Source organism: Pezoporus wallicus, unplaced genomic scaffold (assembly GCF_028554395.1).
Source record: "Pezoporus wallicus isolate ANWC-B61680 ecotype Strahan unplaced genomic scaffold, APGP_CSIRO_Pwel_v1 contig_2767, whole genome shotgun sequence".
NCBI classification, from domain to species: domain Eukaryota; kingdom Metazoa; phylum Chordata; class Aves; order Psittaciformes; family Psittacidae; genus Pezoporus; species Pezoporus wallicus.
The window spans coordinates 49,632-121,443 of record NW_026636753.1 but is presented as its reverse complement, the minus strand read 5'-3'; the positions used below and the strand labels follow the sequence as shown (position 1 = coordinate 121,443).

General features: G+C 46.7%; 1 protein-coding gene across 3 annotated transcripts; it reads right to left on the bottom strand.

Moving 5' to 3' along the window:
* Nucleotides 1-24,772: 24,772 nt before the first annotated feature.
* On the bottom strand, nucleotides 24,773-48,263 carry LOC130595016 (CMP-N-acetylneuraminate-beta-galactosamide-alpha-2,3-sialyltransferase 2-like). Of its 3 annotated transcripts, XM_057401360.1 has the most exons (7): nucleotides 48,194-48,263; nucleotides 29,468-30,224; nucleotides 29,165-29,358; nucleotides 28,608-28,787; nucleotides 28,382-28,427; nucleotides 28,106-28,225; nucleotides 27,469-27,763 (listed from the first exon to the last, which is right to left on the bottom strand). In XM_057401360.1, exons 2-7 carry the CDS (start codon nucleotides 29,798-29,800, stop codon nucleotides 27,590-27,592), a joined length of 1,047 nt encoding a protein of 348 aa, XP_057257343.1. In that variant the 5' UTR covers nucleotides 29,801-30,224; nucleotides 48,194-48,263; the 3' UTR covers nucleotides 27,469-27,589. The 3 variants fall into 3 exon arrangements, with proteins under 3 accessions (XP_057257344.1, XP_057257343.1, XP_057257342.1); XM_057401361.1 differs by lacking the exons at nucleotides 27,469-27,763; nucleotides 48,194-48,263 and adding an exon at nucleotides 24,773-25,340 and having other exon boundaries at nucleotides 29,468-30,592; XM_057401359.1 differs by lacking the exon at nucleotides 48,194-48,263 and having other exon boundaries at nucleotides 29,468-30,591.
* Nucleotides 48,264-71,812: the final 23,549 nt, after the last annotated feature.

Here is a 71,812-nt window from a genome sequence, read left to right as displayed (position 1 = left end):
ATTAAAGGGAACAGAATCCTCTGCTTGAATGCTTCCCTGCTGTACCAGTGTCCTGGGTTCAGCAGTAGCAGTCATTTTTTCTCCTTCTTAGTAGCTGGTGCAGTGCTGTGTTTTTGACTTTCGGCCTGGGAACAGCGCTGATAACACTGATGTTTTTAGTTACTGCTCAAATGTTTAGTCTGACCAAGGACTTTCTGAGTGTCATGCTCTGCCAGGGAGGAGGGGAAGCTGGGAGGAAGCAGAGACAGGGCACCTGACCGAAACTAGCCAAAGAGGTATTCCATACCACAGCACGTCATGACCAGGAGGTAAACTGAGTGTTACCCAGAAGGGCGAGATCACTGCTCGGTAGGGCTGCATATCGGTTGGCGGGTGGTATTGTATTTTCTTCCCTTGTTATTTCCTTTATCATTATTATTATTGGTGGTAGCAGTAGTGGTTTGTGTTATACCTTAGTTACTGGACTGTTCATATCTCAATCCATGTGAGTTACATTCTTTTGACTCTTCTCCCCATCCGTCCAGGAGCGGAGGGGGAAGGAAGGGGGGAGGGAGTGAGCGAGCGAGACTGCGTGGCTGACTGAGTTTAAACCACAACAACCAGCTGACATTTGCAGGAGAAGAGGGAGCAGAGACATCTTCTGATGCCTGTAACCTTTGTCAGGATGACTCTGAGACTTCCCATCTCCCATTTGTCTCAAAGCTCTGTTGGGTTCCTGATCACAGAATCACAGAATCCCAAGGGTTGGAAGGGACCTCAAAAGATCATCTAGTCCAACCCCCCTGCAAGAGCAGGATAACCTAGAGTACATCACACAGGAACTTGTCCAGGCGGGCCTTGAATATCTCCAGTGTAGGAGACTCCACAACCCACCTGGGCAACCTGTTCCAGTGCTCTGTCATTCTCACAGTAAAGAAATTTTTCCTGATGTTCACATGGAACCTCCTATGCTCCAGTTTACACCCATTGCCCCTTGTCCTATCACTGGACATCACTGAAAAAAACCTAGCTCCATCATCCTGACACTCACCCTTTACATATTTGTAAACAATGATGAGGTCACGCCTCAGTCTCCTCTTCTCCAAGCTAAAGAGACCCAGCTCCCTCAGCCTCTCCTCATAAGGGAGATGCTCCACTCCCTTAATCATCTTTGTGGCTCTGCGCTGGACTCTTTCAAGCAATTCCCTGTCCTTCTTGAACTGAGGGGCCCAGAACTGGACACAGTAATCCAGATGCGGCCTCACCAAGTCAGAGTAGAGGGGGAGGAGAACCTCTCTTGACCTACTAACCACACCCTTTCTAATGCACCCTAGGATGCCATTGGCCTTCCTGGCCACGAGGGCACATTGCTGGCTCATGGTCATCCTCCTATCCACCAGGACCCCCAGGTCCCTTTCCCCTTCACTACTGTCCAGCAGGTCAACCCCCAACCTGTACTAGTACATGGGGTTGTTCTTCCCCAGATGCAAGACTCTACACTTGCCCTTGTTGAATTTCATCAAGTTATTCCCTGCCCAACTCTCCAGTCTGTCCAGGTCTTGCTGAATGGCAACACAGCCTTCTGGTGTGTCAGCCACTCTGCCCAGTTTAGTATGATCAGCAAACTTGCTGAGGGTACACTCGGTTCCCTCATCCAGGTGGTTGATGAAAATATTAAACAGCACTGGTCCCAGCACCAACCCCCTGAGGGACTCCACTAGTCACAGACCTCCAGCTAGATTCTGCCCCATTAACCACAACTCTCTGCCTTCTTCCTTTCAACCAGTTCTTGATCCACCTCACTACCTGATCATCAAGCCCACACTTCCTTAGCTTATCTATGAGGATGCTGTGGGAGACAGTATCAAATGCCTTACTGAAATCAAGAAAAACCACATCTACCTCTCTACCATCATCCATCCACCTAGTTACTTCCTCATAGAAGGCTATAAGGTTGGTCAAACATGACTTCCCCTTGGTAAAACCATGTTGGCTACTCTTAATGACCCCCTCATCCTTGATATGTCTAGAGATGGTGTCAAGAATAAGTTGTTCCATCACCTTTCCAGGGATGGAGGTAAGGCTGACCGGTCTGTAATTACCCGGGTCCTCCTTCTTGCCCTTCTTATAGACTGGCATGACATTTGCCATCCTCCAATCCTCAAGCACCTCTCCTGTTTCCCACGACTTACCAAAGGTGATGGAGAGTGGCCCAGCAATGACCTCCGCCAGCTCCCTCAGCACCTGCGGGTGTATTCCATCCGGACCCATTGATTTATAGATGTCCAGATTGCTTAACTGATCCCTAACCCAATCCTCATCCACCAAAGCAAACTCCTTTATCCTGACTTCTTCTGGGGCTATAGGAATCTGGGTCCCCCAGGGAGAGTCTGCAGGAGTAAAGACAGAGGCAAAGAAGGCATTCAGCACCTCTGCCTTCTTTATATCCTCTGTCTCCAGGGCACCCACCTCGTTCAGCAGTGGACCTTTATTGCCTCTTGTGTTAGTTTTATCCGCTATGTATTTGAAGAAGCCCTTTCTATTGTCCTTAACCAGACTTGCAAGATTAAGTTCCAAGGAGGCCTTAGCTGGCCTAATTGCCTCCCTACATCCTCTAACAACTGTCCTATATTCCTCCCAAGTGGCCAGCCTCTCCTTCCATAATCCATAGATTCTCTTTTTCCGCATGAGTTTGCCCAGCAGTTCCTTGTTTAACCATGCTGGTCTCCTGGCTCCCCTACTTGACTTCCTACCCATTGGGATACTCTGATCCTGATCTTGGAAGAAGTGGTGCTTGAGCCCCTTTACCACCTAGTACCCTTTCCCATGAGACTTCCCTTAGCAATTGATTGAAGAGGCCAAAGTTGGCCCTTCGGAAATCCAGAATTGTGGCCTTGCTAGGTATTCTATTCCCCCCACACAGGATCCTAAACTCCACCATCTCATGGTCACTGCAGCCAAGGCTGCCATTGACCATCACCACTTCAACCAGACCCTCCTTGCTGGTGAGTACTAGATCCAGCAGTGCTCCTCTCCTAGTTGGTTTGTCCACCATTTGTATTAAGAAGTTATCATCAATGCACTGAAGGAACCTCTTAGACTGTGAATGATTGGCTGTGTAAGTCTTCCAGCAAATGTCGGGGTAGTTAAAATCCCCCATGAGGACCAAGGCATGTAGTCGTGGGGCTGCTTTCAGTTGCCTGTAGAAAGCCTCATCAACTCCTTCGTCCTGATCAGGAGGTCTATAATAGACCCCCACAACTGTGCCACCCGTACCAGCCTGTCCCTTAATTCGCACCCACAGACTTTCCACTTGCTCCTCATCTGCCCCTGGACAGAACTCAATACATTGTAGTCTCTCTCTCACATAAAGAGCAACTCCACCACCTCGCTTTGCTGACCTATCTTTCCTAAAAAGGACATAGCCATCCATAACCACATTCCAGTCATGTGAGCTGTCCCACCATGTCTCTGTAATTGCCACCAGATCATAACCTTTAGACCGCACACAGACTTCTAACTCCTCCTGTTTATTCCCCATGCTGCGTGCATTGGTGTACAGGCATTTCAGGGAGTGAGCAGAGCACACTAGTGGCACCCTTGGGAGGCGGGAGGCCTTCTGGTCTTCATTAATACTAGAACAATGCCCCACTAGTTCAAACCCAGCTACAACCCCCTCACACTTTGTATCTAAAGCACCTAAAGCTCTGTGAGTGAGCTCTGCTAACTCTTGCCCTGGTACCCTTTTTCCCCTGCGGGACAGGGTCTAAACAACTATCCTTTCCCTCAAATGAAACAATAGATTGAGAGTCCTCCCTAGTCCACCATCCTTCAAGCCCTAGCATGTTTCTCTTGGGCTTGTCCCTAACAGGCCCAGTTATCTCCCCTTCCCCCTTCATATCTAGTTTAAAGCCCTGTCAATGAGCCCTACTAACTCCTGCCCCAAAAACCTTTTCCCCCTCTGGGACTGGTGTATCCCATCTGCCAACAGCAAACCAGGTGTCTCATATAGCAGCCCATGATTGAAAAACCCAAACCCCTGCCTTTGGCACCAGTCACGTAGCCATACATTAATCTGCAGACTCTTCCTATTTATCTCTTCACCCTTGCTTGTAACAAGTATGGAGGCAAACACCACTTGCACTCCAGACCCTCTAACCAGCTGTCCCAGGGCCCTGAAGTCTCTCTTCATTGCCCTTGCCTTCCTTGTAATAATTTCATCACTGCCAACCTGAAAAATCAGCAGTGGATAGTAGTCAGAGGGCTGCACCAGATCAGAGAGTTTCCTTTTAACATCTCTAATCTGAGCCCCAGGTAGGCAGCAGACTTCCCTGTGGGATGGATCTGGTCGACAAATGGGCCCTTCTGTTCCCCTCAGAAGAGAGTCACCCACCACAATTACTCTTCTTCTTGGTTGAGGAAGTTCTAAGGCATGGGGGTGAGTGACAAGCCCTAGGTGACTCACTAGATAGATCTACCCCTCCATCTCCATTTACCTGGCCCTGTAGTTCCAAGACCTCAGACCTGTTATTCAAGGGCAACTGGGAGGGAGAAAGGGATTGCGAGGGTTTTCACTTACCTCTCCGAGGAGGGACCTCCCTCCATACCTCCTTGTCCCTTAAGTTCACTCCTTCTATCTGATGGTAGGAGGGAAGGGGATCCATCACTTGTTCAACCACTTCCCTCTGCCCTTGCCTTAGGGTGTGGCTCCACCAATCTATTTCATTCTCTGATGGCTCTCAACCTTTCTACCTCCTCCCTCAGTTCAGCCACCTGCCTGAGTAGATCATTTATCCGCTCACACCGCACACAAACGGTGTCACTGGCTCTCTCCAGTACAAGTGCCGGGCTCAGGCATTTACTGCAGCCAGAGACCTGCACGGTCACATGTCTGCAGGAAGGCTCAGTCTGGGTACCCACATTATTCCTCAGCCTGTCAGCCTGGTTCTGAGCTACCACACGAAACAAAGCACTGCTTTGCAGGTATGACACGCTACGCTGCCAGAGAAGCGACCCGAGTCATGTTTGGGGGAAGGAGCACACATGCACTGTGACTGCAGCTGGTTCCAGACCAGTGGCAGGCAGCTGGATGATGGTGACACTTCCAGCATCTTATACATGGCAGACAAAACTAACACCAGAGGCAATGTAGGCCCACTGATGAACGGGATGGGTGCCCTGGTGACAGAAGATACAGAGATGGCAGAGTTACTGAATGCCTTCTTTGTCTCTGTCTACTCTGCTGCAGGCAGTCCTGAAGAGCCCTGTACCCCTGAGACCTTAGATGAAGTCAGGTCAACAGAGCGGTTTGCCTTAGTCGATGAGGAATGGGTTAGAGACCAGTTGAGCAATCTGGACATCCATAAATCCATGGGTCCAGATGGGATGCACCCGCGGGTGCTGAGGGAACTGGCGGAAGTCATTGCTAGACCACTCTCCATCATCTTTACCAAGTCTTGGGAAACGGGAGAGGTGCCTGAGGACTGGAGGAAAGCAAATGTCACTCCAGTCTTCAAAAAGGGCAAGAAGGAGGACCCGGGTAACTATAGACCGGTCAGCCTCACCTCCATCCCTGGGAAAGTGATGGAACACCTTATCCTTGGTACCATCTTAAGGCATATCAAGGATAAGAAGGTTATGAGGGGCAGTCAACATGGCTTCACCAGGGGGAAATCATGTTTGACCAATCTCTTAGCCTTTTATGAGGAAATAACACGGTGGATGGATGATGGCAGAGCAGTGGATGTGGTCTACCTTGACTTCAGCAAAGCATTTGACACAGTCTCCCACAGCATCCTCACGGCTAAATTGAGGAAGTGTGGTCTGGATGATCAGGTAGTGAGGTGGACTGCGAACTGGCTGAAGGAGAGAAGCCAGAGAGTTGTAGTCTATGGGGCTGAGTCTAGTTGGAGGCCTGTAACTAGTGGAGTGCCTCAAGGGTCAGTACTGGGACCGGTATTATTTAATATATTCATCAATGATTTAGATGAGGGAATTGAGTGTACTATCAGCAAGTTTGCTGATGACACTAAGCTGGGAGGAGTGGCTGACACGCCAGAAGGCTGTGCTGCTATCCAGCGAGACCTGGACAGGCTGGAGAGTTGGGCAGGGAATAACTTGATGAAATATAACAAGGGAAAGTGTAGAGTCCTGCATCTGGGCAGGAACAACCCCAGGTTCCAGTATAGGTTGGGGAACGACCTGTTAGAGAGCAGCGTAGGGGAGAGGGACCTGGGGGTCCTAGTGGACGACAGGATGACCATGAGCCAACACTGTGCCCTTGTGGCTAAGAAGGCCAATGGCATCCTGGGGTGTATTAGAAAGGGGGTGGTTAGTAGGTCGAGAGAGGTCCTCCTTCCCCTCTACTCTGCCCTGGTGAGACCGCATCTGGAATATTGTGTCCATTTCTGGGCCCCTCAGTTCAAGAAGGACAGGGAACTGCTGGAGAGAGTCCAGCGCAGGGCAACGAAGATGATTAAGGGAGTGGAACATCTCCCTTATGAGGAAAGACTGAGGGAGCTGGGTCTCTATAGTTTGGAGAAGAGGAGACTGAGGGGTGACCTTATAAGTGTCTATAAATATATAAAGGGGGAGTGTCACGAGGATGGAGCCAGGCTCTACTCAGTGGCAAACAATGATAGGACAAGGGGTAATGGGTACAAACTGGAACACAAGAGGTTCCACTTAAACTTGAGAAGAAACTTCTTCTCAGTGAGGGTGACGGAACACTGGAACAGGCTGCCCAGGGAGGTTGTGGAGTCTCCTTCCCTGGAGACATTCAAAACCTGCCTGGACACATTCCTGTGTAACATTATCTAGGTGTTCCTGCTCCGGCAGGGGGATTGGACTAGATGATCTTTTGAGGTCCCTTCCAATCTCTAGCATACTGTGATACTGTGATACTGTGATCTTCAGCACGGGTCGGGGAAACCCCTTTTTGGTCCTCATCAACTCCTTGCTGCTGCTCCTGAGACAAAGACCTTTCTGTCCCTTTCTGCTCTGTCCTAGCTGTGTATGTGTGATGGCTCTTGCATACACAGCTGTGTTGCAGGAGCCCTGAAGTCTGTGGGAGAAGGGCTCCCTGTTCTTGGACAGGCACCTAGGGCAGGTCTCCTGAGAGGAGACTGCCATCTGCACCAGTACCTCCCTTCTCTACCATTGCTTCTGGTTATCAGGCACGCCAATATGTGTCCAAAGCCCCTTCATGCTTTTATCAATCTCCAGAGATCTTAAAAGGCTCGGAGGACTTCTGAAGTGTGCTGCTGCTGAAATTTTAAGAACTGAAGTTTGAACCTGTGAAAACATTTTCCTAGTGCCTTATGCTTGTGAATGTTGTGCAATAGATGTAGTTGAGGTGGGACAGAGCAAGGAACAACTTCAGTAGTGTGCTTCCCCATCCACTTCAGCCATTTCCCTCTCCCTTTGCAGTATCGTGGCAGGCAGACACCCACAGATCATCTCTAGCAGCTTGGTGATGCTTTTTTATTCCTTTGAGATCTGGGGATGTAGAAACCTTGTGCCAGGTGGTTGAATTTGAGAGGAGCCGTGGCTTCACCTCTGCCAGTTTTGGATTCAAAGGGGTTGGGGAGAGACAAAGCTGTTCTGATGGCTAAACCCTGTGGTGGAGGATGTGAACAGTTGTTTCCAAGCACACAAGTCAGAATGAGTTTACTGCTCTCCACTGAGACCACGTTGTTATATAGACTGCATTTATTTCATGCTTTATTTCATTTCATGTTTTGGTTGGCCTAAATGTTGCTAGGTTTGTATGTTATTAAAAAGGCATTTTAACTACTCCCGAAGTGAGTGATTTGTTGCACAGGAGCTTCATTTGTCCTTCGGGATCCAATCCCCTGGTCATCTGGATGGGATCCTGCCGGGACACTGGGCCTGTTGCAGGGTCCAGCGTGGAGGCAGTGTTCTCACAGGAGAATGGATAATTGGTACATGAATTCTGAATAATCCTGAAAGATACAGCAAGGCCATGAGAGGCCTGAGGAAGCCTAAACTAGCAAGATAAGAAGAAGCTGGATTTCACTGAGTTAATGAGAACTGTGAACTGTTGGCAAGCTTTCGAGGTCAAGTTCTCACACCTGTGCTTAACCAATTATATGTTAGTCATTAAGGGTCTTCAAGACATGTATCCAATCATAATATGCCAAATCACTTTAAGTGCATGTAAGAAATAGTATATAAGGGGTTAAGGCTTGGTAATAAATGGCTTTTGTCTGATCACACTGATTTCTGACTGAGTCCATATATTTTCTGCAGCAAATGGCACCCGAAAAGGGACCACCCCACCCCCCTATTTTTCATACTGAAACTGAAGGAATTAAAGCACGTGGCACCGAAGAAAGTGGAAAACGCAGAGCCGCAGGGACGTTGGCTGGGATCGATCCAGCAGGACCAGGATCAGGAGGTAGACACTTCGGAACGGAGCCTTGTGAGCCCGGAAGACACTGTGCAGTGCAAATAAGGTAACAGCCGATGGGGTCTGGAAGAGGGTTAAGATGGGGAATCAATTAAGTAAAGAAGAAATGGTCATCCTTAAGCTCTTCCAGCATATCCTCTCAGTGAGAAGAATAGAATATGACGATAATCTGTTAAAAAGAATATTGCTCTGGAGTAAACAGAAAGAGCTGATCCAGGGGGTTAATGAAGCTTTTGATCTCGGGACTTGGAAAAAAATTGGGGCACGCCTGTGGGATCAAGTTACTTGTGGGTCTAAGGAGGCAAAGTCTCTTGCTGCCCCCTGGCTACTACTGAAAGGGACTCTAACAGCAATGAAGGCTGAGAAACAGGCGGCAAAATCCGCTTTTACAGCTCTCTCTGACTCGCCTTCACAACAGCAGGGCTCGGCACCTACATAAGATTCAGCACCCGGTGCTACAGCCATGGTAGTGTCGTCTGTTTCGGGCATAAAACATTCTGGTCAAAAACTGGCGCGCAGTACAGTACAAAAGTTTGAGGACCCTGCACCTTTCCCCTATCCTGTGTCGACAACGCCTTTATGGGCGGTAGCTCCAGCTGATACTCGGGAGCCAGTAGTGGCTACTGAGCAACCGAAACAAACTGATGTTAACCCTTTTCGTGCTACTACTGCCCCTAAACTTACTCTCTAAGATTTTTTGCCAGGGTGGGAGTCTCCTGAGGAGGAGAGTGTAACTCCGAATAAATGGCCACCTCCGCCACCTACACCACCGCTTGCATCGCTCCCACCGGAGCTGCAAAATGAGTGGAACTGGGAACAATGGACAAAATCCTTAGATAAACAATTGCAGGACTTGCGGGACCGTCTGGGCAAATTGGGGGAGGAGAGGGAGCAAGCCCCGGAAAAAACGGATAAGATCAGTCCTTGTGATGTGCCCTTACCACCGACTCCTACATCTAATAAAATTAACTCGAGTGCCATGAGATGGTGAGGCTGCATTCAGGATGCAATTATAGACGGTACTATTTTACCGATAGATGTTCCTGCTGCATTCCCTGTTCTTATAAATTCTCAGGGACAGTCTGTCTGGACTCCTATGGACTGGAAAGCTATGAAAGAAATTAAGGGAGCAATTACTCAGTATGGGTTGTCTTCCCCATATACACCGCAAATGTTATCTGCTTTCTTTTCTAATACTGTTCTAACTCCAAATGATTGTCTCAGAGTGGCTGTAATTTTCTTAACTCCTACACAGCTCTTACATTTTAAAAGTGGGTTTGAGGAGCTTGCTGCAAGAGCTGCAGATGAGAATTCAGAGTGTAATCCTCATCACCCTTTGCACGGTGTTTCACCTGAAATGTTATTGGGAAAGGGACAATTTCACCCTGGTGGAGTACAAGCTCGTATGAAAGTTGAAGTTCTACAGCAAACACAGCAATTGGCTTTAGCTGCTCTGAAAGCTGTGCCGGAAGCAGAAAAACCTAATCCTTCATATTGAGACAAGGAGGCACAAAAGCACAAAATATAATCAGTTCTAAGCAATGTTAAGTGTGATGGCTTTGTAATGGAAAATAACTGCGGTGCTTGAAGGTTGTTGACAATGTTTGGGGTCCTCAGGACCTTAGCACAAAAGGTGTGAGAAAACCAGAATAGAAAAACAGGACCTGGAGATGGGGAGTATCTGGGACTAGCAGATGTCCAGGGCGGGCGCAGATAAACTATCTGATAAGTAAAAGGACAGGATGATTGCTATGTTTGGGGTGTTAATAAACCCATTAAGCTGGTGTAAGCATCTACTAGGGAGTATCCCGGACTAGCAGATGTCCAGGATGAGAGCAGTTAAACTAACTGATAAGTAGAAGGCCAGGATGATTGCTATGTCTGTAATGTCAATTAAGCTTGTTGAGAAAAGTAAACGACCCTTAATGACCATGTATGCATGCCGGAAACTTTTTGGAAAATGATGTAATATGCTCAGTGACCATATAAGGATGACCTGTATAGCAATTCGGGGACGCACGTTAGGAGGAGCTATCCCCCGTGTCTCCCGGCGCCGCAATAAAGAATACCTGCTTGTCAACTTGAAATTCTGTTGGCGAGTTTGTTCCTGGAGTTATCTCCGAATCAATTTGGCACCCCAGGTGGGACCCTCTCTGCTCGGCTGCAGGACCTGCTGAGGAAAGGGCTCCCTATGGCCCGCGGGAGTTTTTCCCGGAGGGACCCCTCAGCTCATTCGGATCACTGCGGGAGCAGACAAGGACCATCTCATAAAAGTTATTATTTTCTTTTATATAGTCTTTAAGATGCATGGGGCATCTCGGTTTGGTAAATTGGCTTGGTAAGCGTACGCATGGTGTGGAAGCCTTCTGTAAATCGAGATAGGAAATCTCGTGGGTAAAGGCATATACCCGCCTGCTAGCGTCCGTTTGGTGTACACCCACAAGAAGCAGGGGGCATCTTGTGGTTTGGCTCCTGCAAGACACAGTGGGTTGTCTTGTGGAAAAGGTTTTGGTTTTACCGGTATACAGTCACAATAAGCAGGGGGCATCTTGTGGTTTGGGTCCGACAAGAAGCAGTGGGCGTCTTGCACTAAAGGTTTTACGTTTTATTGGTATATATGCACAAGAATCAGAGGGCATCTTGTGGTTTGGGTCCGACAAGACGCAGTGGGCGTCTGTAGAAAAGGTTTTGGATTTTACTGGTATATGACTTATGTTGTGGATTGTTATGATTTTGGTCTTGTGATTTTGGTATTGGTGACAGACTTATAAATGCATTATTGATTGTTTTCTTTGTTTCAAGTGTAGGAAGATTTTGTTCTTGTGATTTTGGTGCTGGTGACAGACTTATAACTGTTAACTGTTAATTTGATACAATGTTAGTCTGTCTCGAGTGCTGTAACTGTGGAGTGTGTCTGTGGGATCCCGTGTGTGTGTGTGTGCGAATGCGAGACTGATACTAGGAAATCAGCAGAGTGGAGAGATCTTGAAAAAGAGTCCTTTAGAGTGCATTTTGGCACACTGGAAAGAACTAGGTTTCCTGGGGGCTCGGTAAATGAGAAAATGTTGGTAATATATTGTAACCAATGATGGCCTTTGTATACTTTGGAAGAACAGGGAAAATAGCCTAAAAATGAAACTTTGGACTATGATACATTGTTACAATTAATGTTGTTTTTGAGGGGGCAAGGAAAATGGGATGAAGTCATCTATGCGGATATGTTTTTAACTTTAAGAAACCGCCCCACGTGACAGACGGAATGCAAAATTAATATAGCTCCGACAGATCCCTTAATTTTGGCTTTGGAAAAGGACAGGAAAAAAAACCCTGAAAGCTAAGCTGGAGAATTGTTCAGATTGTGATACTAGGGAAAGATGCTTAAAGTTAAGGAAAACCAAGGGGGAAAGGAGGGGAGCTCGGGCAGCTCCTGTGTTTGAACGTGGGATGAGTGCTGGGGAGGCAGAGGTGGAGTGATGTCGGGCGGAGGGGGAGTGGGTTCTTCTCCTATGGGGCCGAATCGGTGGGTGTGTGTGCTGTGGGGAGTTTTGGACGTTGGAAGTGAGACTGCCCTGGGGGGGGAGAGTGCCATGAGGTGGCTCCGGTGGCTGAATAGGAACTAGACTGACAAGGGACCTGGGGAATCTACCCTAGCAGATCCACTGGTTAAATTAAAATGAGGAACTAGAGGAAATAAAGTGGAATTTTAGTAGATACAGGAGCAACTTATTTGGCTTTAATTCAGAGGGAAAGGAATTTGTTACAGATGTGGGAGCTACTGGCCACAAAGGAAAAGAAAAAAAAAGAAGAAAAAGAGGTATTCAAATTGGGAAAACAAATAGGAATGCATAAAATTTTTATGAGTGCGAAATTCTCAGAAATCTTTATTAGGGCCAGAAGCAACATTTAAAGAAGGCAAAATGGAATTAAGAATTAAAAATCAATTAATTGCAGTTTTGAGTTTATCTTTAATTCAACAGAAAAGCGAACAGGAGGACCTCCCTGAAATAGAAGAAATCCTTAATCAGGTGATACAGAAGGTTGACCAATGTACAGGGGGGTAGTACAGGGGTGTTGTACAAGGGAGTTGTACAGGGGGGTTGTACAAGGGGGTTAGAGGAATTTGCTTGTTTAAACAAAAGTTTTGTCTGTTGTAAATGCCTGCTGAGCAAAACAAAGACACCTGGTCCTATTGATAAGGAAAAGCAGACACTTGGTCCTATTGATAAGCAGCTATTGATTAGGAAAAGCAGATGCCTGAATCTACTGATAAGGGGGAGAAGCAGATGGCTTATGGCTGGGATACCGACCAAACCCTAAGGCCATATGTGAAGACTGAAAGGTGAAAAGTGCAAGAAGAGGAAGACTCATTTACTTCATCTTGAAGACCCCTACCCAGAGGAGGAAGACTCAGTTACTTCATCTTGAGACCCCTGCCCATGACCAGAGGGGGCACTGCGCAGGTGCAGAGGACCTTCTGGCTCATTATAATACGAAGCAGGGATAGGACATGAATATGTATAGGCGTGTTGTGCAACCTTATGAATATATATAACTTTAGAGAATAAATGTAGAGGGAAACAACACTGAGGCACTCATGACTTTGAGGAATTATCCCTATGCGTCTCAGCGCTGAATAAAAGCATACCTACTTTACAACTTTTAACGAGTTGTGGAGTTTATCCGCGCATCACAGGTATATCTGGGAGTATGAGCATCTGAAGTTCCAGGTAAGGCAAAAAAATGCTTTGCCTGTTAAAGTAGAAAGAAAAAGGGTGGGGCTGCCCAATTAGAATAAAACAATATCCCCTAAAATTGCAGGAAAGGGAGTTAAAAAGTCATTGATAAATTTTAAAATATAAATTGTTAATTGAATGTGAATTGGAATATAATACTCCTATCTTGCCAGTAAAGAAAAGTTGCAGATTGGTTCAAGATCTCAGGAATCAACAAATTTGTAGAGGATATTCAGTAATAGCTAATCCGTATACTTGACTAAATTGAATCAGAAATGGCACTGGAACTAGAATCATGGAAACCACCCACTCAGACGCGGACTCTTACAATATGTGGATGACCTATTAATTGCCACAGAAACAAAGGAAGAATGTGTCCAGTGAATGGTGGGATTATTGAATTTTCTATGACTGAATCATTATTGGGTAACCAGACAAAAGGCCCAACTAATCCAAACCCGAGTTTCCTACCTAGGATATGAAATAACAGGACAGAGAGAACTTGGAACTGCTATTTGGAAGCCATTTGTCAAACTCCATGACTGTCAACCATCAAGGAGCTCCAGACGTTCCTGGGAATGACTGGATGAGGCAGACTTTGGATGCATGATCATGGTGTTCTGGTAAGACCCCTATATGAACTGTTACAAGAAACCCCTCTCTCTTTGGAATGGACTGATTCAGCAGAGGAGGGCTTTAGAAATTTAAAATCAGAGCTAAAGAGAGCTGCAGCTCTGACTTCTGGATGTGACTAAATCCTTTTGGCTATATTCCTATGAAGAACAGAGAATAGCTTTGGTAGTCCTTACTCAGAACCTAGGACCCTATAAGAGGGCAGTGGTGTATTTTTCAAAACAGCTGAATGAAGTGAGCAAAGGATGGCCCGGATGCCTAAGGACTGTGGCAGCAGTTGTCATGAATATTGAAGGGGCCAGCATATTTACCTTGGGACAAAAATTACTGTACTAGTGTCCCATGTTGTATCAGCATTCCTGGAACAGAAAGAAGCCCACTGGTTATCTCCTTCATATTTTTTAAAATACCAAGCCACCCTTGTGCAAAACGATGATATAGAAATTGTGGTCACTAATGTTGCCAATCCAGCATCCTTTTGCAGGAACAACCAACAAACTGTTAACACACGTCTGCTTGGCCACTATATGAAACTGTATATTCAAGTCAACCAGATTTGAAAGAAACCTGGAACGTGCCCTGGAATTGGCTAAAAACAAAAGGATAAATATTTGGACTGATTCTAAATATGCATTTGGTGTGGTCCATGTACATGGTGCCATCTGGAAAGAATGAGGACTTTTGTACGCACAAGGGAAACAGATTAAATATGCTACAGAAATTCTATGACTACTGAAAGCTGTTCAGCTACCTGAGGAAGTAGCTATTATATATTGTTGAGGGCATCAACAAGGTGAAATTTGGCCAATTCTGAAGCCAAACGAGAAGTTGAACAATCTAAACTCATTCCCTTAATCCCTGATGGCAAACTAACAATTGAGAAATCTAAACCTAGATATTCAAAGGAAGATAGAAAACTGATTGGAGCTCTCAAAGGAGAGAAAAACAAAGAAGACTGGGTTCAGATACCTGATGGGCAAATTCTAATCCCCTATAACCAACTCTGTCAGCTAGTTCAGGAGAAACATGACAAAACTCATTGGGGTAGCAACTCTTTGTATAAATACTTAGATGAACAGATTGAAGGAAGGAATCTATATAACATAGTTCAATTAGTGACAATGCCAGCTCTGTCTCAAGAATAATCCTAAAATTGAAAATAGAAATCAAATTGGTACAAGGGGGGAGGAAGTTGTCCGGGGCAGCACTGTCAAATAATTTTTTCTGAATTACCGAGACCGATATTTGTTGGTGTTAATGAATACTTTTTCAGGGTGGCCAGAAGCATTCCCTTGTAGAATAAATAATGCAAGACAAGTAATTGGAACATTGTTAAACAGTGTAATACCTTGTTTTGGAGTACCAGAGGCAATTTCTTCCGACCAAGGCTCACCCTTTAGTGCAAAATAGTTACAAGAAATTAGCAAAAATTAGAAATTGATTGGCAACTACATGTTCCTTACAGGCCTCAGGCCAGTGGGCAAGTAGAAAAGATGATCAAACAACAGATTAGTAAAATATGTCAAGATATTGACATCAAGCTTTACCACTGGCTCTGTTGAGAATTTGAACTAAACCTCAGTCGAAAGAAGAGGCTATCCCATTGTCCTGGGTTCAGCAGTAGCAGTCATTTTTCTCCTCCTTGGTAGCTGGTGCAGTGCAGTGTTTTGACTTTCAGCTCGGGAACAGAGCTGATAGCGATGTTTTGGTTTGGCCAAGGACATTGTGAGCCTCATGCTCTGCCAGGGAGGAGGGGAAGCCAGGAGGAAGCAGAGACAGGACACCTGACCCAAACTGACCAAAGAGGTATTCCATACCACAGCACGTCATGCCCAGGATGTAACTGGGAGTGAGCCGGAAGGGCTGGGAGACTGCAGGGTTGGAGGAGGTATCGGTCGGAGCTTGGTCGGGCTTGGGGGGCGAGTTATCGGTCAGCTGGTGCTGAGGTGTTGTATTCTGTTCCCTTGTTATTTCCTTTATCATTATTATCATTGGTGGTAGCAGTAGTGATTTGTGTTATACCTTAGTTACTAAACTGTTCTTATCTCAACCCGTGGGAGTTGCATTCTTTTCAATTCTCCTCTCCATCCCTCCGAGAGCAGGGGGAGGGCAAGAAAGGGGGGGGAAGTGAGCGAACGAATTACCTGACTGGGTTTAAACCACGACACCCATGTAAAATTCTACATGGAAGACCATATCAGTCCCAGTTTAAAGGAGAAAGTCTTCTGGAAGTGGGAGAAGGTTATCTCCTAGGGTTTCTGATCAATCTGGGAAAGCAATTAGAAGAAATAAGAGAATACTGGGGACAAGAGCAAGAGGCATGGATTATCTGACTCACCCTTTTAGATTCAGAGACTGGGTTTATGTTAAGAAGTTTTCAGGAGATCCTCTACAGGAGAAGTGGAGCGGACCGTAACAGATAATGTTGACCACCTTTACAGCCATGGAGATAATGGAACAACCTTTCTTCAAAAATGAAGACAGCACCAGAACCAGAGAAGACATGGCAGATCAAACCTTCAGGACCTTCACATGAAATTGTATCAGTCATAATTAGGATTTATGTGATAACTGACATACCAGCTTGGGACCAATACTTAACCTGAAATTAATGCAGAATGTTACTAAAGTTGTTAGTTGTAGTGACTGTTGGGAGTATGCACAGTTGCCTAAATCAGGAAAAGATCAGGGCCTTCCATTAATTGGTGTTCCAATTTCCAACACTATCTCATGGACAAATTTAAGATTTTTAATAGTTAATCCTAATCGAAGTAAAGAACATTATACCTGTGTACGAAGATGTATTACACCAGGAACCAGAGTATGAGGTTTGTTTAAATGCCACAGGTGTAAGTCACTATTCAAATTGCAATCACACTATTAATATAGATGGTATTGTGGTTCAGGGGTGGCCCATTCCTGAAGGGAAAGGATGGCATTGGTTATGTGGAGAAAATGCTTATAAGCCCCTACCCCTAACTGGAAGGGGGCATGCACCTTGGGTGCTGTGATACACCATCTCAGAACCTGGGTTAGAAGTTTTGCTACTTTCATAGTTTTGAGATGGCTAATTCCATCTTTGGGAGTAAGTAAATTAGAGAAGGCAATCATAAAATATCTCAGCAACCATAGAGGAAATAGAAACTAAAACCATTGATATAATCCAAGTGGAACAAGAATCAATAAAAGTTGCTGATCCTGAAACAGATCTGGTTTTGCTGATAAATGTATTAAATGTTGGGAACTCAGAAAAATGCATTGGCAATATCAGTTGTGGCATACCACTTGACTGCTGTTGACTCTAGTTCATACCTAAGCTCTAGCATGTCCGGTATGGCAGCACTCAATGGTGGTGTGACTTCATTCAGGCCACGATAGTCTGCTATTAGTCTCCACTCTCTGTTAGACTTTCGCAGTGGCCATGTGGGGCTGTTAAAGGGTGAGCGCGTCCTGCTGATCACTCCCTGACTCTCCAGTCTACGGATCAGCTGATGGATGGGAATCAGGGAGTCTCGGTTGGTGCGATATTGCTGCCGGTGCACTGTTGTGGTCGCAATTGGCACTTGTTGTTCTTCAACTTTCAGCAACCCCACAGCAGAGGGATCTTCTGAGAGACCAGGCAAGGTGGACAGCTGCTCAATTTCCTCGGTCTCCAAAGCAGCAATACCAAAAGCCCACCAGTACCCTTTTGGGTCTTTGAAGTACCCTCTCTTGAGGTAGTCTATGCCGTGGATGCATGGAGCCTCTGGACCAGTCACAATGGGGTGCTTTTGCCATTTCCTCCCTGTCAGGCTGATTTCAGCCTCCAGCACAGTCAACTCTTGGGATCCTCCTGTTACTCCAGAAATATAGATGGGTTCCACCCCTTGACAGCTTGATGGCATCAGGGTACACTGTGCACCAGTACCTACTAGAGCCTTATACTTCTGTGGGACTGATGTGCCAGGCCATCTGATCCACACAGTCCAGTAAATCCGATTGTCCCCTACCTCCACCTGGCTGGAGGCAGGGCCCCTCTAATGGTCATCACAGCGTTGGACACTTAAGTCGTGGTAAAAGGGATTATTCTTCATTATCACAGGAGCTGGAGTAAAATCAGCTCTTCCACTCCATCTGGGAAACTGCTCACCAGAGACTGAAGCCATAGATCTCACGGGATGATCAGTCTTGGCCCTTGCTCCCCTCTTCAATTCACTCACCTGTTCTTCAAAAGCTGAAGTAGGTTTTCCATCCCACTTTGTCATGTCTTCCTTGGTTTTAGGTTAGGCTATGGCATATACCTCCTGTATCTCCTCTCTCAAACAATAGGGCGCCTTTTGTTAATAGCTGAGATGTGTGTTGGTATACGTGAGGAGCTGGATAAATCAGATAGATTGTCCCTCAATTGTTTGAGGTCCTGGGACAGTTTTTCCACAGCTGAGATGATGGAAGGGGTGAGATTGTCTTCGAACTCTTGGAGTTTATGAACCACTTCATCCACTGTTAGTGGTACTATGTCATTCCAGGTTACTGTTGCCAATGAATGGGCATATGATGACGGTGCATTCCATGTAAGTTTTCGCCACATGGGTCATGTACATTCGACTTCATCTGGATATATGGGTATATCCCTGTAATTCGGCTTGATGTGATAAATCATCTCTACGATGGCTGATTCCCTCAGAGACTAGACGCCTTTCTCTAAAGTAGTCCACTTGGCTGAATGAATCATAACATCGTCCTTGTATGGAAACCTTTCTCTCACAGCTGCCAAGAGCCACCTCCAAAGACTGAGGGACTTTTTCTCTCTTGCAATTGCTTTGTCAATTCTCCCTTCTCTAGCAAGTGATCCCAGCTGCTTGGCTTCTGTACCTTCTAGTTCGTGACCATCGGCCCCATTGTCCCAGCATCGGAGTAACCAGGTGATGATGTGTTCCCCTGGTTGACGGGTAAAATCTTTTCGCATATTCCGCAGCTCGGTTGAGGTCCGAGGTCGAGAAGTTACCTCTTCTTCTTCTTCGTCATGTGATGATGACTCCTGATCAGATTCTGGACCGGGTGGTGAATTCATTGGTTCTTCATCTTGCTTCACCCTTCTTGCCTTTTTTGCTTTTTCTCTTGCTTACAGGGGCAACCGATATTGGTACAAATTGGTCCTCTGGTTTTGCTGCAGTGATTATCACTGTGGTTTGAGTAGCAACTGTACTTGTTGCTGTGGTTGGTGTAGCTGTTGTGCTTGGAGCTGGGGTAGCTGCGCTGTCTGTTGCAGTTGAAGTTTGAGCAGCTGCTGTACTTGCCACTGGGGTAGCTGCGTTGTTCATTGCAGCCAAAGTTTGAGTAGCGACTGTACTTGTCGCTGGGGATGGTGAAGCTGCTGTGACTGGACCTGGAGTAGCTGCGCTGATTGTTGCTTTGCCCTCAGATGCAGCGACTTTTTTTTCATTTTGAAGGTGCTGGGTATTGTTGAACAAGGCCCTGTAAGCATAGGCCAAGCCCCAGCACGTTGCCATGATTTGTCTGTGTCTGGTATGGCCAGAATGACCACACACCAATTCTTCTGGATTTTGCAGTTGTTTGGTAGTGAAATTCCAAAGTACTGGAGGGGCCCACTGACCTAGATACTTGCCCATACTTGTCGTTTCCCATATATTGTCGTTTAACCCCAGACAAGACCCAAACCTGTCTCTGCTTAGCTCTTGAAATCAGTCATGGGCAAAACACACTTTGTATGCGTGCCAACATGGTGATCCCCATCACGGTCAGCAAACAAGTGTCAACAACATTAAAAGGCCATTCAAAAACTTCAAAACTCTCAAATGTAAATGGTCTGGGGGGAGGACTGGGAGATTGACTATATCACACTCCCACCAACCCACGTGCCATGTGCTTACCATAGTGGAAGCAACCACCGGATGGCTGGAAACATAGGCTGTGCCCCACGACACTGCCCAAACACTATCCTGGGCCTCGAGAAACATGTTCTGTGGCAACACGTCACCCCAGAGAGAAGTGAGTCAGACAATGGGACTCATTTCTGGAATATTCTTATAGATATTTGGGCCAAAGAGCATGGCAGTGAGTGGATATATCGCATCCCCTACCATGCACCAGCCTCTGGGAAAATCGAACGGTACAATGGGCTGTTAAAAAACTACAGTGAGAGCAATGGGTGGGGGAACTTTCAAGCACTGGGATACACACTTACCAAAGGCCACCTGGTTGGTCAACACCAGAGGATCTGCCAACAGGGCTGGCCTGGCCCAGTCAGAACTTTTATATATTGTAGAGGGGGACAAAGTTCCTGTGGTGCATATGAAGAATTTTCTGGGAAAGGCAGTCTGGGTTATTCCTGCTTCAGGTAAAGGCAAACCCACTCATGGGATTGCTTTTGCTCAGGGACCTGGATATACTTGGTGGGTAATGCGGGAAGATGGGGAAGTCTGATGTATACCTCAAGGGGATTTGATTTTAGGGGAAAACAGCCAATGAACTTAACTGTATGCTGTTGCCTGCTGTGCAATACTTTTATAGCCCATCAACTAGATGTCTCCAGTAACTAGACCTGACTTCCCTCCAATCATCATCCCAACAGAGAATGAACTTTGATAGAACCGGATGAGTTCCGCAGTAAAGGAACGACCAGCATCAGCAGGCAATGATCCAATACTGCACACAGCCTTTCCTGCCCTGAAAGATTGTTACAAGAGATGGAACCTGATATCATGGACCGGATGGACTCGGCAACATTATAGGGATTGGTCCATGCACTAAGAAAATGAACTCGTTCTCTTGGTCTGTGCGTATATGGATATATATATGTGGGAGTGCGATGGTATATTGAAAATGTGGGATCTGAGCATGACGTGAATGGTATGGAATAAGTGGTGGATACTGTCCTGGGTTTAGCAGTAGCAATCAATTTTTCTCCTTCTTGGTAGCTGGTGCAGTACTGTGTTTTGACTTCCAGCCTGGGAACAGTGCTGGTGATACCGATGTTTTTGGTTGTTGCTAAGTGATGTTTACCCTAACCAAGGACTTTGTGAAGCTTATGCTCTGACAGGGAGGAGGGGAAGCTGGGAAGAAGCAGAGACGGGGTGCCTGACCCAGGCTAGCCAAAGAGGTATTCCATACCACAGCACGTCATGCCCGGGGGGGGGTGTAACTGGGAGTTACCTGGAAGGACACGGGCTTCTGGGTCAGACTTACTTCTCAGCGGGTGGTCTTCCCTTGTTATTTTCTCTTATCATTGTTGTCGTTGGTGGTAGTGGTGGTGATTTGTGTTGTACATTGTTTGCTGGACTGTTCTTGTCTCAAACCGTGGGAGTTGCGCTCTTTCGATCCTCCTCCCCATTCCTCCGGGTGCTGGGAAGGAGAGAGCCCTGGGGGGGGGGCCTTGATTGCTTTCAGCCCGGCACCACTCACTGGGAGTGAGTGAACAAGCTATCTGGCTAGGGTTTAAACCACGACAAGATGTTACCTCTTATTCTAGTAAACCTGTTGGAGGATTAACTGTCTTTATAGATGCAAGCAAAATCAATCACAGAGCTGGATATGTTTGGCAAACAGATGATGGGTTGAAAGAGCAGAAGATACTTGGTCATTTTTCCGATTCACTACAAACACTAGAGCTAAGTGCTGTTATTGCAGTATTTCAGCGATGACCTGACACCCCTCTTAATATTGTCTGCAATTCTTTATATATTGTAGGCATTGTTCAATATATAGAGAGGGCAATTTTACAAGAAGTTGCTAATCACAGATTGTGGATCTTCTTAAAAACCTTATTACATCTTGTGAATACTCGTAAATGTACATATTTTATTATGCATATTCGCAGTCATTCAGGCCTTCCAGGAAGCCTCAGTGAAGGCAATAACAAAGTGGATAAATCAGTTGCCCCAGCATGGGCAGGACCCTCTGTAAATATCTTTCAACAAGCTCGAGCATCCCATGCCTTCTTCCATCAATCAGCAAAAATGCTAGTTCGACAGTTTGGACTGTCCCTAACAGGTGTCTGAGGCATTGTGCAATCTTGTCCCGATTGTCAAGGCCAAGTAGTAGGTATAGGCCTTGGAGTCAACCCTCAAGGCCTCCAGCCTCTTCAGCTTTGGCAAATGGATGTGACTCATGTACCCTCTTTTGGGAAATTGAAATACGTCCATGTTACTTTTGACACTATTCTCTTACAGGACAAGTTATTATTGAAGGAACACATCAAACTTTGAAACAGTTGTTGGAAAAACAAAAAACGGGGGAAGAAGGACTTACACCGGTAGCAAGGATACAGAAAGCTGTATATGTTATGAATTTTGTGCGATTGACAGGAGACTTTAATGACCCCCCTGCTGTAATACATGGTCAGGCATTAGGTTCAGGTTATATGACTAAAACTCCGGGTATTCTGGTCCAGTACAAGGATTTGGAAACCAGCATTTTGAAAGGTCCTGCAGAAGTAAAATTAACTGGTCGAGGTTATATGTGTGTAATTACAGATTCTGGTCTGCGGTGGGTGCCAGTTCGATGGGTGAAACCCTGGAAAGAGTCAGCACTGCCCCAGGACGCCCCCCTTGTTAGTGTTTGAATGAATTGAAATTTGAGCTTAGGATTTTCATTTTATGGATGTTTTCAGTCCTTCTTAAAGTGAATGGAGCAACCTTTTTTACGTTAAAATTAAAAAAAAACAAAAAACAAAAAACAAACAAAACAAAAAAACACTCCCCACCCCCCCCGAACCTCCAGGGAAGTGAGACCAGCACGGGATACAGACGTATTGTGTGAGTTTCCGGTGGTGGGAAGGTCTCTCTTATCCTCTTATCAGGGGTATTGGGCATACTGTGATGGACCATGGACTTGGGCGCCCATATACAACTCATTTAATACAGTTTCTCTGTGATACTTATATTTACCAGCTTCTAGTATATGAGTATGTCCAGGTTTCTATCGACCTTTGGAGACCTTTGTAGATATTGCTGGCCACTTCTTCCAACATAGGCTGGCCACCTGTGTTGGAATGAGTGTGCATTTTGGTCAGTATAAAAGCCCAAGCCTCATGCGCTGTGGGGGGAGGCAGAGCCTCTGTGGGGACGCCCGCTGTGGTTGAGCCTGCCACCTCACACTGCAATGATGCTTCTAGGAGCTGGTTTCCTGTTAGTCTCCACAGGGTCCTTGTGCCACATTCTGTACATGGAACTGTAGTGGGAGTAATGATTGTCTGGATTTTGTGCTTCAAATATTGTAGTTGTGTGGAGTGTGCTTGTGGAATCCCATATGTGTGTGTGTGTGTGTGTGTGTTGAGGGCAGACAGTTTTCTGTGTATTTTTTTTTTTTTTTTGTTGGGTTTACGTAAAAGATTTTTAACGGGTAGCTGTTTAACATTTCAGGCATGAAAGGGTTAATGCAAAAGTGCAGCTGCCGGCAGGTCTGCTGAAGCAGGCAGGCAGCTGTAGCTGCTGCCGAGCAGGCCAGTGTTTGTCAGGTGAGCAACTTTGGATAAAAAAAAAAAAAAAGAAAAAAAAAAAAAAAAATAAGATGCAATGATGCAGCAAACTCCTTGACAGTTAACAATGTGCAGTTTAACCTGTCTACTTCTCAAGAACTGATAACCTGGAATAGGGGGTATATTTGTGTTCTCCTGCCTACAGGTCTGTAGCTACTGCCTGCAAAGTTTGTCAAGCCTTGCCATGAGCTGGACAGACGAATGGATAAACCTGATGCCTCAGCTACAGGAGCTGACCGTGAATACCCCAAGCCGAATGAGACAGAGGAAGAGAAAAATGAATGATTGAAAAACATCACTTGGGGGCAACTGAAAAGTAACAACTATGTACGTGTGCTTGTAAAGTAGCTATTATTAGAGGCTGTGATTTTGTGTATAAAATCACCTGTATTTACTTGCCAGTTGCTAATAAGAAATTACACCTTGTATAGATTTGTCACTTGTAAAAGAGATGTTAGAGTATGGAAATTTGCAGTAGCTGCTAGAAAATGCTAAGGCAAAAGCTGGAAAGATTCTAATACAATGGTAGTGTTATAAAGCAGGTGATGGAACAAATTAAGAGGGGGGGAGAATTCCACTGGTAAGAAATTTCTTTGGCTATTCCCTCGCTGCCACCAGCATCTTCAACATGCTGCTGCACCCTGTAATAGTTACTCTGCTAATGTAAATTTGTGTGTGCCTTGCTGTAGTATCAACTTGTTACTGGATGAAGCAGGTGAAACTCTGCACTGACAACAAGGTGCAAGGACTGAGGCTGACAAAAGGCCTGCTACCACAATCAAGGGCAAGACTGGGTTGGCCTCTGTGTTTGCCACCAAGAAGAACCTTTAGCCCTGCTGTTGGCTGCAACCCAGCAGGCGTGGAGTGGTGGGGACACAAGCCATGCCAGACCTTGATGTGAAGGATGGCCTCCCCTGCTATCAGAGAGCCATACAGTAGAAAAAAGGGGCAGGCCCAGCAGCCTGTAGTCAGCATATGTTGGAGATATGATCTAGCCCAAATCCCCTGCTCCAGTAGAGTCATCCAAAACATATATAAAACAAAAAGGGGGAGATGTGGAGGCAGTGTTCTCTCAGGAGAATGGATCATTGGTACATAAATTCTGAATAATCCTGAAAGATACAGCAAGGCCATGAGAGGCCTGAGGAAGCCTAAACTAGCAAGATAAGAAGAAGCTGGAATTCACTGAGTTAATGAGAACTGTGGACTGTTGGCAAGCTTTCGAGGTCAAGTTCTCGCACCTGTGCTTAACCAATTATATGTTAGCCACTAAGGGTCTTCAAGACATGTATCCAATCATAATATGCCAAATCACTTTAAGTGCATGTAAGAAATAGTATAAAAGGAGTTACGGCTTTGTAAAAAAAGGCTTTTGTCTGATCATATTGATCTCTGACTGAGTCCATATATTTTATGCGGCAGTCCAGTCTTTGGTGGTGGGAGCTGGGACCTCTTTTTTTAGCGTCCAGAGAGGGTCAGGAGAGCTGTATCAGACATGGATGCAGGGTCTAGGTGAGCTGTGGCATCCCCTAATGGTGGGCTCTGGCCAGAGCAATGGTGCTGGTGCTCTGCTGCTGGGCACCCAGGCTAGCTCCTGCTCTGCTGCATGGGTGCAAGTCACAACTGGTGGCTGATGTCCAGCCCAGCAGCAGCCCTAACAGAGAGAAGAGAGGAGAGCAGGACATCCTCCCAGCCCCACCAATCCTCCTGCTCCCTTTCCCTCCCCTCCTGAAGTGGAAGGTGTCCCTGCCCATGGCAGGGGGCTGGAACTGAATGAGCTTTAAGGTCCCTTCCAATCCAAACCATTCTATGATTGAAATGTAGTGTGTCTTGAACTAAAATACATTTCTAAATCGGTGTCTTGCCTCCTCTTGAGGGATTTGTTGGAGGTGTCATTGCAGGAATTGCTTCTTGCTGCTCCGGTTGGTGTTTGTGGGCTGGTGTGTCCTCAGTCCCACTCTCCACCCCTAGCCCATTACCCTGGTAAAGACAAAGCAATGTGGTGGCCTGGAGAGAGCACAGGGTGCTCCGTAAATGTGACAGTCCTCACAAAGCTGTTCTGTCTTCTTGCTTTTAGAAGATGGAGTGTCTGGAAAGGAAAGCAACAGAGGGAAGAAAACCCACTTCAGTGTTTCAGATTTTGAGGACTCCTGGACCTTAAAGGTCTTTTCCAACCTAGTTGATTCTATGATTCTACGATTCTACGTTAGCAGGCAGGGCTACTAGAAGGAAAACACAGAGCATTCTGATGCATGGGTTTTTATTGTTTTCTTTTTTTTTTAAGTTGTTTTAAGACAGTTGTGTGCAGAAATCTCCATGTACACAGAAGCTACAGGTGAAGGCAACTGCCTGCTCCCAGCCCTAGCTTAGAGCACTAGTGTCTCTTATGCTCCTGGTGGGGTGGGAGGTGATGGGTGCTCCATCAGGCACCATGTGATGAAGACAAAGCCTTGGCCCTTCTTCCCTGCCCGTAGCCTCTGCCTGACATCTCCTCTATGTACAGTATAGTGGTGTTCATCACGACAGCTCCCCACTGGCTGTGCAGCATCCTCCTCCTGCACCTGGTCAGTGGCTGCTCTGCCAGAAAAACAGAAGGCTCAAGTCCTAGTGGGACATCTTAAATAACAGTAACTGTTTAAAAAGGGGGAAGGAAATCAGCCCCCAAAATACTGTCAGGATAGCAAGGAGCCACAAGCATGCCGGACGCCGTCACTGTGCTGCCAGTGGGTTTGGTACCCAGCACCTCTGCTCACCCTGTGATTGTCCTGCCTGGCCCTGGTCAGACTCATCAAGCTGGATTTGGACTCTCCAGCCAAATGGTGACCTGTGTCCCCCTACAGCACTTCCCAGCTGAGAGCCAGCCCTGTGCAAGGAGAGAAGTGGGTCTGACTGCTAGATAAATCAACCAAGTCCCCTCTGCTGATACAGGAGAGGGCACAGCCTGGTGCAGCAGACAGGAGATGGTCAAGGCACTCATTGTTGCTTGTGGTTTTGTGGGTTTTAGTTTTCTTCCGCTAAAAAAACAGGGGGAAACCAACCCAGGAAGGTGGAGACCTGGGCTTGCTGCAATCTGCCTCTGTGTCCCAGGGTGGGGTTTGGAGCTGGCCACAGCAGTTGCAAGTCATGCAGCTCATGCTGGGGCGGCACCGCTTCCACCAAAACCCATCATGAAACTCAGGGGTTTAAAGCCCTGTGCACAGAAAAGATGAATTTCCCCAGCCCAGGGGATGCTCAGTGCCTGCTCCAGGTGACCCAAACCCTTGTGTTTCACGATTGCAGAAAGAAACCTCAGAAAAAAAAGAAAACCCTGAAAATTGACCAAACCAAAGCAGAGAAACAGGTAAGAGGATGCTGCAGGAAAGCCCGATACAAAAGGGTAAAAAAATATCTCCAAGCCCCAAAAAACTCCATTGTGATTGTTCCTCAAACTATTGCAACTAGGGATCTGGTCCTGCAGCCCCTGCCCCAGTCCTGGCACCCTGGTGCTTGTGCCACCACTGTGCCGAAGCACCCAGTACTGTCACCAACCATGTAGGCCGAGGGTCCCTCTATGGGAGACTTTTTCATGGTTGCCTTTTTCTTGAGCTTTCCAGCATCTCCTAATAAAAAACAACAAAAAACCCCCAACAACCCATCTGCCTGTTTGACCCAAATAATGCGGTTTTGATTCCATTTCTGGGGAGGCACTTCCCTTCTCCATCTCCCTGGGTAGAGGAGTAGGGATGCCCAGCCCCAAAGCCGGGATTCCTGTCCATCTCTCAGCCTGGCCATGCCAGCAGCCACCAGCCCACAGCAGAGCATCAGTGATGGTCAGCTTCCCACAGCCACCAGCTCCCCATGATGGGTCTATGTGATGCAGCTACAGCAGGATGTACTTGTGTGTGTTGGGAGGAAACCTTCCCCAGGGAAGTGATGGCAGCAGCTGCCCCAGGTGGGTAAAAAATCCCATATCAAAATAAAGGAAGAAAGAAGCAGCTGGCTCCACTGGCAAAGCTGCTTGCCACCAGGTCTCCCTCAGCCCAGATATGATGCTCGAGTGTTCCCTAAAGTCACCCAGCTTTGGTGGCTGGGGTAGGGGGTTCTTGTTTTAAAAAGAGCAGCATTTGGTTTGACTGTAAAGAGATGCAAGCTGGCCACCTCTGCCATCAGTCACTGATTGTGTTTACAAATCCTTTTTTATCCAGGTTTCTTAATAATAATAATTAAAAAAAAGTCTCCTTTAGCTCTGAACCTGACTGGGTGCTGGAGGCACCGAGCATGGCTAGTCTGGCTCTGTTGGTGGCACAGGGCTGTGCTGCCCAGCTGGTGCCGTGGGGAGAGCCAAGAGCTGGGGCAGGCTCAGTTCCCCCGGTACACCTCTATCTTGCTGGTTTTGGCCAGCATGTCAATGATGTGTGCCTCAAAGTCGGCATCATGCACTCCTGTCTTCCTGAACTCCCCGGCGTAGCGGTTGTTTTCCCAGTAGTGGTGCCAGTTGCCCCGGCTGTCAGCGCCAAATCCGAAGACGTTCACCTGCATCAGTGAGAAAGGGGGTAAGCCAGCCCTGACCCCCACAACAGGCTGGGGACCCCCCTTTGGTTGAGCATCCACTGCACTTCTGGGATTTCACACCATACATTCCTCTGGCCTTTGTATTACTCAAGGGTGCCCATCAGCACAAGGGTGCCCATCACCATTGTCAGGCAGGTCACCCATCCAGTTGTCAGGCAACTGGAGCAAGTGAAACTGCTGTGGTTGGTCCCAAAGAAGCCACCTTCCTCCTTAACCCCTCAAGGTTCAGGGTCCCAGCAACCACAGCCTGTGCCAGCCAGGACCCAGCAGCCCAGAGGAGGACCTCAAAGAGCTATCACCCACCTCATCGCAGACGTGGAGGGCAAAGAAGAGCACCAGCATGCCAGTAGAGGGGTAGCGCCCATGGTGTTCTGTCCAGCGATCGTGGATGTACTTGAAGAAGGCAGGGTTGTAGATCTGCACCTGGGAGAACACACTGGGGTTAGTGCTAGAGCCGTCCACACTCCCTTCAGCATCAGCACCCCAAGAAGTAGCACCAAGACTCCAGGAGGGGATGGGGTGACAGGGGCCATGGCCAAACAGGTGCTCATCTCAGCAGTAGGGGTGAGCCTTCCTTACCTTTTCTTTGTCCACCCCCAGAAAAGGCTTCACAGGTGCGTATGTACTGGGAAGAAAGCAGAGAGGCAGATGAGCAACTGGGGGTCCCATGTTGTCCAATCCCAGGCTCAGCTGCCAGCCATTGGGATGCTCTGGGAGAAAGGAACTGAGGGAGTAACCCAGGGGATATGCCCCTGTGGTAGGTGAGTGACCAGTCCAATGCTGCTGGTGCTGGCTGGGTACTTACAACCTGATCTGGCCGGTGGAGAGGGCACTGGCAATCCAGAGTAGGTCCAGGGTTTTGAAGGGCACCAGCACAAAGCTGACATTGGCGGGCAGGTTCTTGGCACTCTCGGGGTACATGAAGTGGTGTGTGGTCCGACCACCCACATCACCCTCAAAACCCACTGTGGGGGCCTGGTTCATCCTGGGGAGAGAGCGGGGAAGGTGACACCCCCCTCCCAGCCACCCTGTCCCTTGCAGATGACACAGGTGTCCCCTGTGACCTGCTGAATGCTGCCAAGGGGCAGTTTTCCAGCCTGCTGATGCTTAGGGTGCTGGGATGAGCTGGTGGTCCTCCAATTCAGCCCAGGGGAGGTGGCAGGGCTGGACCCATTCCAGCACCCAGCAGAACCCATGATGGGCTTCTTGACTGAGCAGCTGGAGCAGGGACAACCCCCTGGCACCTCCAGACTTGGAGATGCTTCTGCAGTGACCAATGCGAGCTCAACACCCACTGGTGCTGCCAGCATCACCCTGTGCCTCTGTGCTGGCTGTGGGGCTGAGTGGGTCCCCTGTCCTCACCGCATGATGAAGTCGTGCCTGTCAATCTCCGGCCCATAACCAGAGCCTCGTAGGTTGCCTGAGTTGCCAACCACGGCGCAGCGGCGGCAGCGGTGCGGGTCACGGGAGCGGTAGGGATCCTCGCCTGGCACGATCTGGAAGAGCTTGCTCAGGACCTTGTGTGTATTGTGGGACTTGAACTGGGGCTGCAGCATCTGCAAGGGGTGGAGGAGGGTGGGGTGTCATCAGCCAGTGGAGGACAAAGCTGTGCCCCCTGTGCCAGAGGTGTGGAAGACCCATGAGGGGGCCCATCCCCTTGCTCACCATCCACCACCTCTGGACGTCGGGTGGCAGGTCCATGTTGTCCTTGGTCCACACTGGGGACACGGTGCCATCGTAGCGCCCATCAAACCAGTCAGCAGCCCCAGCCTTGTCGGCTGGGCAGCGGTGGCAGGTGCAGCCCAGGGGATATGGGCTCCCCTTGCTGAGCTGCTGCATGCCAGTGTAGCCAGACACCAGCTTCACCTGGTGGATGCTACCCAGCCCACCAGGGTCCAGGTAGGCGGTGCTGTGGTGGGAGTAGGTGAAAAGGAGGGACATGATGAAGATGAGCAGGAAGGCAATTGAGAGGAAGCAGAAGCGCAATGAGTACTTCATGGTTGGCAGACGGCTGAGCCAGGGAGGGCACCCGCTCTGGCATAGGACTGGGGCATAGGGTGCAGGATGGTGTTAGCTGGCCAGCGAGGCTCTCGATGGGACACAGAGCTTCAGCTCACTGCGGTGGCTACAGGGGGGGAGATGTGGACCCCCTAATAGCCACCATGCTGGGCTCCTACTTGTCGGGCTGCAGCTTTCCATCCACGTGGTCTGGCCACAGTGAGAGCATGTGCTGCTGGGCACAGAGTCTGGTACACTTGGCACACCAGCCTCAGCCGCGTTACCATGCCTCGGCAGTGACTCCAGGTCCAGGTCTTGGCTGGCTTTCAGCTGAGACAGTGCTCATTGTCCCCGGGGTTTAGCTGATCTGCTGACATGCTGCCCTCCACCACTGTCTCAGGAACATGGCCACTGCAAGACCGGCCTGGAGTGGGAAGGAAGGGATGGTGATGCACATGACAGAGCTGGGGGGTGCACCAAGCAGGAGGGTGCTGAGGGGCTGAAGAGTTTGTTAATTCCATGTTGAGCTTTGCAAAATGCCACCCAACACATCCCCAAAGGGGACAAGCTGGTGCAAAGCAAGCAGATGCTCCACGCTGACAGCACTGGGGGAGCTCCCAGGCTGTGCCCTCTGCCAAATAAAGGGTGAGCCATGAACTTGCCTCTGGAGCCGAACAAGCAGCTCCTTTCTCAGGCTCAATCCTCCTCCTCTACCAAACCACAAGCAGCCCCTCCAAAACCCTATTCACTGGCTGCTGCCACCAACAGGAAACAGCCATGTCACAACCCCACGGGTGTCCCACCAGGTACCAATGCTAGTGGCTGTTGTCCCCCCTCCATGTGGCAGAATCCCTCAGGGAAGGTCACTGTTGAAGGCTTGTGAGCCTGATGGGAAAAAATAACTGGGGTAGAGGTGCTGGCATCTGCGCCTGAGGAGGGAGGGGAGGAGCTGGGGGGGGGCAAAGCCAAACCCTCCTCCTCAGGCAAAAAAAAACCACAAGTAGCCGAAAATCCCCTTTTAAGACAGCTGCTGAGATGGGATAGGGTCCATCACCCCAAAAAGGAGAGGAAGATACTAGGACAGGATCCTCCCATGGCAGCATCATCGCCATAGCTCAGCCCTGGCCCAAATTAAGCCAGAGCAGAAGCCAGCAGCACTAATTACGACTTATCAGGCACCAGGATGCCTCTTTCCCATTAAAAAATATCCTGTGGAAGAGCATAGAATCATAGAACAGATAGGATTGGAAAGGACCTCAAGATCATCAAGTTCCAACACCCCTGCCATGGGCAGGGACACCGCACACTAAACCATCTCACCCAAGGTTCTGTCCAACCTGGCCTTGAACACTGCCAGGGATGGAGCATTCACAACTTCCCTGGGCAACCTATTCCAGTGCCTCACCACCCTAACAGGAAAGAATTTCCTCCTTATATCCAATCTAAACTTCCCCTGTTTAAGTTTTAACCGGTTACCCCTTGTCCTGTCACTACAGTCCCTAATAAAGAGTCCCTCCCCAGCATCCTTATAGCCCCCCTTCAGATACTAGAAGGCTGCTATGAGGTCTCCACACAGCCTTTGCTTCTCCAGGCTTAACAGCCCGAACTTTACTCAGCATGAATTCATACAGGAGGTGCTCCAGTCCCCTGATCATACTCGTAGCCCTCTTCAGGACTTGTTCCAACAGCTCCATGACCTTCTTATGTTGAGGACACCAGAACCGTACACAATAGTCCAAGTGAGGTCTCACAAGAGCAGAGTAGATAGAAGGATCACCTCCTTCAACCTGCTGGTCATGATCCTTTTGATGCAGCCCAGGATACGGTTGGCTTTCTGGGCTGCGAGGACACACTGAAGCCGGCTCACGTTCATTTTCTCATCGACCAGCACCCCCAAGTCCTTCTCCACAGAATTTCTTCCTTATATCCAATCTGAATTTCCCCTGTTTAAGTTTGAACCTGTTACCCCTTGTCCTATCACTACAGTCCCTAATGAAGAGTTCCTCCCCAGCATCCCTATAGTCCCCCGTCAGATACTGGAAGGCTGCTATGAGGTCTCCACACAGACTTCTCTTCTTCAGGCTGAACAGCCCCAACTTTCTCAGCCTATCTTCATATGGGAGGTGCTCCAGTCCCCTGATCATCCTCATGGCCCTTCTCTGGACTTGTTCCAACAGTTCCATGTCCTTTTTATGTTGAGGACACCAGAACTGTGCACAATACTCCAGGTAAGGTCTCACAAGAGCAGAGTAAAGGGGCAGAATCACCTCCTTCGACTGCTGGTCACGCTCCTTTTGATGCAGCCCAGGATATGGTTGGCTTTCTGGGCTGCAAGCGCACACTGCCAGCTCATGTTCATTTCCTCATCAACCAACACCCCCAAGTCCTTCTCCGCAGGGCTGCTCTGAATCTCTTCTTTGCCCAACCTGTAGCTGTTCCTGGGATTGCCCCCACCCAGGTGTAGGACCTTGAACTTGTCATGATTAAACTTCATGAGGTTGGCATCAGCCCACCTCACAAGCGTGTTGAGGTCCCTCTGGATGGCATTCCTCTCCTCCATCGTATCAACCTAACCACACAGCTTGGTGTCATCGGCAAACTTGCTGAGGGTGCGCTCAATCCCACTGTCCATGTCACCCACAAAGATGTTGAACAAGACAGGTCCCAACACCGATCCCTGAGGGACACCACTTGTTACTGGTCTCTTGCTGGACATTGAGCCATTGACGACAACTCTTTGTGTGTGGCCATCCAGCCAGTTCTTTATCCACTGAGTGGTCCATCCATCAAATTGATGTCTCTCCAATTTAGAGACAAGGATGTCGTGTGGGACAGTGTTGAACGCTTTGCACAAGCCCACGTAGATGACATCAACTGCTCTGCCCCTGTCCATCAGTTCTGTAGCCCCATCATAGAAGGCCACCAAATTGGTCAGGCAGGATTTCCCCTTAGTGAAGCCATGCTGGCTGTCACCAACCACCTTGTTGTTTTTCATGCGCCTTAGCACACCTTCGAGGAGAACCTGCTCCAAGATTTTGCCAGGCACAGAGGTGAGACTGACTGGTCTGTAATTCCCTGGGTCTTCCATTTTCCCCTTCTTGAAAATGGAGGTTATATTTCCCTTTTTCCAGACGTCGGGAGCTTCACCTGACTGCCACGATTTTTCAAATATGATGGACAGTGGCTTAGCAACTTCATTCGCCAGCTCCTTCTGGACCCACGGATGGATTTCATCAGGCCCTATGGACTTGTGTACGTTCAGTTTTTTAAGACGGTCTCAAACCAGATCCTCTCCTATAGTGGGCCCAAGGTCTTTATTCTCACAGTCACTGCATCTACCTTCCAAGACTTGGGTGGTGTGGTCAGAGCCTTTGCCAGTGAAGACCGAGGCAAAGAAGTCATTCAGAACCTCAGCCTTCTCCAAATCCTGTGTAGCTAGCTCTCCCGAGAGGAGGGGAAGCCAGGAGGGGGGGGGAACTGGGAGGGTAACAGAATGTCTCCTTCACGGGTTGACCACCCGAGAAGGAGAAAAAAGATGTGTAATTGCTAAGCACTTCTATTATATACCTCCCAAAGTATAAAGGCGGTGACCACACTGGGGACATAAGCCAGATCAGTTTCATAATCAATGATTCTATGGTATTATAAGTCATTACCATAAAGTACAATGAGACAAAAACCTTAGCCCAAGACCCACACTTGAAAAACACTAATACAGCAAATACCGGATGGAAGTAAGGTACGATATACTCAAAATGTGAGATCAAGAGGAGCAACCTTGAGAGCCAATAAATCAGCATTGTAACGAGTTACTATTAATCCGGACAGATCTGTCGTTCATCGTTGGGCACCAAAAAGAACTGTTGTGGTTTAAACCCTAGCCAGATAGCTTGTTCAGTCACTCCCAGTGAGTGGTGCCAGGCTGGAAGCAATCAAGGCTCCCCCCCCCCCAGAGCTCTCCCTTTCCCCACTCCTGAAGGGATGGGGAGGAGGATCGAGAGAGTGCAACTCCCACAGGTTGAGACAAGAACAGTCCAGCAAACAATGTACAACACAAACCACCACCGCTACCACCAACGACAACAATGATAAGAGAAAATAACAGGGGAAGAGAATACAATATCACCCGCCAAGAAATGAGTCTGACCCCGAAGCCCGTGTCCTTCTGGGTAACTCCCAGTTACCCCCCCCCCTGGGCATGACGTGCTGTGGTATGGAATACCTCTTTGGCTAGTTTGGGTCAGGTGTCCTGTTTCTGCTTCCTCCCGGCTTCCCCTCCTCCCTGGCAGAGCATGAGCCTCACAAAGTCCCTGGTTAGGGTAAACATTACTTAGCAACAACTGAAAACATCGGTATCAGCACTATTCCCAGGCTGAAGTCAAAACACAGCGCTGCACCAGCTACCAAGGAGAAAAATTGACTGCTACTGCTAAACCCAGGACAGTTTCCTGAGGGGGCCTACGTTCTCCCTTGTCTGTTTTTTATTTTCTATGTACCTGTAGAATCCCTTCCTGTTATCTTTAACATCCCTAGCCAAGTTTAATTCTAACTGGGACTTAGCTTTCCTAACCTGGTCCCTAGCTTCCCAGACAACATCCCTGTACTCTTCCCAGGCTGCCTGTCCTTCCTTCCACCTTTTATAGGCCTCATTTTTCCCTCCAAGTTTCCTCAGCAGCTCCTTATCCATCCAAGGAGGTCTCCTGGCCCTCCTGCTGCACTTCTAGTTGGGATGCAACACTCCTGAGCCTGTAGCAGGTGATCCCTGAATATCAACCAACAGTCTTGGCCCCCCTGCCCTCTAGGGCTATATCCCATGGAACCTTACTAAGCAGGTTCCTGAAGAGGCCAAAGTCTGCTCTCTTGAAGTCCAGGGCAGTGAGCTTGCTGCATGCTCTTCTCACTGACCTGAGGATGAAGATGCCATCTTTCTTCCTGGGGATGGAGGCTGCTGAGCCCCTCCCCCAGAAAAAGGTCTTTTCTGGGATGGGGGAGACCTAAGCATGGCCCAAAAAATTCCCCCCCACAGCCCATTGCACAGACAGCTCCTGACCAAATCATTATTAACCCACTATCAAGTGTTTGTCCAAGGGGTGATAGTCTTTAAAGAGCCAGAAAATGGGTGCACATCCCTAGCATGATTGTTGTCCAAGTCTATTCCCTGTCTCCAGGGGGGTTTAATATGCCTCCATGGTGCACACATGGCCAGTGAGCAACTGCAACGAGTTTTTGGGTTGCTGCCAGTAGAAAACGCAGAGGTGGTTGTTAATGGAGGAGTTGCATCAAGGGGAGTTTGGGATAAACCCAGTGAAAAGCTCTATATTCCCACAGGGTACACCATGCTGGAAGGTTTCAGAGTTAAAAGGCAATTTTGGGCTCTTTTTAGCTGTGTCATGTTGGGGACAACAAGCAGGATGGGCTGATCCCCCTTCCCCTGCTCCCGCCACTCTCCATCCCACAGGGCTTTTTAAAGACTAAAGGAAATCAGCTATCATGTGCCCATGGTATTTTTGCTCCTGGTGAAAGGGGGAAAAATCCCTTTCCATCTCCCCAGCCCAGCCACATCCTGCCTGCTGCATCCTGGCATCTGGAGGACATTTTTTTGGGGACCTCCCAGAGCTGCCCCCAGTGGAAAACCATCCTCCAGTCCAGCATCCTTAAATCCCAGGGGCTCAAGTCATCCCTTCCCTAACAGAAGATGGCAGCTGTTGCCGTCTGCACCGGTCCTCATAGACCCCGGCAGGGACACGGCACCTACACATCCATCCACATCCCAGGATTAACCATACCCTCCCTGACAGCTCTCAAAGTCCAACCCAACCTGCCACCGCCAAATTAAATCCTGCCAGACAGGGGCATTGCAGAGGCTCTTTGCAGCAGGATTTGATGTTTCCTTCTTAAAATAACAGGGGATTTGGGGATTTCTTCCATTGTGAGTGAGCCCAGCAACTCAGCAATACCACTAAATGTCCTCCCACTTCCAAATTCATCCCCAGATCTCCCTAATTGCCCACTAAAGACCATGGGCTCATCAAACAGGAGTTTCTCTTTGATTGCAAGAGATAATGAAGCAAGGCTATTAAAAGGGCCTGGCAAATCTCTTCACTGCTTTTACATTTGGATGATTTCTTCCAATCATATAATCTTTCCTTTTGGGATGTATAATGTTTAATTTCAGGATGAATGCTGGAGTGATGTGACCAACAGCCCTGTGGCCTGGAGGATGTCTTCCACTTTCCCATCGGCTCTAACACCATCAAGCCCATCCCCAACACGGCTTTTTCTTTAGGTCTTTTCGGCTTTGATTGATCATTTCTAAGATATCCTGAGGCACTGATTTCCTTGCTGGTAAATGCCAGGGTGGGCATAGGAAGGACCTGTCACCCTGCTTGGGGCCAGGAGAGAAGGGGCACAGAGGAGCAGAGGCAGTGCTGCCCACACCAGCTGCTGCTCCTCACAGGAATGCTGGGGCTGGGAATTCCCCCAGGAGTCATCAGGAAATGCACCCCTAGGTGTCCAGGTGCCACCTATCCCATGGCCCTTGTGCAGGGATGAAATCTCTGCCACCAGCAAACCAGTGACCAGATGCAGGAGCTGTGCCTGGCTTCTGTAGGTGGAAGAGGGAGCAGCACACAAGGATGGCTCCATCCTGGACCAGCATCTCTCTTGCTATCATGGGTGGGAAAAATGAGATTTAGGGATTTTTTTCTTTAACAGGGAAGAGAGCTGAGTCTTCTCCCACTCCTTCAGCCCCAGGCAGAAAGAAACAGAGTGGTGATCTGTTCTTGTTTCAGACCTGGCTTCAGTGAGCAGAATTACTGCAAAAACTCATAAAACCCCTCAAATTTGCTTTTTTTCCATGGCCCAAGTGGTTGTCTGACGTCGCAGCACACACACCACCCCCCAGGTGCTGCTTTAGCCAGGGCTGACAGCTTGCATCAGCTTGGAATGGCAACCGGCAATCTGCCAGGGGCAGCATAGTAAGGGGCCATGCTCCCATCCTTCTGCATCACTTGGCTTCCAAAATCAAACTGAGACCAAGCAAGAAAAGCGTGATCAATTAAAAAGGTCCTTTCCTGCATTGTCCATCCAGAGGGATCATCTTTTTCCCCTTTTATCTTTTTTTCCTCTCTGGAAGGTGTATGGGAGAGGGAGTAAACTCGTTGGTGGAAGGATGTTTCTCTCAGCTATTAAGTGATGCTATGAAGACTGACAGCACCAGGGATTAACAGGAGAAGCCAATTTCATGGGTTAAATCATTGCCACCACCTGACAGCAGCAAGGACTCAGTAACTTATTCTTCATACTTTTAATTAATCATACTCTTATCAGCCAGCTCAATCAGCTAATGGAGCCCAGATAATTGGTTGCTGGCCATGGCAACAATTCTAGGGTTTCCTCATGCCCAGAATCTGGAGGGGTTATTTCAGGCTCATCCCTCAGCACTGGGATGGGGCCAGGAAAGAGCATGGGAGGCCAAATCCCCAGCATAGAACTGGGATGGAGCTAATCACCACCGAGGCTATTTCCTGTGAGATTTGGGGGCACAAGGGAGGTGCCAGCAAATGGGTAAGCTCAGAAAGGGATGCTCCCACCCTTGTGGTTGAATGGGGATCGCAGGGACCAGTCCAGCAACATCCCAAGTCCCTGCACTCCAGGGGGGTTGATAAGACCAAGGCCACACTCACTGTGTGACCTCATTACACCCAGGTCCCTGCATTGGGAGCAGAAGCCTTCTCTCTGAGGTAGGACAGGAAGGGAGAGGAGAGGAACTTGCTGCTCAGTCTGATGCAGCAGAGAAACTCTGCCCCCTGGCCCTGAATGCCTGCAGAGATGGTCAGAGCCAAGGGGCAGACCCAGCCCTGCTGCCCTGCGCACCCAGGCACCCACCCTAGAGGCTCCAGTTTGCACCAACTGCCTCACTGCTGGGTACCACTGAGTTGGGTACCATCACGCCACCAGATTGGGTACCAACAGGTTGGGTGCCACCAGGTCGGGTGCCACCAGGTCATGTACCACTCAGGTACCACTTGGGTTGGGTACCACTAAGCCATCAGGTCAGGTACCACCAAACCACTGGGTCACAGACCAGCAGGTTTCGTACCACCAGGTATAGGTACCACCAAACCACCAGGTCAAGTACCACCAAGCCACTGGGACACGTACCACCAGATTAAATACCACCAGGACACCAGGTCATGTACCACCACATCAGATACCACTGGTCTGGATAACACTGAGCAGCTGGGCTAAGGGCTGGCTAGCAGATAGGGTTGCCAGCCAGCCCTGGCAGAGCAGAGGAGGCAGAGCCCAGGGCTCACCACCACCTGCTGCCTCCTCTCCCCTGTCCCCCCTCCAGCTCCTCATGCAAAGCCACCAGGCCCTGCAGGAAGCTCACATTTCCATCTCTTCCTCCCATGGCCACAAAGCTGGGGTCAGCAGGGTCTGCCTGGTCCGTGCCCCACTTCCTGACTGCCACAACAGGGCTGCATGCCATGAACACCACAAAACTGGTGTCCCCATCCTCAGCCACATGCAAGGATGTGGCCACACTGCAGTCAGGCATGGTCCCCAGCAAGGGCAGGGCTCCTGCTCCTCTCCAGCACACAGCAGGGAGGGAACTGCTTCCCCTCCGCCGCCACAGCTTATTTCTCAGCCATTAGGTTCATGATCCATGCTTCACCAGGAAAATATGTGCAAGAGTGCAGGATGGGCCAATGCCAGGCTGGGGAGCTGACTCCAACCATAGCCTTTTGCCCAGGGCAGGCGAGCAATGATGCAGCCCCCCCCATCCCTCTCCCTGGGGCTCAGCTGCTCCAAGGATAGGAGGTGGTAGAAACCTAAAGGCTTTGAAGACTGGCTGATGGGTGCTGTGACCCAAAGCTCCCCTCTCTCCCCGTGGACACAACCTGAGCAGAGAACTGCAAACTACTTTGCTTGTGTGTGGCACTGAGAGGGCCTTGAACTTGTTAGGAAAATTGTACCTAGGAGATTTCATCTCAAGGATGTTAGGAAAGGCTCCACCACTGATTCCAGAACAGCACAGCAACTGCAGGGGACTCCCATCAGATGTAAAATTAGAGCAGCACCCAGCATGGAAACCCAACTTCTCCTTTCTTCTAGCCAGGGCTCTGCTCAGACACTTAGAAGAGGGAGCATTTGCATGCTCCTAATTAGCCCAATTATAGCTGCAGTTCAAAGGTCCCTTGCTGGGAACATGGTGGCATCCAAGGCAAAGTGACTGCACCTTGCTCTGGTTTCCCAAGAGTGACTGTTGTGGGGCTTACTTTAGAGCCCCATCACTGTAAGGAAAAAATACAGATCCATATATCACACATGCACATATATATACATATATATATATAAAAATTGGTTTTATATATTCACCATTCATCCATGTGTGAATTTGTGAACATCTTTGGAAACTTTGCCACAGAGCTGAGGCCCACGTTTCTTGCAGTCTCCAAAAAAGCTTTCAGGAGATGCCAACAGCAAAGAGCAACATGGAACTGAGAAATTCCCCAGAGCCTGACATGGAGTTTCCCGGCCTCTCCTACCACATCCCAAGCCCCCAGGGACTGGTAGGCTCTGATAAATCACAGCTCACTGGGAAGCACCAAAGCCAGCAAAGCCCCTAGAGAGCAATTAGCAGTTTGCACACTTGCAAGAATTAAATGCAGTGGGAGGAGATGAGAGCCATTAAGCTGCTGTGGCCTCGGTATGGGCCAAGCTGGGGCAGCATCTGGAGTGCCAAGAGCTGGTGGGAAAACCATTTCACCCTTGAAACCTATCTCAAAAGGTATGAGTTTGGAATTATTTGGCCATGAAAATCCAAGCCCAAGTCAGTTCTCCCAGTGTGTAGCTGCTGGGGCTCTCATCTCCCTCTTCCTCTCCTCCTCTCGATTGCTGCCAAATGGGGACAAGCAGACAGATGAACAGGCACATGCCGAGATGAGGAGGCACAGAAGCACAAAATGCAATCAGTTCTAAGTAATGTTAAGTTTGATGGCTTTGTAATGGAAAATAACTGTGGTGCTTGAAGGTAGTTGACATAGTTTCAGGTCCTTAGGACCTTAGTACAAAAGGTGTAAGAAAAGCAGAATAGAAAAACAGGACCTGGGGATGGGGAGTATCTGGGACTAGCAGATATCCAGGATAGGAGCAGTTTAACTGATAAGTAGAAGGACAGGATGATTGCTATGTCTGTAATGTCAATTAAGCTGGTTATGAAGATTGTTGGGAAAAGTAAACGACCCTTAAAGACCACCACCACATTTTTGTATGCATGCCGGAAAATTTCTGGAAAATGATGTAATATGCCCAGTGACCATATAAGGATGGCCTGCATGGCAATATGGGGACACACGTTAGGAGGAGCTATCCTCCGTGTCTCCCGGTGCCGCAATAAAGAATACACCCACAAGAAGCAGAGAGCATCTTGTGGTTTGGGTCCTGCAAGACGCAGTGGGTGTCTTGTAGAAAAGGTTTTGAATTTTACTGGTATTTGACTTATGTTGGGGCTTGTTATAGTTATGATTTTGGTCTTGTGATTTTGGTATTGGGGACAGACTGCTATAAATGCGTTATTAATTATTGTCTCTGTTTCAAGTGTTGTAATTGTGTGGAGTGTCTATTTTGTGGCTTGTTATAGTGATGATTTTGGTCTTGTGATTTTGGTATTGGTGACAGGTTGTTATAACTGTTAATTGTTCTTTTGATACAGTTTTAGTCTCTGTCTCAAGTGTTGTAAGTGTGTGGAGTGTGTCTGTGGGATCCTGTGTGTGTATGTGTGAATGCGATATTGATAATGGGAAATTAGCAGAGTGAAGAGATCTTGAAAAAGAGTCCTTTAGGGTGCATTTTGGCATATTGGAAAGAATTGGGAGGGTTTCCTGGGGGCTCAGTAAATAAGAAAACGTTGGTGAAATATTGTAACCAATGCTGGCCGTTGTATACTCTGGGGGATCAGGAGAAATGGCCTAAAAATGGAACTCTGAATTATAATACATTGTTACAATTAATGTTGGTTTTGAGGCAGCAGGGAAAATGGGATGAAGTGATGTATGCAGATACGTTTTTCACTTTAAGTAACCACCCAGAGTGGCAGACAGAATATGAAATTAATACAGCTCTGCCAGATCCCTAACTTTGGCTTTGGAAAAGTACAGGGAAAAACAGAAAGCTAAGCTGGAGAGATGTTGTTCAGCCTGTGATACTGGGGAAAGATGTTTAAAGTTAAAAAAGAAAAAAAACAAAAAAACAAAAAAAACCCCAACCAAACATAGTAGTCAGGAAGATAGGTTGGGGGATTATGTATCACAGGTACCTCTGAGAGGAGTATTCTCGGCATCTGCCTTATCTGTTGTTGATCAGGAGGAAGAGGTTGCTGTCACTGGCAACAGAGCAGAAGGACTTGAGAATGTTAAAGAAGTGTGGAGAGTGTATTGGATTCAGAAACATGTAGAGAAGAAAGAGCTGAGTCGTGCTATAGGCACAGCTAGAGTGCCTGCTTTGGGACAAGTTGAAACTGGTTGAGGGACAAATGTGAGAGGATGAGGCAGAGGTAGAGGAGGAATGACAAGTAGAGGTGAGAAACTGAATTCTCCTGTGGGATGGGATCAGTGTGCATACTGTAAGGAGTTCGGATGTTGGAAGTGAGACTGCCCTGGGGGCAGTGCCATGGGGTGGCTCCAGTGACTGAATTGGAACTAGACTGACAGGGACCTGGGGAATCTACCCTAGCAGATCCACTGATTAAATTAAAATGAGGAACTAGAGGAAATAAAGTGGAATTTTTAAGCAGATACAGGAGCAACTTATTTGGTGTTAAATCAGAGGGAAAAGAATTTGTTACAGATGTGGGAGCTACTGGCCACCAAGAAAAAGAAAAAAAAAAAAAGGAAACAAAAACAAAGAAAAGCATTCTTTCAGAAACCTTTAGAGAATAAATTGGGAAAACAAATAGGAATGCATAAATTTTTATACATGCCAAATCCTCCAAAATTCTTTATTAGGGCAAGAAGCAACATTTAAAGAAGGCAAAATGGAATTAAGAGTCAAAACCGATAAATTAATTGAAGTTTTGAGTTTATCTTTAATTCAACAGAAAAGCAAACAGGAGGACATCCCTGAAATAGAAGAAATCCTTAATCAGATATATTTGGGAGTATAGGCATCTGAAGTTCCAGGTAAGGTGAAAAAATGCTTTGCCTGTTAAAGTAGAAATAAAAGGGGGGGCTGCCCAATTAGAATTAAACAATATCCCTTAAAATTGGATGATCAAAAGGGAAACAAAAATATAATTTTTAAAAAAACATTCATTATTAATTGAATGTGAATCAGAATATAATACTCCTATCTTGCCATTAAAGAAATCCGATGGAAAAAGTTACAGATTAGTTAAAGATCTCAGAGCAATCAACAAAATTGTGGAGGATATTCATCCAGTAGTAGCTAATCTGTATACCTTATTGACTAAACTGAATACTAATCAGGAGCGGTTTACCATTCTGGACTTAAAGGATGCATTTTTCTGTCTGCCCCTGGCCAAAGAAAGTCAAAATTTATTTGCTTTTGAATGGGAAAACCCTGAAATAGGAAGAAGGACACAGCTCAGCTGTGGGGTGTTACCTCAAGGATTTAAAAACAGTGGGATGATTTTTGGAAATCAATTGGCACGAGAATTAGAATTCTGGGATGCACCCACCCAGACAGGAACTTTACTACAGTATGTGGACGACCTGTTAATTGCTACCAAAACTGAGAAAGAATGTGTACAATGGACTGTAGAATTGTTAAACTTGCTGGGTCTAAATGGATACCGGGTATCTAAATTGAAGGCTCAACTAATTCGAACTCGAGTATTTTATTTAGGATGCAAAATAACAGGAGGACAACCAGAACTTGGAGCAGCTAAGAAGGAAGCAATCTGCCAAACACCACGACCATCCACAGTTAAAGATCTCCAGACATTTCTGGGAATGACAGGATGGTGTTGACTCTGGATCCATGATTATGGTATTCTGGTAAGACCCTTATATGAGCTGCTAAAAGAAAATCCAAACTTTCTAAAATGGACAGATCAAGCTGAAGAAGCATTTCAAAGTTTAAAGACAGAACTCATGAGAGCTCCAGCTCTGGAGCTCCTGGACATAACCGAACACTTTTGGATATATTTCTACAAGAAACAGTGAATAGCCTTGAGAGTTTTGGCTCAAAGATTGGGACCTTATAAAAGAGCAGTGGCCTATTTTTCAAAACAACTGGATGAAACAAGTAAAGGCTGCCCTGGATGCCTGAGAGCAGTGGCAGCAGTTATCTTAAACATCCAAGAGGCCTGAAAATTTACACTGGGACAAAAGATCACCGTGTTAGTAACACATGCAGTATCAACAGTCCTAGAACAAAAAGGTACACATTGGCTATTGCCATCACGTTTCTTGAAGTATCAAGCCATGCTAGTAGAACTGGATGATGTGGAAATTGTGATCACAAATGTTGTGAATCCAGCATCTTTCCTTCAGGAGACCCCTACCAAACAGCTGACTCACGATTGCTTGGCCACTATAGAGACAGTATATTCGAGCTGACCAGATCTGGAGGAGCCTCTGGAGGGTGCAGATTCCTGGTACAACAATGGCAGCAGCTTTGTTAAAGATGGTAAATGAAGAGCAGGGTATGCCATAACTACAACTTCAAAGGTAATAGAAGCTAAACCTTTACCCTCTAACACCTCAGCACAAAAGGCAGAAATAATAGCCTTGACTAGAGCCTTGGAGTTGGCAAAGGACAAGCGGATAAACATATGGACTGATTCCAAATATGCCTTTGGTGTAGGTCATGCACATGGAGCAATTTGGAAAGAAGGAGGACTTTTAAATACCCAGGGAAGACAAATTAAACATGCAACGGAAATTCTACGATTGTTAGAAACTGTACAATTACCCAATGAAGTGGCTATCATACACTGTAAAGGACATCAAAGAGGTAACTCTGATCAAGAGATTGGAAATAATTTGGCTGATCGTGAGGCTAAACAGGCAGCAGAAAGAGTTGAGGTGATGTCCTTAATTCCTGACGGTAAACTGGTAATTGAGCAAAATAAACCTAGGTACTCTAAAGAAGATATGAAACTAACTGAAGACTTGGAAGGACAGGAAAATGAAAAGGGTTGGATAAAAATGCCTGATGGGCAAGGAGTGATCCCCTATAATCAATTATGGAAGTTGATACAAGAAGAACATAACAAAACACACTGGGGAAGTAATGCCTTGTATAAACATTTAAACAAACAGATCATAGGAAGAAATTTATATACCACAGTGCAATTAGTGACAAAACAATGTCAACTATGTCTGAAAAACAACCCTAAGACTGAAAACAGGAATCAGGTAGGGACAAATGGAAAATGGAATTATCCGGGACAACAGCAGCAAATAGATTTTTCTGAATTACCTAGAAAAGAAGGTTATCGATATTTGTTGGTGTTAACGAATACTTTTACAGGCTGGCCAGAAGCATTCCCTTGTAGGATCAATAATGCAAAACAAGTGATTAAAACATTATTAAATGATATAATACCTTGGTTTGGAGTACCAGAGGCAATTTCTTCTGACAGCGGCTTGCACTTTAGCGCAAAATAGTTACAAGAAATTAGCAAAAAAATTAGAAATTGATTGGCAACTACATGTTCCATATAGGCCTCAGGACAGTGGGCAAGTAGAAAAGATGGTTCATCTGATAAAACAACAGACTGGCGAAATATGTCAGGAAATGAATTAATATTGCTACCAAGCCTTACCACTGGCTCTATTAAGAATGCGAACTAAACCTCAGTCAAAAGAAGAGGCTATCCCATGTAAAATTTTATATGGAAAACCATATCAGTCCCAGTTTAAAGGAGAAAGTCTTCTGGAAGTAGGAGAAGGCTATCTCTGAGAGTTTCTTGTCAATCTGGGAAAACAATTAGAAGAAATAGGAGAATACTGGGGAAAAGAGCAAGAGGCGTGAATTATCCAACTCACACTTTTAGATCCAGAGACTGAGTTTCTGTTAAGAATTTTTTAGGAGATTCTCTACAAGAGAAGTGGAGCGAACTGTACCAGATAATATTGACTACCTTTACAGAAGTGAAGATAAAGGAACAACCTGCTTGGATAAATTATTCAAGAACCAGAAACACATCAGAACCAAGAAAAAGTATGGTGCGTTGAGTCTTCAGGACCCACACATATGAGACTACATTGATCATAATTTGGACTTGTATAATAATAGGTGTAGAAGCATGGAATCAAAATCTATATCTGAGATTGATACAAAATGTTACTAATGTCTTAAACAAGAGTGATTGTTGGATCTGTACTCAGCTACCTAAATCAGGAGAGAAACTGGGTATTCTTTCAATTGGCCTCCCTATCCCCTTTAAGACAAATTGGAATAGATTATGGAGAGATCTTCTTTATACCGACAAGGGCCATACAAATTGATAGGTTTTAAGGATACAAGCCTCAAATATGTCAGAAGTTAAATGTGTAACCACTAAAAAAAAACTCTTAATCAAGGCAACATGTCAGTAGGAAATTACCCATATTGCAGCTGGGCAATGTAAATATCTCAGCTGCAATTGAGGAAATGGGAAATCAAACTACTGATGCTATTCTAGCAATACAAGAAGAAATAACCAGCCTGTCTAAAGTAGTGCTCCAAAATAGAATGGCATTAGATATACTGTTAGCATCCCAAGGAGGAGTTTGTTCTGTAGTCAATGATAGCTGTTGTTCCTATATAGATCAAAGTGGAAGAATTACTACTGATCTAAAGGAAATGTGGAAACAAGTTAAAATATTTCATGAGGTGGGGCAGGACAATACCGCATGGGGATTTGAAGAAAATTTGGGAAAAATTAACATCATGGGTACCCAATCTCACCTGGTTCAGACAGTTGTTTTTTTACTGTATTTGTAATAATAGGAATGGTTGTAATTACATGCAGAACAGTCCAATGCTCCTTTTGGTGTTGCAAACAAACCATGATGAACTATGACGAATGGAAGAGAAACAAAATTAAGCATCAAATAGAGACAGGAAAATACTTCAGGAAACTTTAAATAAAAATGAAATATCTCAGTTGCAAAAGAATTTGCAATAGGACAAGTAAAAGGGGGCACTGAAGAATGCGGTTGATTGAAGAATAGGGTTGTAAATAAGTAGCCTCAAGAACGTTAGGCTTTGTTAGCAACTATAGAGAAAATGAAAATTACTAAGATAAGCTTTGCCAGAACCACCTGGTGGTTACTGATATGATAATGATCCTACAACAAAGTGATGAAGAAATAACCACCAGAGGTCGAAAAGCCCACTACCACATTTTTGTATGCATACAGGAGGCACTGTCTAAGAAGTATGATGTATGTGATCTAATGAATATGTATGTTTAAGGACAATATAATCACAGCCTGGTTGATGCCTGGGATACATGTTAGGAGGAGCTATCCCCCGTGTCTCATGGTGCCGCAATAAAGAATACCTGCTTGTCAACTTAAAACTTTGTTGGCGAGTTCCTGGAGTTTTCTCCAAATCAATTAGAAAAAGAAATGAAATTTAAGCATCAAGTAGAAACAGGAAACTATTTCAAAAAGACTCTAGATGGCAATGGTAGTATATGAAATTTTGCAAAAGAATTTGCAACAGGACAGAAAAAGGGAGGATTTGAGACAAGGAGGCACAAAAGCACAAAATGCAATCAGTTCTAAGTAATGTTAAGTTTGATGGCTTTGTAATGGAAAATAACTGTGGTGCTTGAAGGTAGTTGACATAGTTTCAGGTCCTTAGGACCTTAGTACAAAAGGTGTAAGAAAAGCAGAATAGAAAAACAGGACCTGGGGATGGGGAGTATCTGGGACTAGCAGATATCCAGGATAGGAGCAGTTTAACTGATAAGTAGAAGGACAGGATGATTGTTATGTCTGTAATGTCAATTAAGCTGGTTATGAAGATTGTTGGGAAAAGTAAACAACCCTTAAAGACCATCATCACATTTTTGTATGCATGCCGGAAATTTTCTGGAAAATGATGTAATATGCCCAGTGACCACATAAGGACGGCTTGTATAGCAATACAGGAACACACGTTAGGAGGAGCTATCCTCCGTGTCTCCTGGGGCCACAATAAAGAATACCTGCTTGTCAACCTGAAACTGCTGGCAAGTTTGTTCCTGGAGTTTTCTCCAAATCAGTTCATGGCGGGTTGCAGGGGGTGGCAGCTTCCTCTTCCCGCCCCAAGCATCACCGCTGTGGACGCAACATCTGGCTATAATAAAAGGGAAAGCAAAAGGCAAACCAAGCCCAAAGCGCTGAGCAACTTCCCATCGGAGCTCACCACCCCAGGATGGCTGAGATGTGGCTAGAGCTACTCTACTGGAAACAGGGGATCCCGAGGTAACGGGGCAAAACTGCCTCTGTCAGCAAGCATGGAACCTATGTGTCTTCCCAGAGGGAAGCTCAGCAAGTTTTAGAGGTCTAGTTATTTGGTTTCACCCAGCTATGTTTTTTCCTTGTTTGCAGGATGTAACATGACCCTTTATTCCCTTCCAAGCTTCCCACCACCCAAACAACATCCTCAGACCCCAAAATCCTCCTGCTGGGATGGGGAACCCTCACTCTGGGGAAATATTTGTGAGCTTTGCAACTGGAGGCCCAGCAGAACCTCACCTTCTCAGCAGCACCCTAGTCCCCAGCATATGTGGGGACCCCTTGCATTGCCAGGCCCTGAAAGCTGGGCTCCAGCACCCTGACAGCCATGCCTTGGCCAGGAAGACACCCCATAACCCCGGCCGGTTGAAGGCTGATCAGACATGTCCCTGCTCAATGAGTCTCCTAGCCTGTCCCCAGAGCCCCTCGTGCTGTGTTTATGAAATCCTGGCTGCCACTACCCAGTCAAGGTGTGTCACGCAGCCATGTGTCACTCTGCTGCTGAGGGGCCTCGCGTGCACATTGGCACTGCTGGGGACTGGGGGCACCCCCAGCCAGCTCTCTCCTACCCCTCCGGTCCCCTCTGTGGACACCCTAGCTCTGCCCCCGGCACCCTCCCGGCGTTCGGACCCCTCGCAGCACCCCGGCTGGAGAGGGCAGCTCCCCGGGGAGTACCCCCACTCCCGGAACCCTCTTCCAGGGCCGATCATCCTCCAGGGGCAGAAACCGGGGACTGTGGACAGCGCATCCTGCCAGGAGCCAGCACGGCAGGGCTTGGGCCAGCATCCGGGATCAGCGCATCCTCCCCGGGCCTGATCCCAGTGCACCCGGGGCGCGTACTCACCCAGTACTGGGGCAGCTCCCAGTAACCTTTCCCGGGGCGTACCCCGCGGTCCTCCCGCCCTAGGCCCGCTTTCCGCTGCGGTACCTGGCTCGGCTCCGGCACAGCCCCGCCGCCGGGGGCACACGGGCCCTTCCGCTACTGCTGCTGCTGCTGCTGCTGCTGCTGCTGCTGCTGCCGCCACCGCCCGCCGCGCCGCGCCGCGCCCTCCGCGTCGTGCGGGGCCGGGCTGTGCCGCGCCGCGCCGTGCTGCCGGCAGGGCCCGGCAAGCCTGGGAGATGTAGTCCCCGGCCGCCCGGCGGGGCTTGTGGGACTTGTAGGAGGAGAGCTCACCTGGCCCACAGGCGTCTTAGGTGTCTGTCCCAGTGTACAGCCCGGAGCATTGCAACCCCCCGGGCATCTCCCCTGTGGAGAAGGACTTGGGGGTGTTGGTCGATGAGAAAATGAACATGAGCAGGCAGTGTGCGCTCGCAGCCCAGAAAGCCAACCATATCCTGGGCTGCATCAAAAGGAAAGTGACCAGCAGGTCGAAGGAGGTGATCCTGCCCCTCTACTCTGCTCTCATTATACCTCACTTGGAGTATTGTGTACAGTTATGGTGTCCTTAACATAAGAAGGACATGGAACTGTTGGAACAAGTCCAGAGGAGGGCCACGAGGATGATCAGGGGACTGGAGCACCTCCTGTATGAAGACAGACTGAGAAAGTTGGGGCTGCTCAGCCTGGAGAAGAGAAGCTGCATAGAGACCTCATAGCAGCCTTCCACTATCTGAAGGGGGCCTACAAGGATGCTGGGGAGGGACTCTTCATTAGTGACTGTAGTGACAGTGTTAGTAATGGTTAAAATTATATGCCAAATAATCATATGAAATAAAGGAGATAATTATATTCAAAAAATCTGTTAATCAGTGGAAGGGTTTTTATATATTATAAAAGTTAAGAACTAGTTGAAATTTTGCTATTGTGAATCTTAGTTACTCTATAACTAGACATTACAATGGTAGCCACAGTAATAAAACTAACATAGCCATATATGGAAAAGGGTATATGAAGTAGATTTAGGAGAGTATTGTGAAACTCTACCGAAGCAGAACTCACAAACATACCAGGAGTAGTCAAGTGAAAATAAGAGAATGCTGGCATCCACACAATGGTTGGGACATGTCCAAGGAACAGAAAGGAGAACAGGACAAGCTGAGGAAGACTTCTTACTTCATCTGAGGAAGACTCCTTACTTCAGCAGGACGACCACCAGAGGAGGCTGCGCAAGCGCAGAAGAGGCTGATGTCGTAATAGACTGATGTGGCAATCCTTGATGCATATGTATTAGTTAATGATGTAATCTATATTGAATATGTATTAGTTGCGAAATTCTTAGTGTATAAATTGCGAACGCGATGTGACGAGGTTGGAATCAGATTTGGGTGCGTACCCCTGATTCCCAGAGCCTTAATAAAGCACCTCATATAACCATCCCGGTGGTTATGTGTATATCTCCACGCTAACATTTTGGTGACCCAGATGGGACCTCGCAGTCACTGCTGAGGCGGATCGCGTCTTGATCCTGCTCCAGCCGGCACCGAGAGCTTCTCGGGGAGCCATTAGCCGCGACTGACCTCTACTGCTCACAACGGACTTCTGACATGGTAAGAAGGTGCTTTTCTAATTTGGTTACGGTACCGATCCTTGATAACGTATGGTGTACCGACTTCTGATAAAGCCTTCCTGTTAGATGCGGCAAAAGCTGCATTTGGTTTGGCAAAGTCTGGTCTGGTAAAGCCTGCCTGTTAGATGCGGTGAAAGCTGCGCTTGGTTGGGCAGGGAGCTCCCAGGGTAAGCCTAGGCACCGTCCGTTAGACAGTGACGAAAGTCCTGTGGGTTCGGCAAAAATTTGGTTTGGTATTGGTTTTATGCTGCAGGAACAGCGTGGGTAAAAGTGCTGTAATATAAGCAGTGTAAAGGAGCTTGTCCTTTAGGAATTTTTGTATTTACAAAATGCCTTCTATTCCCAAATCATCCCCTTTAGGCTGCCTTTTAAGCCATTGGAAAGAAGGGGGATTTGGGCAAAGCATGCGGAAAAATAAGCTGATTGATTATTGTAATGTTTGGTGGACGCAATATGAATTGGAAGATCAAGAAAAATGGTCTGAGAATGGAACTTTACAATATAACACTATATTGCAATTAATGTTGTTTTGCAAAAGGGAAGGAAAATGGGATGAAGTACCATATGTGGACCTCTTCTTTACTTTAAGAAATAATGAAGAGTGGCAGAAATCTTGTGGACTTATGGTTGTTAAAACAAGTGCAAATGAACAATGTAAGGGATGTGTTGCTGGGAAAAGGTGTATTGGATGTCTCGCTTTAGAAAATAGTTTGCAGCATCAAAGGGATGATGAAAATTTTGATTTAGCAAAGGCTCCATCAGCCCCACCAGTAACAAGTGGAGAAAGGGGGGAGGATGATAGCGATAGTGAAAGTGAGAGTGACTATGAATGTAAGGAGGGCCGTAAGGCAGATCTCCCCATTACCCCAGTCTCGCACCGAACTCGCCGGAGGGGAGGACGGGAAGGAAAGGTACAGGTTCAGGCACCCAACGCAATGCTTGCACCTTTAAGACAGGGAGTAGGAACGGAAGGACCGATATACGTTAAAGTACCCTTTTCCCCGGGGGATTTGGTTATCTGGAAGCAGTCGGCAGGGACATATAGAGAAAACCCTGATAAAGTAGCTTGAGTAATGAAAATGATTATGAAAACCCAGAATCCAGACTGGGATGACATCCAAGTACTTTTAGATACTCTTATGGATTCAACAGAGAAGGAAATGGTATTGCGAACTGCTAGGGAAAGGGTTCGGGAGGATATCAGACAGGGGCTGGTCATGGGAAATGTAGATCAGAACCTTCCGATGGAAGATCCAATGTGGGATTATAACTCACCAGGAGGAATGAGGAATTTACAAAGGTACCAAGACTGGGTAATCATTGGGGTACAGAATGCTATGCCCAAAACAATAAATTGGTCAAAATTATATAACATTAGGCAGGAAAAGACGGAATCACCATCTACCATTTTAGAAAGGCTTAAAGAGACTGCAAAGAAGTAGACGGATTTGGATGTAGAAACTGAACAGGCTAGAGCTCAATTTGCTTTAATTTTCTTAGGACAGTCCCAAGATGACATTAGGAAAAAGCTGCAGAAGCTGGAGGGAGCAGACCTGCGAAATTTGGATAGATTGTTAGAGGTGGCTTGGAAAGTGTATAATAATCAGGAAAAAGAGAGCTCCCAGAGACAGCAACAAAATTTACTGGCAGTGATACAGGGAAGAGAACAAAGTCTTTCTAATCCTAGAGGAAGGGGCCGGGGAAGAGGATTTTATAATCCTAGGACCGGAATGAATGCAGAAAGGTTAGGATATAATCAATGTGCAAATTGCAAACAAGAGGGGCATTGGAAAAATGAATGTCCATTGAGGGGAGGACAATTTATGTCCCCCAGGAATCCTTTTGCAGGATCGGAGGTAGCTAAGGTGATGGTATTGGGAGAGTATGATAATCAAAGCTGACTAGGCGGGGTGGGAAACGAGGAGCCCCTTGTAAAAATTCAATTGGGAAATAAAGAAGTAAAGTTTCTAGTAGATACAGGGGCCACCTATTCGGTTTTAAATGACTTACATGGAAGATTAGGAAAGAAGACAACAACAGTTGTAGGAGCCACAGGGAAGAAAGAAGTATGGCCATTCCTGCAGCCCCTAGACTTGCGATTCAGAGGGAAGGAATTAACACATGAATTTTTATATGTGCCTGAATGCCCTATTTCCCTTCTGGGATGGGACTTATTAGCTAAATTAGATGCAACAATCATTTTTGAAAATGGTGACTTAATAATGCAAATTCCTGAATCAAAAGCAGGACAAATTTTGGTTCTTAAAGACAAACCTATTACTCGAATTCCAGAAGAGGTGGAACAGGCTGTAATACCAATAGTTTGGGAAACGGAGATTCCAGGGAAATCAAAAATGGCTCAACCGGTAATGGTGGAACTTAAAGATGGAGCCAGACCAGTAAGAATTAAACAATACCCATTGAAACTAGAAGCGAGGTATGGAATCATAAAAACAATTGAGACATTTTTAAAATATCAGATTTTGGAAGAATGTGAATCAGAATACAATACACCGATATTTCCAGTAAAGAAACCAAATGGTGAGTATAGACTAGTACAAGATCTGAGGGCTATAAATGAAATAACAAAAGATATCCATCCGGTGGCAGCAAATCCTTATACATTGTTAACATCTGTGAAGGAAAAATATAAGTGGTTTACGGTAATTGATCTAAAAGATGCTTTCTTCTGCATTCCCCTTGACAAAAGTAGTAGGAAACTGTTTGCGTTTGAATGGGAAAACCCACGGAATGGACGGAAGACACAACTGACATGGACCAGACTTCCACAAGGATTTAAAAATAGTCTGACTCTTTTTGGGAATCAGTTGGCCAAAGAACTGGAGATATGGACCACTCGAGGAAAAATACAGGTACCAAGGTCACAATATCTCTTATTGCAATATGTAGATGACATTTTTATCGCAACAGAACAAGAATCATTATGTATAACAGTGACTACTGAAATCCTGAACCAGCTAGGCCTGAACGGTTATAAGGTCTCAAAAGAGAGGGCCCAAATTGCATGCACAACTGTGTTGTACTTGGGATGTGAAATTTCGCAAGGAGAGCAAAAACTGGGAATAAACCGCATAGAGGCATCTGTGCCATTCCAGAACCACGGAATCTACACGAGTTGAGAACATTTTTGGGCATGGCAGGGTGGTGCAGACTGTGGATAGTGGACTATGGACTCATTGCTTAAACCCCTGTATGAAGCCCAGAAAGCACCTGCTTTTGTTTGGGATAAACCACAGAAAGAGGCCTTTAAGAAATTGAAGGAGGCATTAATGAAATCTCCGGCATTGGGACTCCCGGACTTGACAAAGGACTTTCAGTTATTTGTCCATGAGGGACAGAGATTAGCACTGGGAGTATTAACCCAGAAACTGGGAAGCTGGAAGAGACCAGTGGGATACTTTTCAAAACAACTAGACCCGGTAAGTGTAGGATGGCCCTCATATTTAAGAGCAGTAGCAGCAACTGTCGTTCTAATACAGGAGGCCAGAAAACTGACTTTGGGAAAACACATTGAAGTGTTTGTGCCACACATCGTAACAACTGCCTTAGAACAAAAAGGGGGGTATTGGTTATCCCCTAGCAGAATGATGAAATATCAAGCAATATTAACAGAACAAGATGATGTGAGTTTGAAAACCACTAACTTGTTGAATCTAGCAGCTTTTCTAGGAACTGATCTAGAAGAAGGAACCCTTGAACATAACTGTATAGAGGTTATCGAACATACGTATGCAACCAGGACAGACTTGAAAGATGTACCTCTTGAGCAACCAGACTGGGAACTTTTCACAGATGGAAGCAGTTTTGTGGAGAACGGGACACGGTATGCAGGATACGCCGTGACAACGCAACAGGAGGTAACTGAAGCAAAAGCATTGCCTCCTGGAACATCAGCTCAACGGGCAGAGCTAATAGCTCTCACAAGAGCATTGGAACTGAGTGATGACAAAAGGGTAAATGTATGGACTGATTCAAAATATGCATTTGGTGTGATACATATACATGGAGCATTATGGAAGGAACAGGGACTGTTGTCTTCACAGGGAACTAATATAAAATATCAGAAAGAGATTTTGGAATTAATAATTGCAGTGCAAAAACCTAAACAGGTGGCTGTTATGCATTGCAAAGCACACCAAGGAGGAATTTCAAAGATATATGAAGGAAATACATTGGCAGATCGAACAGCCTGACAAATAGCCCGGAAGGTATGGAATATGATGGCCTTGATACCTCTTAAGGTAAGCTCACTCCATACATATCTTTCAGAAAACCCAAATTACTCAAAAGAAGATGAAAAGTTGGCAGGACTTTTAAAGGCTCAAAAGAATCCTGAAGGGTGGTATACGACAACAACTGGACAAGTAATAGTACCCCCAGCAATAATGCGAAAAATTCTGCAAACTGAACATCAGAAATGCCATTGGGGTGCAGAAGCATTGGTAACTTATTTGAGACGAGGAACAATTTCCACACACATGTTAACTATGGCAAAATCAGTAGGATCAAAATGTGAAATTTGTTTGAAAAATAACCCAGTGGTAAAAAGACAAGTGGAAATGGGAAGGATCAGGATAGGGGCAGAACCAGGAGATTATTGGCAGGTTGACTTTGTGGAATTACCAAAGGTACAAGGGTACAGATATCTGTTGGTAGGGGTTGACACCTTTTCTGGATGGCCGGAAGCCCTTCCCTGTCGCACCAGTAAGGCAAAGGAGACAGTAAAATGGTTACTCAAAGAAATTGTTCCACAGTTTGGAGTTCCTTTAGGAATATCATCAGACAGAGGTCCACACTTTGTTGCAACAATAGTACAGGAAGTAAGTAAATTGTTGGGAATATCATGGAATTTACATACCCCTTGGAGAGCCCAGTCTAGTGGGCAAGTAGAAAGGATGAACCAAATGATAAAAAGACAGATTAGTAAAACATGTCAGGAGGCAAAAATAAGATGGCCACAAGCACTACCTATCAGGAAACAGAAATTTAGAATAAAGGATGAAAATACTTGCTGAGATGAAGTATTTTCAAAGGGGGGAAATGTTAGTAATGGGTAAAATTATATGCCAAATAATCATATGAAATAAAGGAGATAATTATATTCAAAAAATCTGTTAATCAGTGGAAGGGTTTTTATATATTAGAAAAGTTAAGAACTAGTTGAAATTTTGCTATTGTGAATCTTAGTTACTCTATAACTAGACATTACAATGGTAGCCACAGTAATAAAACTAACATAGCCATATATGGAAAAGGGTATATGAAGTAGATTTAGGAGAGTATTGTGAAACTCTACTGAAGCAGAACTCACAAACATACCAGGAGTAGTCAAGTGAAAATAAGAGAATGCTGGCATCCACACAATGGTTGGGACATGTCCAAGGAACAGAAAGGAGAACAGGACAAGCTGAGGAAGACTTCTTACTTCATCTGAGGAAGACTCCTTACTTCATCAGGACGACCACCAGAGGAGGCTGCGCAAGCGCAGAAGAGGCTGATGTCGTAATAGACTGATGTGGCAATCCTTGATGCATATGTATTAGTTAATGATGTAATCTATATTGAATATGCATTAGTGGTGAAATTCTTTGTGTATAAATTGCGAATGCGATGTGACGAGGTTGGAATCAGATTTGGGTGTATACCCCTGATTCCCAGAGCCTTAATAAAGCACCTCATATAACCATCCCGGTGGTTATGTGTATATCTCCACGCTAACAACAGGACAAGGGGTAATGGGTTGAAACTTAAACAGGGGAAGTTTAGATTGGATATAAGGAAGAAGTTCTTTCCTGTTAGGGTGGTGAGGCACTGGAATGTGTTTCCCAAGGAAATTGTGAATGCTCCATCCCTGGCAGTGTTCAAGGCCAGGTTGGACAGATCCTTGGGTGACCTGGTTTAGTGTGAGATGTCCCTGCCCATGGCAGGGGGTTTGGAACTAGATGATCTTAAGATCCTTTCCAACCCTAAGTATTCTATCCATCCCAGTACCCACCCGGCACATTGGCCTCCGTGGGCACCCCTGTACCCCTCCCTGGTGCCCACCCTGACACATCAGCACTTCCCATTACCCACCCCGACACATCGGCACTCCCCTTTACCCACCGTACCACCCATCCCATCACCCCCTGGACACTGGCACCAGCACTCACCGCCGGTACCCGGGTACCCCCAGCCCCGCCGCAGAGGAGCCCGGCTGAGTCCGGGCGGGCTTTTGACACGAATGACCCCAGGCACCTAGGGATGCGCGCCGCCGCCGGAAGAGGCCAATTTTGGGACAGAAACTGTACCTTTAAGCAGCCCGGGCCTGCCCGGGCGCGCAGTGTACGCTGGGAGATGTAGTCCCCCATTACTTGCCTCCTGCAGGGCGTGCTGGACGGCGTTGACTACATTTCCCAGGGTGCACCGCGGCCTCACGCAGGGTCGGGGGAGAGGGGAGTGTCGCTGGTGCATATGATGGTGGTGGAATGTCGTGTCGTGTCGTTTTCCCCGGTCAGTGCAGCGATTGTGTGTCCGCCTTTCAGTGAGGTTGGCAGTGGGGCTGGTGCTTGCCCTCTCTCTCCGGGTCTTGTGGCGCAGGGGGTACCAGCTTTTTCAGTGCCTCCCGTCTCTCAGTTGGCAGAGCTGGAGGCCAGCCGGCTGAGGGGCGGCTTGGGTCCGCGGCCCGTCCTGCTGCTCCTGGCCGTGGAGCACGCCTGGGCACGCCTGGGCAGCGGCGGGGTTCCTCAACGCCTTGCTGGTGGTGGCTGAGTATCGGGTGGGCTACACGGTGAGGGGCCTTCCCTGGCCAGGGAAGGCTGGACCCCAGGGGGGAGGGGGGGAAGAGTGGCTGTCTTATCCCCAATGACTGTCCCCTGCACTGCCCTCCCAGGTGGTGACCTCCGATCACAGTATCACAGTATGCTAGAGATTGGAAGGGACCTCGAAAGATCATCTAGTCCAATCCCCCTGCCGGAGCAGGAACACCTAGATAATGTTACACAGGAATGTGTCCAGGCGGGTTTTGAATGTCTCCAGGGAAAGAGACTCCACAACCTCCCTGGGCAGCCTGTTCCAGTGTTCCGTCACCCTCACTGAGAAGAAGTTTCTTCTCAAGTTTAAGTGGAACCTCTTGTGTTCCAGTTTGTACCCATTACCCCTTGTCCTATCATTGTTTGCCACTGAGTAGAGCCTGGCTCCATCCTCGTGACACTCCCCCTTTATATATTTATAGACACTTATAAGGTCACCCCTCAGTCTCCTCTTCTCCAAACTATAGAGACCCAGCTCCCTCAGTCTTTCCTCATAAGGGAGATGCTCCACTCCCTTAATCATCTTAGTTGCCCTGTGCTGGACTCTCTCCAGCAGGTCCCTGTCCTTCTTGAACTGAGGGGCCCAGAACTGGACACAATATTCCAGATGGGGTCTCACCAGGGCAGAGTAGAGGGGAAGGAGGACCTCTCTCGACCTACTAACCACCGCCCTTCTAATACACCCCAGGATGCCATTGGCCTTCTTGGGCACAAGGGCACAGTGTTGGCTCATGGTCATCCTGTCGTCCACTAGGACCCCCAGGTCCCTCTCCCCTATGCTGCTCTCTAACAGGTCGTTCCCCAACCTATACTGGAACCTGGGGTTGTTCCTGCCCAGATGCAGGACTCTACACTTTCCCTTGTTATATTTCATCAAGTTATTCCCTGCCCAACTCTCCAGCCTGTCCAGGTCTCGCTGGATGGCAGCACAGCCTTCTGGCATGTCAGCCACTCCTCCCAGCTTAGTGTCATCAGCAAACTTGCTGATAGTACACTCAATTCCCTCATCTAAATCGTTGATGAATATATTAAATAATACCGGTCCCAGTACTGACCCTTGAGGCACTCCACTAGTTACAGGCCTCCAACTAGACTCCGCCCCATAGACTACAACTCTCTGGCTTCTCTCCTTCAGCCAGTTCACAGAGTAAATTCTTTTACTATATTATTTATGACAGAGCTATCCATGTTCCTTCTATGGATTTATGAAGTGATTTCGATATACATTGTATTATGCAAGGTACAATCATTAAAATGAGTAGTCCTATAGCTAAGATTAGAAGGCCTTGTTTAAGTATTTCCCTGAGCCATCCAGTAACTCCTAGGTTATTTAGCCATTCATCCGATCCGCCTCCAACAATTCTAAGCTCTTGCATATTTTCCTGCAATTTTCACAGCTTAGCATGAATTGATTCAGAATGGTCAGATAAGTTCATGCAGCACATACCTTCGAAATCCTCACAACCATCCTGTAACAATATCTTTGTTACCTCCCAGGCTTGTGCACTTCTAGTTGGAAAGGCTTCTGGCCAACCTGAAAAGGTGTCTGCTAGTACCAGCAAATGTCTATACCCCTTTTTATGTCCTTTGGCAAATTCTTTTGCAACATTTTATATGCTGCCATTACCATCCAGAGTCTTTTTGAAATATTTTTCTGTTTCTACTTGATATTTAAATTTCATTTCTTTTTTGTTGCAGAACGACTCTAAGAGCAGGACCATAGAGCCCTGGAGGACTGTGCAAGCAAGGCAGGGGGTGGCCCCCACAGGTGGCCGGAGACCGGACCTGGGAGGAGAATGTGGAGGAAGCTGTGGGGGCTAACCAATACTGTTGTGCCAAGGAGGAGTGGCTGAATACCACTCCTATATATGTGTGAACTGCGTCGCAAATAAAGTAGAAGTTGCTTATCACCCATATTGGGTTGACCTGTCTGCTTCTCCTCGCCGCTTACAAATGGCGCCCGAACAGGAACGCGGACTACAGGGCCCCGGTCGCTGGGGACCCGGATTACAGGGCCCCGACTAGCGGGGACCCGGGATACAGGGCCCCGACTAGCGGGGACCCGGGATACAGGGCCCCGGTCGACGGGGACCCGGATTACAGGGCCCCGGCCGACGGGGACCCGGAATACGGGGACCCGGATACAGGGCCCCGGTCGATGGGGACCCAGGATACAGGGCCCCGGTCGACGGGGACCCGGAACGGCGAGTGAGCGGCGCCGGCGGCAGCGGCCGGGAAGCGCGGGCAATGCTGCTGCGGTGGCGTGACAGACCCGGGTGCTTGGACTAACCGAAAGAATCCGCCGCTGGGGCGAACCAGACACTGCTGCGTCGGGAGGCCGATCCGGAGACCGAGGTTACAGGACGACCCAGAAGAAGACGATCCGGAAAAGGCTGGCCATGAAAATGGACCGAGAGGTAGCCCTGGACTTATTACAGTGCTTCTTATAAAAGCGGGGAACTGAGCCCTGAACTTTTTACAGTGCTTTTTATAAAAGCGGGGAATTGAGCCTGAGACTCTAAAGCAGCTAGCAGGTCTAGTGGCTAGGGAAGGCTAAGAGATATTTTTTGCAGATCCTAATACAATATTTGAGGAGAGTGAGTGGCGAAAGTTTGGTAATGAACTATTTGACTCAGTGCTTAATGATTATAAAAAGGCAAAGAAACTCGGTAAACCACGGAGGGAAGTAATGAACTGTATAAAAAATACAAGGCAGAAAAGAAAACTGCCGCGGTAGCAACGGAGAAACTAGGAACAGACGTCCCCGGTCGGTTGAAACCGGGGGAAGATTACAACTCGTTCCCCCCCCCCCAGCTCGCGGGAGCACAGGGTTTCCCACACCCCCCCCGCACCCCCCCCTTCCTTTTCTCCCCCTCCATCAGAAGGTGCCGCGGAGGAGGTGTAACCCCCTGCTCCCCCACCACCCCAGTTCCGAAAGTAGGGACTTTGAAAAGGACAGAGAAAGTATATTAGAAGGTATATGCATGATAAATGTCGAGAAATCCGAAAGAAAGAGGGCGGTGCCTCGGCGCCGGATCGATTGCGGCGCCACTGTGAAGCAGCAGTAGAAAATAGGGATCATGCGCGAGCGGGAGATTTAAAGGAACCGCGAGCCTCTCCAACCCACTACGCTCTAGAGTGAAAAAATTTTTAACTCAGTCACGGAGGAGCCAGGTCTGCAGATGGCCACATACCGAACGAGAGACATCTGATAAGAAAGACACAGCTGCGAGCAACGGAGACCCCGAGTTCGGTGCAGGATCAGCCCCCGAATCCCCTGAATCCGAGCCAGATTTGTGTCCTCTGCTTCCAGACCCTGACTCTTGGTCTCCCGGGTCGGTCTGCTCAGACTTACTGGCCCTGGAGACGCTCAGTTGTAACAATGGGTAACCAAAGAGGTGAACATTACTGGGGAATTTTCTGCAATGGGCATTTCTGCATATCCTGCGTTTACTACACAGCAGGGGGCTAAAGAGTGGGAAGCTCTTGATCTCAAAATAGTTAAGGAGGCCTGACAAACAGTGTCCACGTATGCGTTAAAATCCTCTTATACTCAAGCTGTATATGTTATGATTTTTTCTTGCAATTGACAGGGGGAGCCCATACAGTTTCTCTGTGATGCTCATGTATTAGAAGTTGGTAAATACAAGTATGTCCAGGTTTCTATCAACCCTTGGAGACCTCTGTAGATACTGCTGGCCACTTCTTCCAGCACAGGCTGGCCACCTGTGTCGGAATGAGTGTGCATTTTGGTCAGTATAAAAGCCCAAGCCTCATACGATGTGGGGGAGGCAGAGCCTCTGCAGGGATGCCCGCTAAGGTTGAGCCTGCCACCTCACACTGCAATGATGCTTCTCGGAGCTGGTTTGCTGTTAGTCTCCACAGGGTCCTTGTGCGTGGGACTGTAGTGGGAGTAATGATGGCTTTTGCATGGAATAAAAAAAAAAAAAAAAAAAAGGGGGAGGAGAGAGAGAGTAATGATGTTACATTTAACTTTAACCTGTCTACTTCTGAAGAACTGATAAGCTGGGGGAGGGGGTATATTTGTGTCCTCCTGCCTACAGGTCCATAGTGACTGCCTGCAAAGTTTGTCAAGCCTTCCCATGAGCTGGACAGACGAATGGATAAACCTGATGCCTCAGCTACAGGAGCTGACCGTGAATACCCCAAGCAGAATGAGATGGAGGAAGAGAAAGAACAAATAACTGCAAAACATCACTTGGGGGCAACTGAAAAGTAACATCCTGAATATGTGTGCTTGTAAAATAGCTATTATTAGAGGTTGTGATTTTGTATATAAAACCACCTGTATTTACTAGCTAGTTGCTAATAAGAAACTGCACCTTCTATTGTATAGATTTGTCACTTGTAAAAGAGATGTTAGAGTATGGAAATTTGCAGTAGCTGCTAGAAAATGCTAAGGCAAAAGCTAGAAAAATTTTAATACAATGGTAGTGTTATAAAGCAGGTGATGGAACAAATTAAGAGGGTGGGAGAATTCCACTGGTAAGAAATTTCTTTGGCTAGTCCTTCACTGCCATCAGCATCTTCAACATGCTGCTGCACCCTGTAATAGTTACTCTGCTAATGTAAATGTGTGTGCGCCTTGCTGTAGTAGCGACTTGTTACTGGATAAAACAAAAGGGGGGAGATGTGGAGACAGTGTTCTCACAGGAGAATGCATAATTGGTACATATACTTTGAATAGTCCTGAAAGATACAGCAAGGCCATGAGAGGCCTGAAGAAGCTTAAGCAAGCAAGATAAGAGGCTGGAATTCACCAAGTTAATGAGGCCTGTGGACTGTTGGCAAGCTTTCAAGGTTGAGTTCTCACACCTGTGTTTAACCAATTATATGTTGGTCACTAAGGGTCTTCAAAACATGTGTCCAATCATAATATGCCAAATCTCTGTAAGTGCTTCAGCCAGGGCCTTGGCTCAACTAAGCAGACAATTCTACATCAAAGGCAATTTCTGTTTTGTTTTAATGTTGACTCTGTGAGACATGCAACACTGCAGAACCTTTTGTTGTTGGAACAGGGACATGGATGTGAAGAGTTTGATGGAATGTGTTGTATGAGTCTCTCTGATTATGCTAATTTGATGCACGCACAGCTGAGAACCCTGGCTCAGCTTACCCAGCAATAGTAAATGAGCAGTATTCTAAGAATAATTAGATGGTTGTCTTCACGGGGCATTACAGGTTGAGTCAAACACTGTTGTTTGAAGTATTGCGCTTCTGTTTCATTGATTAGGTTAATCATCGTAGCTATTAGACTTGTTTATAGTTGTGTGATAAAACAGGTGAACAGAATAACCCATAGTGCCTTACTTGCACAAAGAAAAAGGGGTGAATTGTTGCAGAATGACTCTAAGAGCAGGACCATAGAGCCCTGGAGGACTGTGCAAGCAAGGCAAGGGGTGGCCCCCACAGGTGGCCAGAGACCCGACCTAGGAGGAGAATGTGGAGGAAGCTGTGGGGGCTAACCAATACTGTTGTGCCAAGGAGGAGTGGCTGAATACCACTCCTATATATGTGTGAACTGCGTCACAAATAAAGTAGAAGTTGCTTATCACCCATACTGGGTTGGCCTGTCTGCTTCTCTTCGCCGCTTACACTTTTTTTCAATCTTCATAATTTATCATACATCGTTTACAATTCTAGAAAGAAAATTTTGTTATACCACAAGTAATAATATTAAAACAATTAATATTTCTGCTGATACAGGGTTAACCAGTGTACAGGGGGGTTGTACAAGGGGGTTAGAGGAATTGGCTTGCTTAAACAAAAGTATTGTCTGTACCTATCATGCCTACTAAGCAGAACAAAGGCACTAACCATTGGTAAGGAAAAGCAGACACCTGGTTCTATTGACAAGGAAAAGCAGAGGCCTGGTTCTACTGATAAGCAGCTATTGATAAGGAAAAGCAGATGCCTGCAGGGGGAGATTGAAACAAGGGGGCACAAAATCACAAAATGGAATATAGAAACCTTTAGAGTTAGATTTAAGTAATGTTATGTTTGATGGCGTTGTAACAGTAGCAGTGGAGAATTACTGAGGTGCCTGATACATAAAGAAAAAAATAGAGTACAGCTAGAGAACATACTGAGAATTCTCACAAGATAAATTGTTATAGTTGACATAGTTTAAGAAAAACAGTCTAGAAGAACAGGACACAGGGATAAGGAGTATCTGGTGTTATAAATGTGGCTCAAATAAATTGACGAGAGCCAGACCAATGAATCAAATCGGTTTATTGAGCAAGCGACAGCAAGCAAAACAGCGCTGGACGGCCGGGGAGTCTCCGCTCCACCAACGGCACGCACCCCACTTCCCTGACGTCGCTGGTTTTATACTCTTCTTCATCCGATATACGTGTCACCTCCTGGTGTCCTCTGCGTCTGTGTGACCTGTAGATAAGGGGTCTCATTCTGTCTCCCTGTGGGTGTTAGATAAGGGGTCTCATTCTGTCTCCCGGTGGGTGTGGGGAGAAAGGCTCCTTATCTCCTTCGGGGTTTCATTCTGTCTCCTGGTGGGTGTGGGAAGGAAGTCTCCTTATGGCCTTCCCCATACGTCATTTACTTTAACGGATACCCACGGTCTATAAGCAACATGTCGAAGCACCGTAATTTTCCAGTAACTATTAAGCAAGCAAGTAACTCTAAGGAAGTAACTCCTAAGCAAGCAAGATTTGATTAATAAACAGGAATTTACTCATTACATCCGGGAACCACAGGTGTCCAGGATGGGCTACAGTTAAACTAGCTGATAAGTAGGAGGATAGGAGGATTATTATGTCTCTGGTGCTAGCGAACCAATTAAACTGGTATGAGCATCTACTTTGCGTGCTTCAAAGGCTGCCAGAAGTGATGAAGATTGTTGGAAGAAGTAAATGACCCTCAGAGACCACCACCACAATTCTGTACGCATGCGGGGAACTTTCTGGAAATTTATGTAATCCATGCGTAGCCTCATGAATATGTATGCATGCCCAGTGCCTGTAAAAGGACGGCTTGTGTGGCAATGGGGAGACACACGTTAGGAGGAGCTATCCCCCGTGTCTCCCAGCACCGCAATAAAGAATACCTGCTTGTCAGCTTCAAAATTTTGTTGGCAAGTTTGTTCCTGGAGTTTTCTCTGAATCAATTTGGCACCCCAGATGGGGCCCTCTCTGCTCGGCTGTAGGACCCGCTGAGGACAGGGCTCCCTAGGGCCCTCAGGAATTTTTCCTGGAGGGACCCCTTGACTCATTCGGATCACTGCAGGAGCAGACAAGGGCCATCTCATAAAAGGTATTCTTTTCTTTCATATAGTTTGTAAGGTGCAGGGGGCATCTCGGTTTGGTAAATTGGTAAGCGTATGCATGGTTTGGAAGCCTTCCGTAAATCGAGATAGGAAATCTCGTAGGTAAAGGCGTATACCCGGCTGCTAGTGTCCGTTTGGTATACACCCACAAGAAGCAGGGGGCTTCTTGTGGTTTGGCTCCTGCAAGACACAGGGGGTGTCTTCTGGAAATGGTTTTGGATTTTACTGGCATTCACCCATAAGAAGCAGGGGGCATCTTGAGGTTTGGGTCCTGCAAGACACAGGGGGTGTCTTGTGGAAATGGTTTTGGATCTTGTTGGCATTTATTTTGTGGCTTGTTACATAAGGTTTTTGGTCTTGTGCTTTTGGTATCAGTGACAGAATGTTATAACTAAGCAGGGGATGGTCTGAGCCATAGGGGTTAGGATGTATTGCTTTTGATTCTACTGGTATTCGTTTTATTTTGTGGCTTTTTACAGTAATGATTTTGGTACTGGTGACAGGATGTTATAACTGTGTTATTAACTGTTGTTTGTTTGGCTGAATTTTAGTCTCTGTCTTTGTCTCAAGTGTTGTAACTGTGTGGAGTGTATCTGTGGGATCCCGTTTGTGTATGTGTGTGTGTGAATGTGAGATTGATAATGGAAAATCAGCAGAGTGAAGACATCTTGAAAAAGAGTCTTTTGGTGCATTTTGGCACACTGGAAAGAACTTGGAGAGTCTCCTGGGGGCTCAGTAAATAAGAAAACATTGGTAAAATACTGTAACCGATGGTGGCCTTTGTATACTTTGGAAGATCAGTAAAAATGGCCTAAAAATGGAACTCTGAACTATAATACATTGTTACAATTAATGTTGTTTTGAGGGGGCAAGTAAAATGGGATGAAGTAATGTATGCAGATATGTTTTTCACTTTAAGAAATCACCCGGAGTGACAGACTGAATGCAAAATTAATATAGCTCTGCCAGATTCCTTAATTTCGGCCTTGGAAAAAGAGAAAAACTGAAAGTTAAGCTGAAGAGATGTTGTTCAGCCTGTGATATTGGGGAAAGATGTTTAAAGTTAAAAAACAGTAATCAGGAAGATAGATAGGTTGAAAATTATGTATCACGGGTACCTCCGAGAGAAGCAGCCTCTGTATCCGTCCTATTTGGTACTGATAAGGAGGAAGAGATTGCTGTGACTGGCAACAAGCGGCACATTCACATTCAGAGTTAAGAAGGGGTTAAACCAGAAGTGCTGTTGCAGAGGCAGGCATCTGCAGCCCCTGCAGAGCCGGGTGAGCAGCTGAGAAAAAAAAAAAAAAAGGGAAAACCAAGGGGGAAAGAGGGGGAGCTCGGGCAGCTCCTGTGTTTGAACATGGAGGAGTGACTACGGGCAGAGTTTGGGGGAGTGGGCTCTTCTGTGGAACCGGATCGGTGTGCGTGCTATGGGGAGTTTGGACGTTGGAAGTGAGACTGCCCTGGGGGGGGGGGGGGGCAGTGCCATGGGGTGGCTCCGGTGACTGAATTGGAACTAGACTGACAGGGACCTGGGGAATCTACCCTAGCAGATCCACTGGTTAAATTAAAGGTAGGGACTAGAGGAAATAAAGAGGAATTTTAGTGGATACAGGAGCAACTTATTCGGTGTTAAATCAGAGAGAAAAGAATTTGTTACAGATGTGGGAGCTACTGGCCACCAAGAAAAAGTGGAAAAAAAAAAAAAGCATTCTTTCTGAAACCTTTAAAGTACAAATTGGGAAAACAAATAGGAATGCATAAATTTCTATGCATGCCAAATTCTCTAAAACCTTTAATAGGGCTGTTATAAATGTGGCTCAAATAAATTGAGGAGAGCCAGACCAATGAATCAAATTGGTTTATTGACCAAGAGACAGCAAGCAAAACAGCGCTGGGCGGCCGGGGAGTCTCTAGCACAGTAATCTTTTGTCCCAAGGTGAATTTGCGAGCCTCTTCAATATTCATGACGACTGCTGCCGCAGCCCTTAGGCATACGGGCCATCCTTTGCTTGCTTCATCCAGCTGTTTTGAAAAATACGCCACTGCCCTTCTGTATGGTCCTAGTTTCTGAGCAAGGACCCCCAAGGCTATTCTTTGTTTTTCATAGGAATATAGCCAAAAGAAAGCTGGCAACCCCGTAATCTTTGTGCACGAAGCTCCGAATGAACACGCAGGAGTGCGTAAGTATAGGCCGGTTACCCGTTTGGTTGGGGTTGGGTATCCCGGAGTGTGCCTGTGTGAGACGTCCAATTAAGGACGAAGCGAGTGCGGACCCCTTAGTAGTGCGGTTCCCATCTCCCGCGAGGGACTGGGCCACGAACAGGGGGCAAAAAGACTGTGTGTGAGATGGCACTCCAGAAGATGGGACAGAAGAAAAGCAAGCCTTCTGATTCTATGGGGGGGTCGGAGCTTAAGGCTAAGCTACCCCAGATACCACCGGATAGTCCGTTGGGCTTGATGATTAAACATTGGGATGACCACCCTTCTAGGCGGGGTAAGGGCAAAGTAAAAATTGTACATTACTGTATGGAAGTTTGGGGAGGTAAGCAGATTAGAGGTGATCATTTATATTGGCCCTTCTTTGGGTCCTTTAAGGACTGGATCTGCCAGGCCATATCGGGTATTTTGTTCACGGCAGAAGAAAGGGATATGGTCCGGAGGGCCAGAATGAGAATTTGGGACCAGCAACATCAGCAAGGTCCCGCGGCGGATGTTAAGTGGCCCCTCCAGAGACCTAATTGGAATAATCAAAATGAAATGGATAGAAGCCATATGCAGGACTTAAGGACTATCATAGTTCAGGGGATAAGGGAATCGGTCCCTAGGGGACAAAATATTAATAAAGCCTTCAGTGAACACCAGAAGGATGAAACCCCTACGGAATGGTTAGAGAGACTTAGAAAAAATCTCCAACTTTATTCAGGGCTAGATCCTAGTACTCTGGTAGGGCAAGCCTTACTAAAAACACAATTTGTAGCTAGATCATGGATGGATATTAGGAAGAAGCTGGGAAAAATAGAAGATTGGCAGGACCGCGGTTTAGATGAACTACTGAGAGAAGCTCAGAAGGTATATGTTCGTAGGGAAGAGGAGATGCACAGGAAGCAGGCTAGAATGCTGGTAGCAGCGGTCAGAGAAGGACAGAGGGTACCCACTCCTAGGAAGGGGCCTGAACCCTGACAATCGGGATCGGGACCCCGGAGGCCTCCAAGGGAAAAAGAGCGAGGAACGGTGGTTTGTTTCTATTGTGGAGGAAAAGGACATGTTAAGAAAGACTGTAGAAAGAGGATGATGGATGAGAAGATGGATCCAGGAAGAGGATATTGTAATCATGCCGGGGAATATTATTGTGCCTACTGGGGATGTGAAACAATAGCCTCAGATTGGGTCCCTGGAAATCTGGACAAGTTTTTAAGGGTACAGTGGCGGCCTTATAAGGAACCAGGAGCCGATAGAGGGGGCCTCATTTTAATAAAGAAGGAACCAATCCCACAAGTTCCTAAACCCGTAGCACCTAACAATGTATTAGCAGAAAAACCATCAGAGGAAATTCCTAAAATAGACAAAGTGGGGGTTAAAAATGACACAATAATTTCCAACAACTCAATGATTCTCGTATTAAATGACACTCAAAATCCTAAGGACAGTAATGGAGACAACTTTCTTTGGAAATTAATGGAAGCTAATTACCAGTTGTTAAATGCCACCAATCCCAACCTAACCGAACATTGCTGGCTATGTTATGGGATAAAGCCTCCTTTTTATGAAGCAGTGGGAGTTACTACAAAGGCTAGGTGTGTAAATGGTTCTAACCCAGCAGAATGTTCATGGGGAAAGGAAAATCAAGGCATAACATTGACTCAGGTCACTGGAAGGACAGATGTATAGGAAAAATTCCAAAAAGTCAAAAACATCTATGTGAAGTTAATACAATTGCTGCTAAGTGGTTATTACCAGCCAGATATGCCAAGGGGTTTTGCTCAAACATAGGTGTAACACCTTGCCTGTCGCTAGAATTGTTTAATGATTCCTCAGATTTTTGTATCCAAGTAATGATAATACCAAGAATTCTTTACCATCCTGAAAATTTTATGTATGACCACCAGACTGCCCAAGACCATCACCTGTTTAAACGAGAACCTTTCACTGCATTAATGATAGCCGCTTTAATGATCTTGGGAGGCACAGTACCTACAGGAATAGCCTCATTAGTAAAACAAAGTAAAGAATTTCACACCTTAAGAATGGCTGTAGATGAGGACTTAGTCAGAATCGAACAATCCATAAGTGACCTAGAAAAATCTGTACGGTTGGTCGCTATCTGAAGTAGTGTTACAAAATCGAAGAGGATTAGACCTAATGTTCCTACAACAAGGAGGGCTTTGCGCTGCACTTAAGGAAGAATGTTGTGTGTATGCTGATCATACTGGAATTGTAAGAGATACCATGACCAAGCTACGAGAAGGACTAGAAAAAAAGAAAAAGGGAGCGAGAAGCCCAACAATGTTGGTATGAGTCATGGTTTAATTACTCTCCATGGTTGACTACATTACTGTCTACCATTGCAGGGCCCTTAATATTGGTAATTCTGGGACTAACTTTTGGCCCCTCTGTGTTTAACAAAGTGATTGCAATTGTAAAAAGCAGGTTAGAGGCCGCCCACTTGATGCTCATTAGGGCTTAATACCAGCCACTAGATAAGGAATCTACAGTAGAAGGCGCCTTAATTTTAAGCCACACGGCACTCCAAAGATTTGATGAACAAAATGGTAAACAGAAAAAGGGAGGATTGTAATGAGTAAATTCCTGTTTGTTAATCAAATCTTGCTTGCTTAGGAGTTACTTGCTTAGTTACTTGCTTGCTTAATAGTTACTGGAAATTTATGGTGCTTTGACATGTTGCTTATAGACCGCGGGTATCTGTCAAAGTAAACGATGCATGGGGAAGGCAATAAGGAGCCTTTCTTCCCACACCCACCGGGAGACAGAATGAAACCCCGAAGGAGATAAGGAGCCTTTCTCCCTACACCCACCGGGAGACAGAATGAGACCCCTTATCTAACACCCACAGGGAGACAGAATGAGACCCCTTATCTACAGATCACACAGATGCAGAGGATGCCAGGAGGTGACACGTATATCGGATGAAGAAGAGTATAAAACCAGTGACGTCACGGAAGTGGGGTGTGTGCCGTTGGTGGAGCGGAGACTCCCCGGCCGCCCAGCGCTGCTTTGCTTGCTGTCGCTTGCTCAATAAACCGATTTGATTCATTGTTCTGGCTCTCGTCAATTTATTTGAGAGACATTTATAACATACTGATGCAGAGGGTTGACCAATGTATAGGGGTGTGGTACAGGGGGGTTGTACAAGGGGGTTAGAGGAATTGGCTTGCTTAAACAAAAGTATTGTCTGTTGTAAATGTCTGCTAAGCAGAACAAAGACACCTGGTTCTATTGATAAGGAAAAGCAGACACCTGATTCTACTGATAAGCAGCTATTGATAAGGAAAAGCAGAGGCCTGAATCTACTGATAAGGGGGAGAAGCAGCTGTTTTATGGCTGGGACACCTACCAAACCCTAAGGCCATACATGAAGAGTAAAAGGTGAAAAGTTCAAGAAGAGGAAGACTCATTTACTTCATCTTGAAGACCCCTACCCACAGGAGGAAGATTCAGTTACTTCATCTTGAGACCCCTCCCCATGACCAGAGGGGACACTGCGCGGGCGCAAAGGACCTAGCTCATTATAATACGAAGCCGGGATAGGGCATGAATATGTATAGGCGTATTGTGCAACCTTACTGGTTTAAACCCAGTCAGGCAACTTGTTCTCTCACTCCCAGTGAGTGGTGCCGGGCTGACAACAATCGAGCCCCCCCCCCTCCCCCTCCCCCCCCCCCCCCCCCGGGGCTCTTCCCTTCCCCGCTCCCAGAGGAACGGGGAGGAGGATCGAAAGGGTGCAACTCCTACAGGTTGAGACAAGAACAGTCCAGCAACCAATGTACAACACAAATCACCACCGCTACCACCAACGACAACAATGGTAAGAGAAAATAACAAGGGAAGAGAATACAATACCACCGGCCAAGAAACGAGTCCCACGCGGAAACCCTTGTCCTTCCGGGTAACTCCCAGTTACCCCCCACCCCGGGCATGACGTGCTGTGGTATGGAATACCTCCTTGGCTAGCCTGGGTCAGGCGCCCCAGGCGCCCCGTCTCTGCTTCCTCCCAGCTTTCCCTCCTCCCTGGCAGAGCATGAGCCTCACAAAGTCCTTGGTCAGGGTAAACATCACTTAGCAACAAACAAAAACATCGGTTTCACCAACAGTGTTCCCAGGCTGGAAGTCAAAACACAGCACTGCACCAGCTACCATGAAGGAGAAACATGACTGCTACTGCTGAACCCAGGACACTTATGAATATATATAACTTTAGAGAATAAATGTAGAGGGAAGCAACACTGAGGTACACATGACTTTGAGGAATTATCCCTGTGTGTCTCAGCGCTGAATAAAAAGCATACCTACTTTACAACTTTTAACAAGTTGTGGAATCTATCTGCGCATCAATACGTTAGTTACTAGACTGTTCATATCTCAATCCATGGGAGTTACATTCTTCCGATTCTCCTTCCCATCCCTCTGTGACTGGGGGTGGTGGGGGAGGAATGGGGGGGAGTAGACTAGGTGGTTCTGATTTGCGGCTTGGGCTTAAACCATGACAGGTTTTTTGGCGCCCAATGTGGGGCACAAAAGATTGAGATAACGAGAGATCTGATTGGAGTGTGTCTAATTTTATTTGTGATAAGCATTCATTGTTTCAGATTAATAGTCACTTGTCACAATGCTGATTTATTGACTCTCAAACTTGTTGCTTCTGATCTCACAGTTTCAATATGTCATACCTTACTGTCCTGGGTTCAGCAGTAGCAGTCATGTTTTTTTTTTTCTCCTTTGTGTTAGCTGGTGCAGTGCTGTGTTTTGACTACCAGCCTGGGAACAGTGTTGGTGAAGCCGATGTTTTCGGTTGTTGCTAAGTGATGTTTACCCTGACCAAGGACTTTGTGAGGCTCATGCTCTGCCAGGGAGGAGGGGAAGCTGTGAAGAAGCAGAGATGGGGCACCTGACCCGGGTTTTCTTACAACTATGTCACAACTGTAATGATTTACCTTGTGAGAATTCTCAGTATGTTCTCTAGCTGTACTCTATTTTTTTCTCTATGTATCATGCACCTCAGGTATTTTCCATTGCTACTGTTACAGAGCCATCAAACTTAACATTACTTAAAACTAATTCTAAAGGTTTCTAGATTCCATTTTGTGATTTTGTGCCCCCTTGTCTCAAATTCACACCTTTTTCTGTCCTTTTGCAAATTCTTTTGCGACATTTTGTATATTATCATTACCATCAAAAGTCTTTTTGAAATAATTTCCCGTTTCTACTGGGTGCTTAATTTCATTCCTTTTCCAATCTTCATAATTTATCATAGATCGTTTACAACACCTGAGGGAACATTGTATCATACCACAAGTAATCAATATTAAAATAATTAACATCAATATTCCTGCAACCAGTTGCCTCAACCAGAAGAGATTGGATAACCATGAAGTTAACTTTTTCCATGTTTGTTCAAACCCCAGGAGGGGTCATCCATGGCCATTTCATGAAATATCTTAGTTTGTTTCCAAATTTCCTCCAGATCTGTTTCCATTCTGCCACTTTGCTCTATATAGGAACAACAGCTTTCATTGATTATGGTACAAACCCCTCCTTGTGATGCCAGTAACATGTCTAGAGCCATTCGGTTTTGTAAAACCACTTTAGAGAGGCTGGTTATCTGTTGTTGTTCTGCCTGGATTATATCAGTGTTTTTACTTTCCATTTCCTCTATGGTTGCTGAGATATTTACAATTGCTTTT

What these genes read in the sequence shown, in the direction of transcription:
- LOC130595016 (XM_057401360.1), bottom strand. Translation starts at nt 29,800, where the DNA reads ATGAAGTACTCATTGCGCTTCTGCTTCCTCTCAATTGCCTTCCTGCTC. An exon ending in ACGTCCAGAGGTGGTGGATG is followed by an intron (nt 29,359 to 29,467) that starts GTGAGCAAGGGG and finishes CACCCCTTGCAG; the next exon opens with ATGCTGCAGCCCCAGTTCAA. An exon ending in TCCACCGGCCAGATCAGGTT is followed by an intron (nt 28,428 to 28,607) that starts GTAAGTACCCAG and finishes CTTTCTTCCCAG; the next exon opens with TACATACGCACCTGTGAAGC.